General features: G+C 39.0%; 2 protein-coding genes and 1 long non-coding RNA gene across 3 annotated transcripts; 1 reads left to right on the forward strand and 2 right to left on the reverse strand.

The window, feature by feature from the left end:
* Window positions 1–18,787: 18,787 nt before the first annotated feature.
* LOC119826329 lies at window positions 18,788–21,043 on the reverse strand. Its single transcript, XR_005287398.1, has 2 exons — window positions 20,642–21,043; window positions 18,788–20,396 (listed from the first exon to the last, which is right to left on the reverse strand). It is a non-coding gene; the product is annotated as an uncharacterized LOC119826329 (long non-coding RNA).
* Rbis (ribosomal biogenesis factor) lies at window positions 21,036–25,326 on the forward strand. Its single transcript, XM_038347555.1, has 4 exons — window positions 21,036–21,180; window positions 22,450–22,566; window positions 24,847–24,963; window positions 25,217–25,326. The coding sequence occupies exons 2-4, from the start codon at window positions 22,453–22,455 to the stop codon at window positions 25,277–25,279; spliced, it is 294 nt and encodes a 97-aa protein (XP_038203483.1). The 5' UTR covers window positions 21,036–21,180; window positions 22,450–22,452; the 3' UTR covers window positions 25,280–25,326.
* E2f5 (E2F transcription factor 5) lies at window positions 24,794–45,981 on the reverse strand. Its single transcript, XM_038347553.1, has 8 exons — window positions 45,787–45,981; window positions 37,800–37,909; window positions 31,759–31,920; window positions 30,035–30,078; window positions 29,018–29,082; window positions 27,875–28,142; window positions 26,423–26,467; window positions 24,794–25,998 (listed from the first exon to the last, which is right to left on the reverse strand). The coding sequence occupies exons 1-8, from the start codon at window positions 45,979–45,981 to the stop codon at window positions 25,889–25,891; spliced, it is 999 nt and encodes a 332-aa protein (XP_038203481.1). The 3' UTR covers window positions 24,794–25,888.
* Window positions 45,982–55,586: the final 9,605 nt, after the last annotated feature.

The raw sequence follows: 55,586 nt of genomic DNA on the forward strand, positions 1-55,586 counted from the left end.
GCATTTTCTTAATTGGTTCATGGTGGGTAAGGTCCCAATCCATCCCTTGTTGGTGATGCTATCCCTGAGATGGTGGTCCTGAATTTTAGTAAAAATTTTTAAAAAGTAGACTGAGAAAGCAATGTGGAGCAAGCCAGTAAAGAGCATTCCTCCATGGCCTCTGTATCACCTCCTGCCTCCAAGCTCCTACCCTGCTTGACTCCCTGTCTTTACTTCCTTCAAATGATGAACAGTGATGTGAAAGTGTAAGCTAAATAAACCCTTTCCTCACCACACAAAAAAAGAATTTTGTAAAAGAAAATAAGACAGAAAGCCAACAAATGTGAGAGGGAGATGTAGCATATATATACAGAGATGATAAAAAGAAAAGGCTTTTGGACTATAAAGCATTTTATATGACAAGATAGAGTTGTGTTGTACAAATATTATCTCACATTAGAAATAAAGGCAAAAACAAAGCCATATGCTTAAAATTTGTTAGTTTGTAAAAAGAAATAAAGGTTTGTAAAAAATAAAATCTAAAGATTGCATAGATCTTACTATTAACTATTAAAAATTACAAAGGTCAAAATTAAGTACTGATGGAGGAGTGTCTATGTGTTACTTTCATTTATTAATAAAGAAACTGCCTTGGGCCTTTAAGAGACAGAAAATTAGGTAGGCGGAGTAGACAGAACAGAATTGTGGGAAAGAGAGGGGAGACACTTCAGGCAGTCGCCATATGAAGTAACCATGCTTCTCCTCTCCGAGATGGACGCAGGTTAAGATCTCTCCTGGTAAGCGATCCACCTCGTGGTGCTACACAGATTACTAAATATGGGCTAAAGCAAGATATGAGAATCAACCAATAAGAAACTACAGATAACGGGCCAGGCAGTATTTAAATGAATACAGTTTCCGTGTAATTATTTTGGGTAAAGCTAGCCGGGTGGCGGGACACAGCCCGCTGCTTCTTTCTACAAAGTACAATAATATAAAATTAAAGCCTAATTTTCTACATACATCAGTAAGATTTTCTTAAAATCCTGATCTGTCTCTAATGACATTTGCCAAAAATAAACAAACAAAAACCAAATAAAAACACTTGTTTGGAAAACAGATCTTTTGCTTTCCCAAGACAAATAGATTTTCTACTAGTTTGTCATACTGTTAACTACTTAGGAAACAGATTCTTAACAAAGTCAAGATGCTTTTTAAAAGTCTTTAGTTTTTTTATAAGATTTAGGTGTATACTATCAACAATAGAAATTAAAATTGCTGTTTCTTCTTCAAGTATGATATAACTGATATTATGTGCATTCATTTAACAGTCATTCTTAGAGGTTAAAGTCAATGCAGAAAAAAGACTAAGAGGATAGCCAACATTGTGGGTTTTGACTCAAGTCATTCAGGTCCAAGAAAATAAAGGGATACCTATAGAAGGCCTTACAAATAAGGCAATTGACTCCTGAGAGAGTTCATGGAGACTAAATTGGACTCTAGTCATTCTGCAAAGAAAAGGTCACTGCAGAGAAAAATGTCCTCAGTGCTTACATGGAAGTCACATGGTTAGCAAGACCCCGGCCTCTCCCAGTAGATGACACAACTGGTCCGGGAAAAAGGACCTCAGAAGCTCATCATAAGTCTCTAAAATGAGCCCCTAAGGAGGTGCAGCTGAGCTGAACTGTAAAAAGAGAAAGGTCCTTTTTGACTATATACTTGGTCAAAATGGACAACTGGAGCAAAATTCAAAAACTGGAGTAATTAAAAGTGATACAAAATAAAATGAGCTAGAATTTGTAAAGGACTTTGAGTACTATTTCTAGCTGTTATGGAATCTCTTCATGGTATGATCATGTAGCTTCCATTTTTATGTAATTTGTAGAACTATTATAAGGCTTCAGTTGTCATATTAAAACTTTAACTATATATTCTAAAAAGGGTAAATTTAAATGACACAGCCCAGAGAATTTCACTTAAGTGTGAAGAAAAAACAAAATGGTACAATTATACAGAATCATATAGCTTTAAATACATCTGCTTTGGAGGTCACTTTTATTATTGCTAAGGTGTATTCCAGATAAATTCACTAATGTCTCATCTGGTTTACACAATCTACAAAGCCAGATTCAAACCTGTTAGTTTTGGATGGAAGGACTAACTACAAAGGGCATTGAAACAGATCACCACAGCCTATGTAGTTTGTTAGAAGAGCTATTAATATCATAGGCAGACAGAAGAGGAGGAACAGCATGCAAGGGCTCCAAGAAGAATTCAGGGCCCTGCACGAGAGAGAGAGAGAGAGAGAGAGAGAGAGAGAGAGAGAGAGAGAGAGAGAGAGAGAGAGAGAGAGAGAGAGAGAGAGAGAGAGAGAATGACAGGGTCTCTGAAGGGGATCAGAATATACATGACAGAGGAGGGGGTGTCTTCTTACAACTCTTGAGGATGGGCAGGGGCTTTACAGCAAGAGTATGCAGCCAGGCTCTCTAATTTCCAGGCAAGATGTAGCACCCATTTGGTGTAACCTCACTCCCCAGGTGGGATTTCAAGACACTGACAAGCCAGCTGAGTCAGGACTTGCAGACAATGCTTCAGGAAGTGCCTGTCAGCATCTCTGAGAGAAGGTCTGAAAAGAGGTTGGATGCTAAACATATGCTCTTACAAAGCCCATCAGGTACCACTATCTTTTAAATATGCTCATGTGCAAAATGTTTTATCCCTTTTGCAATCTTAGTAGTAATTCTATTAGTCTTCAAACTTTGTGTACTTAACTGCTGTCCTAATCTTATCTCTTCTCATTTATTGTCCTCTGGTCCTAGCTTGCTTTCTATTGCTGTGTTAGAACACATTAATTAATCTAATCCAACTTAAGGAGGAACAGAATTTATTTCACCTTAAAGCTTTATAGCCTTTCATGGAGGTATGTCAGGGAAAGAACTCAAGGCAAAAACTGAAGCAGAGACCATGGCGAAATGCTGCTTACCCATTTGTTTTTCGTGGCTTGCTCAGCTTGTCGATGTGTACAACCCAAAACTACCTTTCCAGGAGTGGAACCACTCACAGTGAGCTAGGCACTTCCACATCAGTCATTAGTCAAGACAATTCCTAAAGACTTGACTACAGTCCAATCTAATGAGGAATTTTCTCAACTGAAGTTCCTTTTTTTACAGAAGGCCATAGCTATGTCAAGCTGATGAAAAAACTAACTAAAACACAACTCTTACCTTTCTACAAACAATATTTTCAAATCAGGGATGAATATTTACAGGTGGTTCCAACAGAATGATCCCTTTGGCTGTTGTGCATTCTCATCTCCTGAAAGTGCTCTACCTAAAGGTGCTGGAGAGGTAGCATAGCAGTTACAGACACTTGCTGGTCTTGCAGAAGACTGGATTCAGTTCCAAGAATCCACACAACTGCTAACAATCATCTGTAACTCCAGTTCTATTAGTCTCTTCTATTCTTTATGGGTACTACATGCATGTTGTGCATATATACATAAAACATCCATACATGTGAAATAAGAAGAAGTATTAAAAATAAAAAGGAGTCTTCTCTTAACATTAAATCCATAATAAATTCTGCCTATATTCTACAGTATATATTTGTATGTCTCATCTGAATGAGCTTGAAGTGGAGTATAAGAAATAAGGAGAAGAGTGTAGTCTAGACCAAGAACCTGGTGACATAAAGTACCCTTCAATTTGTACCTTGTTTCCTTCACTCATTAAATGATGATATTTGTGCAGTTAGGAATTAATAACCATAGAGCTATCCTATTGTTCATTTTATGACTTCAGTAGTGTATAGATTTCAATTACTTAAATTTGCATTTCTAAAATTATTCTATGTTTAGGCTTGCAAAACCCAGTTACCCAATGGAAATTTTAACTCTCCCAAAGTGTAAAAGCTTGCTCAAGTGACCTAGATGCTATGCCAATATGAGGATTCTCAAGCCAGAATTGAAAGGGTAACTTCAGTGAGTCATTTTTTTTGTCAAATTTAGTATTGTAGCTTTCACAAGTTGGAGTCAAAGGTTTCTGTTTATACCCTACATTCAACAATTTAAAACTTTAATCAAATGACAAAACTTTTTAATAAAAACATATTCATATTCTGTTTTATAGTATTTCATTCCATATATTATAGAAGTAAGTAAAATATAAGTGAGAAAAGAGGAAGCTAAGAGTATAAAAAACTGAAATGAAATCATGTAAGTGTTGAATCAATGTTGAGAGGTGCAGGTAATTCAGGACAAAATAAGTAGCTACCAAAATAGATAACAGTCCCTTGAATCAGATCAGGTAAATCAGTATTACTTATTATTATCTTCTTTCAACTATAACACACAAAAAAGTTGCTTTGGGCATTCTTTCATCAAGTCATATAATATTATCTATTTGTTTCTGTCCCCCTGTGCTACAGGACAATGGTTTTACCCTGTGAAGATTTGTTTCTGGTACTTGTTTAATAAAATGTTGATTGGCCAGTAGACAGGCAGGAAGTAAAGGAGGGGTGACCAGGCAGGAAATAGACATGGTGCAATGAGAACAGGAGAATTCTGGGAAGAAGAAAGCTTGTCTGCAGTTGTCACCCAGACACAGAGGAAGCCAGACACAGAGCAAGGAAGATGTGACTGACCCACTGAAAAAGATACCAAGTCATGTGGCTAACACAGACAAGAATTATGGGCTAATATACGTTATAAGGGTTAATAAAAAGTTTGAGCTAATAGGCCAACCAGTTTATGATTATTGTAGACCTCTGTGTATTTCTTTGGGACCAAATGACTGCGGGACCTGGTGGGACAGAAATTTCTGTCAAGGCCCTTGTCAGGACAGGCTGTTCTCTAGAGGAAAGAGATATTGTCTTTATTACAAAAAGCTTGGCATTGGATATGTCCTTCCTAGCACTGAAGACATACTGCACGAACCCTAAACACCTAGCAATGACCCCAGTTCTCATCAAGATATCTATTTATCTTGTGTAGTCTACATCACCAGCTCATCCCCTATGCACTACCATTCCCACTGGCAAATGTCATGTTCTAAGTTCTTCTCATTAGGGGAGAAATCTCCTCCTAAATACATATACATTTCCCATTTACTAACTACCCATTTTTTATGACTTTCCTGGCATTAATTTTTTATATTCAATTATATTTGCTGAAGTTCCCTAAAGAAATGTAGCAGCCAGGCAGTGGTGATGCTTGCCTTTAACCTCAGATAATGGAAGGCAGAAGTAGGCGGGTCTCTGTGCGTTCAAGTCCAGCCTGATCTACAGAACTAGTTACAAGACAGCTAGGACTGTTACACAGAGAAACCCTGCCTCAACAGCAACAGCAAAAACTAAATGTGGCCTGTGTGTGAGCAGGGGAAAAGAAAAGGGAAGGAGGAAGGAAGCGAAATAAAGGAAAGAGAGAGGGCGGGAGAGATAAAGTGGAAAAGAGGGAGTGCGAAGAAGGGAAAGAAAGGGGAAGAGAAAGATGGGTGTGTGTATTTAAGATATCAGTTCACCTTATGACAGAAGCCAATAAGTCCCAGCACATGCAGGGTAAGTTTGACGACTGGAGGCTTGATAAGGCTGGTGGTCTCAAGGTTCAGGCAGGCGGAACCAGGATTTCAGTTTAGTGCCAGAATAGGAAAATGGCAAAGCCAATCTTGAAAGCAACCGAGAGAAGGGATTTTCTCTTACTCAGAAGGTTGTTCATTTTATAACACTCATGCTTTTAACTGCAGAGGCCATCCACACTAAGGGGAACAGCCTATTCACTTACTCTACTGGATCTAACACCAGTTTCATCCCAGCCACTGATACAAAGATCTCTGTATCTCTTGTCCCATGCAAACTGATAAATAAAATTCATCGTCACACCAAACTTTGCATTTAGAAGGTGAGAGTTGGGTGTCTTTTTTCACTGCATCTTCTTTTATACTGCCAACAATTTCCATGTGAATAATCCCCCTTGCTTTGACATTTGTTCCAGAAACATCCAAAGGAAATGACTTGTGTTATGAATACAAAACATGTATGCATCTTTTTTTTTCGAGACAGAGTTTCTCTGTGGCTTTTTTTTGGAGCCTGTCCTGGAACTAGCTCTTGTAGACAAGGCTGGCCTCGAACTCACAGAGATCCCTCTGCCTCTGCCTCCCGAGTGCTGGGATTAAAGGCGTGCGCCACCACCGCCCGCATCTTTAAATTTCAACTAGTTACAATTTTGAAAGTAAAAAAAGAGAGAAGTGAAATTAGTCTTTATGGTAAGTGTTATTTAATCCAATAGATCCAAAATATTGTCAATTTGACATGAATCCATCTTTTAAAAACACTAGCTGTGTCAGCTAACAACTCATGTCTCAGCTCAATTCTGACCTCACCACACGTTAGTGACTCTGTGATAATAAAACTTTGAGACGTTTTCTTCTCAGAAAGCAAAATGCTGAACTTTCTTCAACAGGAGGATGTTGCAGGCCAAAGGAACCGCTCTTACTTCTTCTAGAATGCTGCCTTCATATTTTCTTCTTGTTGTTACCAGAGATTTGAAGATCGAAGTCTGGACCCTAATAGATCTGTTGAGACAGATGCATCTTCAATATCTTTCAAAGAAACAAGTAATAATAGAAAATTATTTACTGAATGTCCAATGACTTGATTTCTTTATGGTACTGGCATAAAGTTTAGTTTTAAATATTGCATAGATTATAACACATTAGTTATTAACTCCAACAGTGCATTGGCTTCAGATTAAGGAAAGAAGTAAAAGCACTTTCCCTTACTGTCATTTAACCAAGAGTGAGTCTAGATTTGAATTCTCTACTTCATGCTGGCTCCCCGTGTCTTCCATGCTCTGTCAGGCATATCATTCTGAAACTGCACCGAAATGCCGTCATATTCATTTGTTTGTCCCTGTGTCTGTGTGTGTCTATCCCTATGTGTATCTGTCTTATCTTGTGTATGACTGTTGTGTGACCATCTGTGCATCTATGAGTGTGAGTTGGTTTTGCTCTGTATTTATTAAATAATACAGAAGCATCACATGGGGAAAAGGATGGGATACTTTACAGAAATCTTTAACAGAGTATTACAAGGGATTATGTCACTGGCTCCAACTTATTCCAACTAACCCAGATGACAAACATCATTGCTTATCAACCAATATCCAAAATTCAATGTGTGGTAGATTTTAAGAACCTACTTTCAACTTCTGTATTTGCTTATTTCAGCAAATGATTCATGTGCATTATTCTGGGTCAGGGACATGGAAGAGTACGTAACAAAATTGCAGCTATGCATTAGCTTAGGTAATAAAGTTGATTACATGGGAAATCCAAAGCAAGTAAGGCTGGTTGTTATCATTGTTCCCTTAAAGGTAGGTTAAACAAAGAGTCTGAGTACAAAGCAGGCTAGCTGCCTTAAGTGACTTCAAGGTGTATTATTAACTTTGAATGTGAGGTCGAGGAAAAGTTCCAGTCCCTTAGAGTGTAAGAGATATTTTCAGAATATTTGCATTGCCACAAAATATAGGGATAGAAAGAAGTATGCATAGCTAAACAGTCCCATCAAGTGTGGTCCTGACAATCACCGACTCATCATTATCTTATTAGCTGCAGTCTCTCCTGCTAGGTAGTCTGGTAAGTTGTTAGAACTTTGAGGAATCTCATCCTTAGACGCAAGTTTCTCTAGCTGACACCAGGCTTCATCCTTTCCTTTCCCTAGCAAGGGATTCTTGGGTGAATTTCCATTTCCTTGAGGACTATTATTTAAATAGTCTGCTAGCCAATAGGAGGGCCCAAGTGCTTCTTTACAGAATCTTTGCTACTGTGAGGACAATTACATGGCTCCTCTGAGCTATTATCAATGTTTGTTCTCCACAACACACCAGCATCAGCAGGTTCAGTGTCAAACCCAAGACTCCTGGGCAGCTCAATCACACCTCTTGACACAGGCCATCCTCGTGCCACTATCCAGATAAATGGATTCCTTGCCTCCCTCCACAGGCTATCACCACATGCCCACTTTGGCCTTCCTGACAGAGACCCTCTAGGCCCAAAGACTATAAGGTAGAAAATAATGATTAGTCTTTTGAGCCACTAATATTTTCTTTTGATTTGCTATTCAGCCTTTAAAAACTAAAAAAAAGTATCAAACAAAACAAGAAGACAGGCTTATATAAAACATTCTAGCAAGAGACACCAACACAAATCATCTAGGCATGGCAATAATCACCTTTAATTCCAACATTCAAGAAAGACAGACAGCCAAATCTCTGAGTTTGAAGCCATTCTGGTCTATATAGAGTGTTCCAGGCCATCATGGATGACAGTATATGCTAGTGAAAGTGTTTGTTTGGTCAAATTGACACCCACTAGGGTCATCTGAAAAGAGAAAACCTCATTTGAGAAAATGCTTCTGTACAACTGGCCTGTAAAGAAATCTGTGGGACATTTTCTTGACAAATGATTGATATAAGAGGACTCAGCCTTCTGTGGGTTGCACCAACCCTGGTCAGGCAGTTCTGACCAGGCAGATGCAAAAACAGCAAGCCAATAAAGAGCAAGCCGGTAAGCATCCATCATTCCTTCATGACCTTTGCTTCAGGTCTTTCCTCTAGATTCTGTCTTGTTCCTACCCTGGGTTCCCTTCATTTGGTACTGCAAACATTGGGTAACATAAACCCTTTCATTGCTAAGCTGCTTTAGGTATGGTGTGCATTGCAACTATGCCATAAGGGAGTGTTCTAGACAGAAGGTCAAAGACCAGAAACGTATCATGTGGATTAATGAGCAATAAGGAAGTAGCAGGGGCGAAAATAACCCCTGAAAGGTTTGTCTGTATTCTGAACACTGGGATGACGAGTTATGGTTCTGGTCAACACTTTAGCACTAATCCTTCCATCTACTAAATTGAGCAGACCAGTTAGGAAGAGATTTAATAAAGCCAGAGAGAGAAGTGTAGACTAAGTTAGAATGTGGTTAGGGTTAATTGCTCATCTTCATATTCCTCTGAAATTTTTAATGAGTCAAATATTATTGAGTCTTAGCTTGAGAGTTTACATTTTCAACTAAGTTTGGAAATTACAAAGCTCTGCATAATCCCCCTTTTAAAAACCTTTTTTATCCTAAAATTTAAGATGTCAAAATGTAATTTGACAATACATTGCCTTCTTTGCTTTTGACAGCTTTCTGTTTGCAATATGTATCTGCCAAACACTGGACAATTCCTCTAAGTTTAAAGCATTACCTGAATTTTATTTCAGTACCACAAAAATATGAAAGGACTTCGTATTCCTCTTGGATACTTTCCGTCATCTCTGTGATATGTATTTGGCTATTCTTAATCTTTACTTATTTTATAATCAAGCCCTTCTTCATGACTATAGTGAGTTAAGGTTCAAGATTTCTGGGCATTTAGCTGGTAAGCTGTTCTGGATAGCATTTCTTGGTTAAATTAGAAAGGTTGTAGCACACTTTTTATTTCTCCTTTACCTCCTTAGGGTTCATCATTTGTGTCCTAAGCCATGGACTTCTCTGCAACCACAATGTAAAAATCTCAAACTGTGCTCTTCTTCCTATTTCTTCCTTCCCACCCTTCTTTCCTTCCTTCCCAACTCAAAACATTACTCTTAGATTAGGAAGAGAATAAGAAGGCAACAGTTGAGGGCAAGATAAAGTCTGAACAGTGTATGGAAATCACCTGTGCTGGTGACAGCATATGCAGATAACAGAATCCATGAGGCTGATGGGAGCCTAAGAGAGGTGAAGAGGTACCTGCATGGGATGGGGTAAGGGAACTACATGGGAATTAAGGAAAACAAACTAAGTGGGTATACAAATGAAGTATAATGAAAACCAAGTTACTTACCAGTGAAGAAGGAAATAGTAGATCAATTAGAAAGTTTAAACCTTGTGAATTCAATTGAAAATTTAGGTATTTGGTATGAACTCATGCTTTAATAATTTAGTATCAAAGACAGCAGCTGAGCTGTGCTGTGTTTATTAATAGGTATAACAGACTTGTAATATATACACACAGGCATATATTGGCCAGATCGATCCACTGAGATGTGGAAGTGACACACCCCTGTTCTTGGCTTCTAAATATTCTTAATTAAAGGAAGTCAGGGTTCTACAGATATATGATTGATTCTAGAGCCGGGAAAGCACTGTGTCTACCCATTCTCACAGCCCCTGGACTTTGAGTGACGACCCAAAGTCAGCTTGAGCCATGGTCTATGCTGAGTTTTCATGATGCTGGAGTTCAGTCTCTGCATCTTTTTGTATTACTCATGGAGACTACACCAATGCCCTTCAGATATCAAACCATTGCTGGGTCCCACTCTGTCTTGTGGGCTTGACTCTGGCTCCCTGCTTGGTGACATAATGGGCACTCTGTTCTGCCAGCATCCCTCCATGCTGCCTCCTACTGCAGTGGTGGAATCTGTCTCTCTTCCATTTATGAGGCCTGTTTCTGCTACTGCTGCACAGCAAGCGAAAATTCTAAACCTGGACCAGCCCACTTCCCAGCTTTTCATCAGTCCACTGGGACAATTGACAAGATCACCTCTGACACATCTCATGAGCAAAGTTCTCGGGCTCTGCCTTAGCACTACCCAGGGCCCCACGGACCTATGGGTCTATGGAAACTTTTTGTGATACTGTTCCCATCTGCTCTAGTGCCTCTCAGGCAACTGCCCTTTCTCATGTTCTCCCCTAGCACTGAAATCATTGAGGCAACGCATTCATTTTTTCGGGTCCAGGGCCCTTCATATCTGTGGATCCTTTTCAGAATACTATTCCCTTCCAGCTTAGTGTCCCTCAGGTGACTGCCCTTTCTCAGACCCTGTTATCTTATGGACGAATGGATAACAGCCTGATCCAGTTTATTTTTCTGCCTCACCTATGGGAAACAGGCTGGGATTTCTAATTTCTACCAGCAGACAGGAAGATTAAAAAAGTTTCCATCCAGTCCTGCTGTGCACTGCTGGTGTCCTACCAGCGTCTCACATCCATCCTCTTTTCTTTTCACTGGGCAGCCCTGCCCCACCTACCTGTAAATGCACTTTTTCTCACTTCTATTTCTTTTCCTATTCCTATTCTGTCTCTGCCACTGCTAAAGTTGCTGGTCCTACAGTAACCGGCAAGGCTGGTCAGATGCAAGGTGGCTGTTCCACTCCCAGCCCTCACTCCTTATGGGGGCTGGCAGTGCTAAGTAATTTTCCTGTCTACTTCTGTATGAAAGAATGTGTGAATACTGTGGTCACAGGGATGTAATTCTGTTTTAACTGCATGTTCTACACAGCCTCTATGTCTCTCTGGTTATTTATTTATTTATTTATTTGGTTTTTCGAGACAGGGTTTCCCTATAGTTTCTAGAGCCTGCCCTGGAACTAGCTCTTGTAGACCAGGCTGGCCTCGAACTCAGAGATCCGCCTGCCTCTGCCTCCCGAGTGCTGGGATTAAAGGTGTGTACCACCACCGCCTGGCTTCTCTGGTTATTTATATCTGTTTAAAATTCCCTCCATGGCTGTGAAAACATAGTTTCTGCATATAACATGTGACGGCCAAAATTTTGACTAAGGTCAGGTCAGATGACCTCTCCAACGTCTTGACCAAGGGCAGGTCAGTGATCAAGTACTACCATCTTGATGAAGGGCAGGTTAGGCAACCAAGTCGCCATCTTTACTGAGGTATTCCTTGCCTAGTCTTTCAGTTTTCTTATGTTTTGTCTCTAAATTCCTCTTACTAACTCTGTTACATAAGTTTTTTTACCGAGTGCCATGCTTTTGGTAGCGCCCACCAAAGCATCCACTTCAACCAATTCCTGTTTTGTGTGTGTGTGTGTGTGTGTGTGTGTGTGCATGTGACTTTTTTTTTTGTGGTTTTTCGAGACAGGGTTTCTCTGTGGCTTTGGAGCCTGTCCTGGAACTAGCTCTTGTAGACCAGGCTGGTCTCGAACTCACAGAGATCCGCCTGCCTCTGCCTCCCGAGTGGTGCATGTGACTTTTGAGTTAACTTTATGTATAACATAAATTAGCTTTAACTCTGTGTGTATATGTGTATAAGACTTAAATTCAACTGGGTGTAAATGTACATATACTTACTGTTAAATGTTATAATTGTCTGTTCATTGTATCTCATTCCAGACTGAGAAAACAATGTCTCATGTTTGAAATTGGTATGTACTCTTAACTCTCTTACAAAAATACTGTGTATGTAATTCAACCCTGCTTTAAGATAAATTAAGCTGTTCTCCACTATTGTCAATTCTACCATCAAGCTTCTATTGTAAACAGTTTTTTCTTCTTTGTCTTTCACAAGTATAAATCTTTCCTGTTAAAAAACAGAACAGTCAAGCTTGGACCCAGCTCTCCAGGCAGATTCTATACTGTAATTATAACTTATCTATACCCTATAAAGATCCCTCAAATGCTCAGAGATTTTGGGACTATGGCATTTAAATGTTTAATTATTGAAAGACTTTTCAGAACAGAGAGACCCTCCAAAGAAGACAGAAGACAGAACACAGATGGGCACAGAACAATGTCTGTCCACAATTCGCTTCAGCAAGTGAAAGCACTAACCATTAGGTAAACTGCTTTTATCTAAACTGAGGATCTCCACATATGGACAAAAAATCAAATGGAATCGACTTGCCAGCTACTCAGGCCAAGGTAGGCTTGTCTTCCTACAGATTTTCTAGCCCACTGGATCTTCTGGAGCCTGGCAGGCCCTGCTTCTAACAACAGAAAACAAATACAGTCCTCATGCCCTTTCCCTCAACGACCATGGAGGACACTGAGGAGTGGTTGTAGGTAGCCAATAGAGAAAGTCCTCTGTCATTTTTTAAATCAATAACTCAAGTAAAATTTTATCTTTCTCAAAGATCTCTGATGAAGTTTGATAGTTGAGAGATTTTGTCAGTTTAAAAGGACAGCCTCACCAAACAAATTTCATAGTCTTAAGATATACAAATGCAGGTTATTAAAATGTGTATCTGTAAGTTATAAATGTGTGAGGACAAACACAAGTTTTCAAATTTCTCTTTCATACTGTTTTTTATGATCTTAAAGATACTTTTCATTGTGTAAAAACATTTGTCAAGTCATTCTGACATAAATATTCTGCTGTTTATACAATTTTGTGTCTAAAGCTTATATTTTTACAAACTCAAAAAATTTTTGTGCATTCCAGGGAGCCAAATTGAAGGATTCACCTTTAAAAGGTCATATACATCCCTCTCAATTCCCTGATCCTAAAAAAATGTTTTCTTCCTAAACTTAACTTTGTCCTCTACTCTGCCAACAACTTGCCAGGTTCAAGAGATATGGGATAGTTACATACCACAAATCATGGATAGGAGTAAAGCGACCAGCTAGCCCAGGAATGTAACCAGCACCCAGCTATCTCTGGCCCTCTCAAGACTTCAATGCCCACAAATAAGCAGGAAGCAGTCTTGAGAATCTGCCATCCCATTTCCTTTAACCTGCTATGCTTAACTTCCACTTTTTTATTATAAGAAAATAGATGGTAATATAATCTGCTGGCCTGGTCTGTCACATGGGTACCCTGTCCCTTTAAGAAACAAGTCTTGCCCACTCCTAACCTCCCCTTTCTGCCAAGTCAAAATGATCTTCCACCTTCCCTCTTTGTCTGTCTGCCCTTCTTGTGGAGAAGAGCTTTTCTCCCCTCAATCTCTCCCTCTTCTCTTCCCCCTACATAACCCATTAAATAAACTCTATACATAAACTCTCTCCACATGGCATATATATCTGTCTCTCTCCTGCCTTAGGTCACCCACCAGTGGACCTACTGAGGCCTCGGGTGACCCACCACTGCTTTTCATGGGGCCAGCCTCAGGATACTTGCATGATAACACTTACCCTGGCCAGAGGTATTTTTATCAAGGCTGGTGTCTGACACTGAATAAGACAGGAACTCATAATCTCATAATATAATATAATATTAAAATAATATTTTATTAATATTTTTATTAATATATTATTAATAATAAAAAATAATATTTTATTAATATAATAAAAAAGATAAATACATAAATTGGTAGAGAAGAAAACTTTTAGTTGTAATGAAATATAGACTATAGAAGGATGGTAATAATTAACTCATCATAGTCTATATTCACTTGAAGACAGTAAGATTGCCGTGGGACAATGGTTTGTACCCTGTTACTTGTATTTTAAATAAATGCTGATTGGCCAGTAGCCAGGCACGAAGTATAGATGGGGCGGCCAGGCAGGAAGTAAAGGCAGGGCAATGAGAATTCTAGGATGAGGGAAGTTTCAGTCTGCAGTTGTCACACAGACACAGACAAAGCCAGACACAGAGCAAGTAAGATGTGACTGCCTTGCTGAAAAAGATACCAAGCCATGTGGCTAACACAGACAAGAATTATGGGCTAATATAAGTTATAAGAGTTAATAAGAAGCCTGAGATACTAGGTCAATCAGCTTATAATTAATGTAGACCTCTGTGTGATTTCTTTGGGACTGAATGACTGCAGGACTGGGTGGGACAGAAACCTCAGTCAACAGAAGATTAATTCAACCAATTATATTACCCGGCTGATCATTCTCTACTATGGTAGTGGATGGATGTTTGAAAAGCTTTAAAGTTGGTGAAGGGAGAAAAACAAGATTTTTTAGGCTATTTATGCTGTGTGGTCCTCAGCTTTATCACTGGGCAGTGACAGCAGGCAATAGTACAGTAAGCTTAGTTGTGTGTCATGAAACAGCATCCAGAGGCACATGAGTTTAATAGAACACTCATGTGATATAGCATGTTGTTCTTTTACTCTTCTCCACTAGAAAAAGCAAAATTATTTTTAGTGTGTGGGCTGTATAAAAGTGAACACTGGTCTAGATCTGTCTCTCTTGCTGCAGTTTGTAGATTTCTGCTTGAACATAACCAGATCACAACATTAACAGGTTTCTGGAATTTCTTCCATAAACAGCATACTTTTGTACATTCATTATAGTTTTTACAGATATTACTAAGAATAATTTTTCTTGTGCATTCATAATCTAAGTTATGGTGACCTCTTGAAGAGAGTAAAAGTGTCTTTACATTGCTTTGAGGTCCCATAGATCCTGGATGCTCAGACTATTTTAGGAGAATGAAGCTGGAGGGGAGATTAAGACTGAGTAGATTAATGGATTTATCTTAGATTATACTCAATACAAGACTGGCTTTGCTCCTGTGGTGGTTTGAAAGAAAATGTCCCTGAATGGGAGAGGCACTATTAGGAGGTGTGGCCTTTTTAGAGTAGGTGTGGCCTTTTTAGAGTAGGTGTGGTCTTGCTGGAGGAAGTGTGTCACTGTGGAGGTAGGCTGTGAGGTTTCATATATTCTCAAGATATCACCCAGTGTCTCAGAGACAACTTGCTTTGCCTGATCAAGATGTAAGGACTATCAGCTCCAGCACCATGTATGCCTGCAAGTTGCCTTGCTTCCCGCCATGAACTACACCTCTGAACTGTTAGAAAGCCACCCCAATTTAGTGTTTTAGTTGCTGTAGTCATGGTGTCTCTTCACAGCAATAGAAACCTAAGACAGTTGCCTAGATAGCTATGACTTTGGTTATATATAGGTGGTTTTTTAATTATGTGTACTCTCTTTTTCCTTATTATCCTTATTTAACCCTTGAAGTGCTTCCAAGTTTTAGAATGGAGCTATATGAATGAAGCATTAGTAAGTCTCAGAAGGAGAACTAAGCTTTTGAAAGATGTGATAGTCAATCTTTGTTAACTTGATACGATTTCAAATCACCATGAAAATGAATCGCTGGACATGTCTGTGAGGGCTATTTTATGATGTGGGAGTCTCCTCTGTGTGCTATGATTATCATTAATGAATAAAGAAACTGTCTTGGCCTGTTAATAAAGCAGAACTTTGGTAGGCAGTGGGGGGGGGGGGCAACTGAACTGAATGCTTATAGAAAGAAGGGCAGAGTCAGAGAGAGATGCCATGAGCTGCCAGAGACAGATGCTGGAAATTTTACCTGGTAAGCCACTGCCACATGGTGATACACAGATTAATGGAGATGGGTTAAATTAATATAAGAGGTAGCCAGTAAGAATCTAGAGCTAATGGGCCAAACAGTGATTTAATTAATACAGTTTTCTGTGTGATTATTTTGTGTGAAAGCTAGCTGGGAGGCTGGGAAGAATAAGTGGGCCCTCCTCCTACAGATTGGCACTCCAATGTATGCTAACTAAATCCATAAAAAACCTGAGAGGCTTGAAAAGGAATTCTATTAAAAAAAAAATACAGATTTTAACACAGTTTGCTGGCAGCTTGCTGCAGCCCCTTAACTGTAGCAGGAAAAAAGCCTTGGCCATTTTAAAATGTCAAATTTCTGGGCCAGGCTGCCAGCATGACCTCTGGCTCTTTTGGGAGCTGCAGCTTGCTTAATGTTGACATGGACTGGCTGTGTGCCTGGAAGTAGGGTGGTGAGTGCAGTTCAGAGGCACAAGGACCATGCTGGACTGTGCAGAGCTAGCAAGCAGTACTGTATATACCACAATAACTGTGCAGCTTGAGTTTTAAGAAGCATTTTGCATTTTAAGAAGTGTTTCTGGTCAGAAAATAATTACAGATATGCAATAAAGACAAACCAGATAAAAAAGACCTGTAAATGGATCACAGTGTTAGATAAATGTACATAGGCATGGGAGGGTGAATAAAAAGAGTATAAAGAGTTGAAAAAGAAGAAAAAAGTCTTTAAAGGGAAAGAGCAAAAGAAGTAAAGAAAAAAACGCCATGGAAAAATGGGAAATTGACAGAGTCTGGATTATGTTTATTATTATGTTATCTTTGTGTTTTTTGACTGTGAAGGAGCTAAGTATGGAGAGACATTTTATTCATTGTATGAGCTACTAAGCTAAACCAGCATATATGTTCTAAAGGTATCAAGACTTTCACATTTGGGTATAAGGATATGTTGCTTTGGAAAATAGATTCTTCTTTTGTTTTCAAATAAGATGAGAATCTGTGGATTGTTTCCAAACCAATATGGTTTGATAGATTATGCCCCCTGAAAGGTTGCCATGAACACCTTCAAAAAATTACTTAGCCAAACTGCTGACTGAGATGAACCTAGCACACAGGATACATCATGAAAGAACTGACTAATAGTACCCCCAAACAGTAGGAAAGAGTACAGTCAGATTTTGCCCATATTCCCAAATAGTGTTTATAAAAGCCTGTTTTCATTTAAAGGGGGATATGATATGGATATATGAATAATTTGCATTGGTATGGATCTTGGTTTATTGATACAAACTTAAGGTCAATTTTGTTTTATATATATTCTGCTCTTGATTGGGGTGTTGTGATTGTATAGCCCATTTTAAAAATGTAATGTATAATTAAGAAATATAGGTTAATAGATAATCATCTATAATAGTCAAGCTTGTAGTCATGTTAGATTTTCTAGATATATAGAGACATATTTCAGTTAGTTAGGAATTTTTCAAATTTTCCAGAGACCTTCAGAATATGGCATTTAAAATATTTAAAACTTAAGACTTTTCATGACAGTGAGACACATCTGCTCCTGGCAGCAACAAGCTACTTCAAAAGGGTGATGGGCATTGAAGAGGCTCCTTATGGAGTTGGTTAGCCATTTGGGCAAGAAACTGCTCTTGCCTGGACTGCTGAACTGGACATGCAGGACCTGCAGAGAAATGACTGTTCAATTTTCCTAAAGGTGAGATGATCCTTCGGGGTTCCTGCTTCATGAAAGAGTCTGTGAGACATTCTGCAGGATACAGAAGAAAGTGACAGAACTGTCTTTGAAATTTCCTGCTTCATTGAAAAGTCTCCTGGAAACTATGGGCCTGAAAGCCGAAGATGGATGCCCCAATGACACAGAAGAACTTTGGGTGACTGTCCAGGGAGTGAGATGTCTCTGTCATTTCTAGAGTTTGGAAGTTGCTTACAATGTACTTCCTGTTTACTTAGGTAATATCATATCCTTCTGGAGTCTTTGATGGAGTTGAAGAATAGATATATAGTTTTCCTTAGTTATGTTAAAAGATAAAGCAGATATATTGTAACTGTAGTTCTTGCTTGATATTTGCTTTGTTATATGTAATTTTACTATGTTAAAGCCTTTCTTTTTGTTTAAACAAAAAAGGGGAAATAGTGTAGGAGGTCCTTATGTCTCTCGGTGTTGCTTTTCTTGGTTAATGATTAAAGAAACTGCCTTGGCCTATTGATAGGGCAGAACAGGTAGGCGGGGAAAACTAAATGACATGCTGGGAGAAAGGAGGCAGAGTCAGGGAGAAGCCATGGATCCTCAGCCAGGGACAGACGCCAGTTAGAACTTTACACAGTAAGCCACTGCCATGTGGCAATACACAGATTAATAGAAATGGGTTAAATTAATATGTAAGAGTTAGCCAATAAGAAGTTAGAGCGAATGGGCCAAGCAGTGATTTAATTCATACAGTTTGGTGTGATTATTTTGGTTTCTGAGAGGCCGGGATGAACAAGCAGTCCTCTCCCTGCAACAATTTTATATTTGGTTAATGGAAGAGTCGAGACCCACCATGAATGTGAAAGATAGCATTCCCTGACCTAGTGTCTCGGACTGATAAAAAGGGGAAAAAGAATTGAGGAGGTACCTTCATCTCTCTCTGATTTCTTACTGTAGATGCAGCATGATCAGCGGCTTCACAGTCCTGCTGTGGTGACTTCTCACCACACTGGTCTGCGAGCCAAAATAGCCCCTTCCTTGAGTTTCCTTTCTCAGGTATTTTGTTGAAGCAACAAGACAAATAACTAAAACAGACATGCATTGCAATATGATTTTATTCATTTCCAAGATTGCCAGTAAAAGTTCAGGCCAGCCAGGTGGTGTGGTGTATGCCTCTAATCCCAACAAGTGAGGAGACCAAATCAGTAAGCCGGAAATTTGAGCAAACCCTGGTAATATGATCTTTGTAAATGTTTTTTAAAGGCTTTCAAAAGTCACCATGCATGCTTTTTCTATACTTAACAGATTATATAGTTCACAGAATAAAATGGCATTTGTAAAGTTAACATGTGCTTTATCTTTATCAAAGTAATCTCTTATTCTTGTTTTAGACTTCACTAACTCTATACAATAATTCTGTGAAGTAAGAAGGTGAGTCCAAACTCTTTTGGGTACAAAAAATAAAGAGATCCAAGTTAGGTCTGGTCTCTCCAATGTAATCTTTTACCTCTGATAATTGAGAAGAGGAAGATTGTTCTAGCCATTAATGGATCCAGGAAATCAAACGAGATCATGAATTCTCCGGTTATACTACCAGTTGTATTACCAGACCATTTTTCAAACACCTAGTTGTTTTCCCTTCATGGCACCTTCATTTTCTTCCCAGTTTCTAAATGAGATGGTCAGTGGTTTGAAGCCCCAGTTTTGCGGTATTCCAAGGAAACATCATTAAGTCCAAATGGCAATATTTCCTCTGGCTCTAGTTGGGAAGGCCTTAGAGAAGGACTTCATTATCTGGCTAGGACCACTTGATGTAACAGAAAGGAATACTGAGAAAAAAATAATGTCTGAAAGGGACAATAGCCTTCTACAAAGGAGGCACAGGGAGTATTGTTGGATATAAAAAATAAAACAGAAACTAATGTCTTTTTGTCTTGTAGAAGGCTTTTGTTTTCACTTGTATAAACTATGCTATTTCCTTGGTCCTTCGTAGATATAGCCTTATATCGCAATTTTAGAGTAAAAGCTACCCTCCACAGATTTTACCACCTTAATGACATTCTTTTGCATATATTGCTTTGTCTTGTACAAACTTGTCAATGATTTCACATTTAAAAAACATAATTATGTCTCTCTTCTTTGTATCAGTATTTATAACTCTGGTTTTGCAAAATTTAATGTTTTTCTATAGTTTTGCTTTAGTTTTGACGTCATCCCCACAACCACACAATGCAGACTTTTATTTTCTTTTTTTGCCTTGCTTGGGACAAGAAAGCTCTGATCCAAGGACATTATCACGTATGTGAGCTTCACAGGTATTTAGAATTTTCCTTCATTTTAACGTACTTTAGAAGTGGATCTTCAGAAAGAATAAAAAATAAATAAATGTGTGTTTAACAGGCAATTATGTTTCCTTACGGAATTCCTTTTCTGTGACGGGTATAATATAATGATTCGTTGCAGCTGAGTTGATACAAGCAGATGAAGGACTGATTAGGTGCATAGAGGACTTGAGAGGATGCCAGCTGTGGTGGACCCTTAGAAGTGGTTCTGCTCTGGGCCTCAGTGGTGCCCTCACTTGCAGAAGGCAGTTGTATCACTGCTTTATTTTGGTGCAGAGCAACCAGTAGTCAGAATGCTTCTAAGATACAAAATTTACATATAAATGCCAGCATTTCATTCATTTGAAAACTTTCCCCGTGACGTCTGGAAAACAAGTAGAAACATGTGGAAACAATTATGTGACTAGTTTCTTGAAAAATGTGAATAGATTTTTCTGAAATGCGCTTATGTGAAACGAGCAGACGCACAAAGACGGAAGGTAAAGGGGCTTCTCCTGAGTTTTCTCAAAGGTTTCTAATGAATTCATTTTGCACAATATATTATTGAGAAAGATATCTTGTAAGAAATTTTCTTTTTGGAACAATAAAGAACGTGAAAAGAATGCGAACCTTTTCTTCAGTGTCGCAGCGCCACTTGCCGGACATCCAAGAGCCCGCAGCCGGCTGGTGACCCCGAGTTTCTCAGGCGCGACTGCCCGACTTCGGCTTTGTCTGACTCGCCCTGGCTCGCATCCTGGTCAAATGCCGGTGAGACTAGCGATGGGGCTCTCACGGTACGTGGAACCTCACTGCTATGAGGCCTCACCCCAGGAACCAGCTCAAATCTGGGAAAAAGGTCGACCGCGGTCCGTCAAACACAGCTCCGTACACAACCGACGCCTCCACCTCCCCCACGGCTCCGGGTTCCCGTCCCGGGCGGCCCCTCAAGGGGCGGGGCTATCGCTGAGGGCGGAGCGTGAAGGGCTGGGCTGAGGGGAACGAGGACTGTACGTGTGGGAGTGGCCCCGCTCTGCGTGGCCCTTGCAGTGGGCGGGGTTACGGCTGGAAAGCCTCACGCCGGCGGCGGGAGCTTCCTGTGTTTGTGAGTGGCGTCACTGGGAACCTGAGCGGCCGCGTGGAATTTGGGGGTTTGGTGAGACGCCTACGAGGTTTGTCCGCGGCTGGGGTGAAAGCTTTGGGCCGGGCTGCTGCGGCGCCGACGGCTCTGTTCTGCCTCCTCCGCAGATGCCTGTTCCTCAGGGCTGTGGGCCGAAACCGTGCGGCCACCCCTTGGCAGGCTCCTGTGATTTGACTGTGTCTTCAGTTAGGTTGTTACTGTGCTCGAACTGTTTCTAGCATAGGAAACTTATCTAGTCATTCGAGTGTGTTACACCTTTACACCTGTGTATGCTTTATGCTGCTTTGTGTTATATCTAATTATCGATTATTACTTCAGACTTACTGATTAGTAAATCAGTTTAGCTTTTTATCTACTGTTTACTCCTGTAATAATATATTTTCTGTTTCTGTGTGTGTATGTATGTACGTACGTACGTATTGATTTTTCGAGACAGGGTTTCTTTATGTAACCCTGGCTGCAGGCTGGCCTGGAATTTAAAGAGATCCGCCTGCCCCTTCCTCCAGAGAGCTGGGATTAAAGGTGTGCACTAGCACAAACCTTTTGTGTGTGTGTGCGCGCGCGCGCGTTTGCGAACAAACAAGACAAACCCTAAAACTTTGGCAAACTCTTTGCACCATTTTTTAATCTGTAAAATGGGAATAATAGTACTTACCAAAAGGGTTGTGGTGAAGAAAACTGAGTTAAATCACATAAAACATAAGTCCGGTGACTATATATAGTAAAAGCTCAATAAATATTAAATATTAGTATTTAAAAAATTCTTTACATGAATTCTTAAACAGATTTGGCAGAAACTTCTAAGAAATTATGGCTTGAATCCGCATTTAGCCTGAGCGAAGAAAACAAGGCTTCAGTGTAAAAAACATTTGTATATAAATTATCAGGGAAATTGTTGGAAGGCATATGAGGGAGGTAGGAAGTACAAGATTGAGGAATATTTTTGATGGGGCATGAGAGAGAAGAAAGTAAAAGGGGAGAAGAAAACTAGTATTCAGTACCTAATATAGTAATAGGAACCAGGATAGTATATTAGTGTGTGAACTCGTAGAGTTTTGTTTATGTTTGTTGACAGTACCAAATTCAGTCAGTAAATACTAACTGGGTGTCTCAGGCCTGGTGCTGGGGATACAGAAAGATTGAGATATATGTGCCTCAGTTGTACCACAAAATGTCTAGGAGTGCATGACATGGGATTTATGTAGCAATTTTTAAAATAATAAGAACTAAGATGGTCTTAAAAATTTGTTATTTGTGCCTCAAAATATAAGCAGTTTGACTGAATCCTTTTCTTTTCTAGACAATGGCCAAGAACAAATTAAAAGGGCAGAAGTCCAGGAATGTATTTCATATAGCCAGCCAAAAAACCTTCAAGGCTAAAAACAAGGCAAAACCAGTTACTACTAACCTTAAGAAGGTGAGTATTTAAGTAGTCTGTCTGACTTTATTGTTTATAAAGTGGACTTAGAAACTAGTGAATAGGTCTTGTTACTTAAACCAGAAATTCTTAGCTTTTCTTACTAGGTAAGATTATTTTTCAAATATTAAGATAACCTTCTTTTAAAATATAAATTTAAGGGAGGATGTTAAAAACCACCACCAACAAAACATTAACAGAAGTCACTGTTAAAACAGTATGGAGGACAGTTCTTACTAGTTCACTCTGAAGTGGATTTGAGATTCTACTAGCAGAGATTTACAGTGTCCAGCAGCAGCTTCGTAACTAGTATCTTAGCCTATCAAATGGAGCCAGGCTGTGGTGCTGCCTGTGTTTTAATCCCAGTACTCAGGAGGCAGAGGCAGGTGAATTTCTGAGTTTGAGGCCAATGAGCAAGTTCTAGGACAACCAAGGCTACACAGAGAACATTGTCTTGAAACTCTCTTCCCCCATCAAAACCTATAAAATGAAAAATACAAAAAGTGCTAGAGAGATGGATTAGCAATTAAGAGCATTTACTGCGTTTGCAGAGGACCAAGGTTGAGTTCCAAGTATTCCATGGGGGCTCACAATTTACTAACTCGAGTTCTAGGGGATCTGATAACCTTTGTTGGTCTCTGTGCCTCCCTGTATGCACATGGTGCTCATAACTTATGCAGGTGCACACAGATACACATAAAAAAATTGGTAAATTTTTATACTTCAAAAATTTTTTTCATGATTGTTTTCATGATTAAGTAGATTGTGTAGTGTTTCCTAACTTAAATAGTAAGTGATCCAGCTGTCTAGGATGTAATAGTTGTTATAAAGGTTCATTAAAAGCTGGCTTTTATCTCTCAGGGACTGGAATACATTTTCTAAAGGATATTTGTGATTTCATAATTATAAAGGAAGTAAAGTTGGGTAAGACAGGAGTTTGGAGTGAGTTTTCCACAGGGTTTTCTTTGTAGTTGCAAAGACCTGCATGAAAAAGAGCTAATACTAAAGTAGGAAACCTGACAGCAGCATGTTCATAGTCTATTTGAGGAATATTACTATATTGAGCCTTAAGGCACTAGAACTTTTACATAAGCTGATAGGATCAGAGAAAGTAGGTAGCCTACTTGGAGTTAGTATCAAATAATTTCTTCAGAAAAGTGGCTTTATTAAATTTTATTTAAATGCGATTGAAATTTGTGACAGTGAATTTAATGAAGCCAGTCAGCTAGTTATGACTTCAGTCAGCTTAAGATCTGGACTCAGATTGGGTCAACTGTATTTAGCCAGGTTACCGAGCAAAGTTTGTCAAAGTATGAGAAAAAGAAAAGCATATAAAGGATTGATAGTATGGAATCCATGCTAATAAAGGGATAAGGTAGACTGTGAGGATTGAAAAAAGGGTTTTTAGTGAACTTTATTGTGACTTGAAAAAGTGGAGTGTAAGAAATGTCTTGTAGAAGCAGAGGGTCCATTGTTAGATCCCACAGAGCAAGGCCTTGAGAGGAAAAGGCCATTGACTAGATATATTGAACTCACTAAACAGTGATTCCATATACAGAGTGATCAGAGTCTATGAACTCCTGACAAAGTAGCAGATAATTGTGGTATTTCTGGGTGACAATAAGGAAGTATTGGTGTTCTCATGAAGAATGTGGTACAGAGGCTTTGAAGGAGAGATCCTGGTAGCAGCTTTGAATACACCATTTCTTCTCTTTGCTCAGACTCGAGGGCTAGTGCACATAGGAAACAAGTGTCCAGAAAAGGGCTCAAGAGTTGTTTATTCAAAAGGACTGAAAGTATCTGATCCAGGTTTCTTGCTTTATTAATGATGATAGTTAAATGCCATAGCCAGGACTGGTCACATAAAAATCTAGAAGTCTGTGTGTTCCATCTGGTACTTCTATGTGGGCCTGCAGACTCTGGAAGAGGCATCAGATCCTCTAGGAATGGGATAGAGGCACTTGTGGGGCCACATAATGCGGCTGCTGAAATCAGCTCCAGAGCACAGATTTTGATCTGTCTTAAGCATGAGGAAAATCCATATAATTGATGTTTTTAAAAATCCAAACTTTCTGACTAAATTTCCTAAAAAGCCAACGGTAGTTTTTGTGTGAATTATCAGTTTGGTAGAGCCAAGAGTTTATAGACTTTTTAAAAAGTTTTTTCAGTTGTGTGTCTGTGCCACATGCATGACGGGTAGGAACGGGAGAGGGTGTTTGAGAAGACATTTAGACAGCTCAGTACTTTAATAGTTATGAGAGTATAATTTTTTTTTAACAGATAAACATTATGAATGATGAAAAAGTCAACAGAATGAACAGAGCTTTTGTAAACATACAGAAAGAACTCGCAAGCTTTTCAAAAAGCCTTTCTCTGAAATCTATGCAGAAGGAGCTGGTAAGTAGAAATTAGTCTCATAACAGATATTGAAGGCTAACACACTTGAAGTGTAAGCATTTTTTTTTACCTGGCATTTTGGTGTATATAGCATTTTTTAGGCCATACATGAAGTCTGAATATAGAATTTACTTTATTTCCAAAGGTAAACTAGAAGAATTAAACTAGGTAGCAGCTTGTATTCAAGGTGGTTTAGTTTGATTTTGTTTAAACTTTAGCTTTTGTTTTAACTTTTTTCCCTTTGATTCCTCAGAAGCACCATGAAAATGAACCAGCTAATGTTGATGAAGCAACCAGACTAATGGCTCAATTGTAACACAGTGACACTCCCTCAAAGATCAATAAATGGAATGCTTTATACAACTTTGTTTTAATCTTGTTAATGTACAGGCATTGGCACATTTTAAAAACAAACTACATAAACAGATCTTTCCTATACTCTAGGAAAGTAGAATGTCACAAGTCAGCAAACTGATAGACTTAAAGTGCTAAAACAGAAGGCACTTCACAAAATCTCTTCACTCAATAGTGATGCCCTTCACTTTGTATGTGGCAGTGAATGTCTGAAGGACACATAGATATAACTTTGTGGCAGTAAAAATATAAAGACAAATAAAATCTGGGCAATGTTTTGGTGTGGTGACCTGAAGTCTGCCTTAACTTTTCTCTCAGGAGAAGCTACAGCAGAATTTAGCTTTGAAAGAAATTGAATATAATCACTGGAGGGGCATGCTGGTAGACAGTTAATCATCCCCCTGAAGCAGTCAGAGCCCTTTGAAGTTTTGTGAAGTAAATGTTAGTGAAGAATATTTCATACTTAGTGAACTAAAATGGTATTACATTCATAATTTTAAATACTTAGGTTATTAAGAATTCTACAATGTTACAGTTAGAGGTAGATAACAGTCCCAAGTTTCCATGGAATCTAATAATTTAGTATCTGAACATCAAACAAATCACAAACTCCTTCATTGTCATCTAAGTTAAAGTTGTAGTCATCTGCTGGAGTAGGAGAAAGCCGTAAGAGAGGAAACACTGCAAAAAAAGGAAAAGACTCATTGTTATAGTTGGTTTCTACATGGGTTATGATTAACATAAATTTCTCACAATTCTGAATCAAAAACTTACACAAAATCCCAGAGAAATGATTAGCTAGCATACTATACATAACAGATTTTTAATGATTATTTCATACATTTCATATGACATTATGGCCAATGTTAGAAACAGTTCAGGTGGGCAGCTTGAAATTACTTGATTGTTACATACTATTCATTACTCCTGTGCCAGTATGTGAATAGTTTTCAATGAAAGTGGTTAAGTATTCCTTTTGGGTTCTTTCCATAAAAATGCAAGTAAATATGAATTTTAAAAGATGCCTACTATAATCTTGAGTCACATGGCATTTACACTTTGGGATAGTGAGGTATATCCAGTAGTAAAATCTTCAACTACTTACCATCAGAAGACATCAGTTCATCAATGATGTCTCCACTAATAGACCCTGTTGAAAACACAAATATGATAGAGGCAATTACATTTCAATAGTGGTAGTCACATCACTAGTTTGATTGGCAGAATCAAATTAAAAGTACCACCACATTTTGGGAAGGCAGTTTCATGAGAAACTACTTTTCTTGGAATGCCTTTAAACTTGCAAACTGAAGATACAGAGAAAAAGACCCCATTCTTCTAAAACAGTCCGTAAAGAGTATAATTCGACTTACTCAACAACACTTCATTTCTCCTGTTCATTTTTATCTCCATATCTTACACACCAAAACTTACTTGCTTTGCTTAAACAATATTTCTTCAGCTTATTCTCTTTTCTATCCCCCTCAGTGCACCCTATTCTAGTCCTAGGTTGTCTCAGCTGTGGAAACTGCAAACATCTCATCTTGAATCTCTGAAGCTTCCTAGTCACCCTCATAGTTACCACTGCACAACTAATGTCTACTTTCCCTCATACAAAGCTGGTTTATTAGCTAGTATTTTCATCTGATATTTCCAACCTCTAATGTGTCCCCAAGTGACTCACTATACCAAATGGTACTCAGAAATTTTTTTAAAATGTTCTTTGGAAGCCAAGGTACCGACTGGGTTTAATCTAAAGCATATACAATTTATTTACTTCATATATTCTAATTAAATTGGAATTAATTAGTACTTTCTTCAACTCTATACTTTCTCTTGTGCAGCTCTTCAGCTATAGTATATAAACTTAGAGAGAAGCAAGATGTATGAATGTAACACAAAGCTAAAACCAACCCATGTCCAATTAAACTCTAGTTTCACTGTTATTGATTGTGAAATTTAGGATTAGAAGCAATATCCCATTAGCAAACAATACAATATTATATAACACAGCTTTTAATATCTGTAGTGACTTCTGTTATTTTTTCAGAAACAAAAGTTCTATATAGTCTAAACATTGTTACTGATTAGATATTCCTGTAATGTGCATATACACATATATGCATACAAATATGTATCTCATATGACACTATGGCTAATAGCTAATATTAATAGATCAGTGATTCAGGTGGATAGCTTGAAATTGCTTGTGGCAGGAATATGTACAAAATTGTTGATCATGACATACTGTTCAATTCTGCGCCAGTGTGTGAAGTTTTCAGTAAAAGTGGTTAAGTATTCCTTATGGGTTCTTTCCCTCAAAATGCATATACATATGCATATACACATACATATTATGTCTAACAATATAGAAAGACAGGGTCTGCTTCAAAATCTTCCTTATAATAACTATTCTAGTGCTAGGTTTATAGACTACAGAGAACACTAAATTAAAACATCAAATACGCTTATTTTGCCTCAGATAAAAGCTCTTATGTATTTCATATAGTATTCATATTTTCACCTGAAATTTTTAGATCAAAGGGTTTCTACCAACCTGAAGATATTTCTGTAGCTGGTATCTGCTGGAAACTCTGGCTTCTTTCAGAAACTTGCTGCTCGGGCAGGTTCTGAGCAGCCATGGTGGATTTCTGTGGAGTCCCTGATGTTGAGGACTGGGAGGAAGACTGTGTGAGGTCATCAGGTGGGGGGACAGGAAAAACCATCGGCTTGGATGAACTGGACTCTTTGTTTATAAGCAGCACATGGATAGGTCCTGAGTGACTCTTTAAATTTATCTGGTATTTCTTTTGTCCATTCTGACCCTTTAAAGTCATTAGGCATAAACAAATGAGTATAATCATTGCTAGTTAACATAAAAAATTAAAACAAAGACAGGCAAAGTCATTAGGATCTAACAACTAAACTCACATGACAAAGTTACTAGGTTGCAACACTGGAGAAAAGACCCAAGTAGAATGTAGTATTAAAGTCTCTAAGCCACTTGCCCCTAAAAGGTAAGCTGTGCTAAAATGGTATCATCAAACAGGTAGTTGTTGCATTCTAAACAATCAATTTGTCCCGTTTTTCTCTCCTTCCCTGCCCCACTTTTTCCTTTTGCTTTCTTTTCACTTGTTTCCCACCCCTCCCTCTCATCTTTACTTGACAGATTCACTGTGTAGTCCAGTTTGGTTTTAAACTCAGTTTCTATAGCACCATCCATTTCACTGTCTGTAATGTTACTTAGTTGTGCTCAGTAATGTTGTACAAAGTCCACATGCACAAACTCCAATCTTCTGGAGTAAGCTACTATGGCTGTGGTTATCTAAACATCCTGTTTAAATCTTCAAGTTTCAGAAACCAAAACTTTTCCACCCATTAATCAAAAGACAACTGGACTTGACTTCCTACATAGATACAAAATTCTTCCGGCAATTTGTTTCTTAAAGGTTTAAAATACAATAATGTAAATTCCTAAATACTGTGAGAATAGGGGAGAAGTATATAGTCATTCAGCTACTTTTACCAAAGTTGAAGGCACCCAAAATTTAGGTGTCAGTGCTTTCAGATATGTATCTTAATACCAATAATTCAAAAGTGTCCATACACTATTTGTTCTTGTTTAGCTCAAGAAAATACATTTGCCTCTCTTGAGACAACAGAATTATTTTTTCACTTGTATAAAAGCTATGCTACATACCATTTCTGGAATAGGTACTTCGAGCTGTGTACCAGAAGGAGCCTGAATGGCCAACAGTGTATCACCTGGCAAAATAAAATAAAATGATAAATACTTAACTGTAGGAATGCAATGCCATAGTTCAAAGGACGTGGTGAGAATGAGAGAAAAGTCAAAAAAGTGTGGATTTACTACCAGGCTACCAGGTGTGCTGGTGCATGCATGTTTTTAATCCCAGCATTTGGGAGGTGAAGGCAGAATAATTAAGAATTCCAGGCTAACCTTTGTTACACAGTCAGTTCTAGGCCAGTTCTTGGCTCACTTGAAAATCTATAAGAAATTAAAATAAAAAAGCAGGTAGAGGTGTAACTCAGCTGGCAGAGTGCCTGCCTACTAAAATGCCCTGGGGTCTATCCCAAACACTGCAAAAATCAGCAGTGATGGCAATATGCCTATAACCCAGAACCAAAGAGGAAGAGGCAGGAGTGATCAGAAGGTCATACTTAACTATATAGTGAGTAAGGCCTCACTATGAAACAGATTCACCTAACTTTCCTCAAAAGTTCCCTGGGTTCCACCTGTGACTAGTACCTGCTATACAGTTTCATGAAACAACGCTTATGTTTCAAGTTCCTATGCTCCTGGGACCTTGAAAAGTTGCCAAATCCTGCTTATTTAAGTTCCTCATCCCTTGGCTCCTGTGCCCTCCCACACATAAAGTAAAAGCTGTGAAAACGGTTACTGCCATGAAAACAGATAGGTAAGCAGCCTGTCAACGCACGACTACAGAGAAAGACAACATGCACAACTCCTGAAAATACTGACAGGCTGAGTGTATGGGGGGAATTGTGAGAAACTACAGTCAACAGGTTGTTCAAAGGAAGAATGCAGTGGCTCATGCCTTTAATCCTAGCACTTGGGAGGAACAGATAGGTGGATGTCTAAATCAGAGGACAGCCAGGGCTACACAAAGAAACCCTGTCTCTAGAAACCAAATAAACAAATGGAAGAATGTAAGAAAAGGCTAACAGTACTCACCATTAAAGCAATTGCAGATGTCTTCGTGAGTTACATAAGAAAACGTACTGTCATAAGAGTTAAGGAACAACATTTCTATCAACGCCTATACACCTGTTAATAAACCTGAAGTCCAAATTGAAATTGAATGAATGAAGGCACTATAACATGGGCAGACAAAAAGTGCAAGTCCTTAGAAAGACAATCGAAGTCTGTAGGCAGATTTCTACATGTTGTTTTAATAAGTAGCCACCCTCGTTTGTGACATCTGAGGACTTTTGGGTTATGATGCAAAATGGTACATATACTAGGGGTGTGTGTGCATGGAGATGGGAAAGAGCATCATCACTGTGAGTGAAGAGCGGCCATACAGGCTGCTTCTTTTTTGAGTTGCATGGCCATAGAAAGAGAGGCAAACAATATATATTACACTCATAGCTCCTAAAGACAGAAGTGTCACAGACCATATGGAAAACAGAGCAGTGAGTTTAGAAGGTAGGCGAAAGCATTAGTCCAGAATCTTTGTTTGGGCCTTCATATGAAAAGTAAGGAAGGGAAGGAGAAACAGAAACACTTCAGAATTGGTTAGTTTGAATAATTTTGACAACTATTTCCTATAGGATCCCAGGTTGCCTTTTCCTGGTCCTGGGATGATAAAGTAGAAGGAATATTGCCTCCTGGGTGTATAGGCCAGATGCATGGTCTAAGACTACAACTTCACTCCTGGCTAAGCCTTTGCCATTTCTAAGAATTGGTTAAATGCAGGGCACCCTTTTCCCAGACAGATATATTTTCAACACATCAAAATTACCACTATTTAAGTTATACAGTATATGTATAGTCGTAGTTTAGATACTTGTAAATGACCAAAATCTTGTTAAGCTATATAAAGCAGGGCAACAAATTTTAGATCACTTAAATGGTTTCCAAAGCTTCGGTTTCCATGGGATACAGCCTGAATATTCCCATTGTTCTCACATGATTATGGAGCTCTAACAAGACAATATGATGAATATATTATATACATTACCAAACTATTTCTGTGAGGTGTGTGTGAGGGTTAACTGCAAAGAAAGACAAACACAAGAGATTTCCAAGGTTTCTAAGCATAGACAGTGGTGTAAAAGGAACATAGCCTGCAGCATTAATATCCCTTTATGTAGTAGGAGAAACCAATCTTGGGTTAGTATTAGGAAGAAGCATCAAAAACTGTAAACTCATGACACTCCTTAAAAAATTAGTTTTTCAAAACTGAAAGCTAGAACCGGACATAATTATTTAAAGTACCTTATATACTTAGCAATAATATTCAGACCCCTGTACTAAGCTACAATACTGCATCCTGCCAGTCATATGCTGAGAGAACATGTATCTTTTCCCCTCAGTACAAGAATGTTAATACCATACAACTTAAAATGATAGTATTTTTTTTTTTTTTTTTTTTTTTTTGGTTTTTCGAGACAGGGTTTCTCTGCAGCTTTTTTAGAGCCTGTCCTGGAACTAGCTCTTGTAGACCAGGCTGGCCTCGAACTCACAGAGATCCGCCTGCCTCTGCCTCCCGAGTGCTGGGATTAAAGGCGTGCGCCACCACCGCCCGGCAAATGATAGTATTTTTAAAATACCAGTCTGTTATATTTACTTATAAAACTTAATTGCTTAAGCACCAGATAACTGATTTGAGTACTAAAAATGTACACAAATATACATTTTGTGCTATATGACGAATAACTTACTCAGAAGGATATCTGTTATTAATGGAGTCTTCCATCACATTTTTGATGCTTTGTTGTAGCCACAGTTTCTGCTGGTCGAGTTCTCTTTCTTTCAATTCTAGATCTTCAATTTCAGCTTTAAGAAATCTTAATCTATCTATAACTTCTTTAGTATTACAGCCAGCGCCTACACCCCTTAAATGCATGAGAATAATACAGGATCAGACGCCCATTTAATAGCATTTAATTTTTATAGTAATAAAATTGACATAGGATAATCAAATGCATTTACATTCTTCTGAAAACCACACATTAAAATCCTTACAAAATTTAAACATCAAAGCTCTAAACGTACTTGCTTAGAAAATCTGAAAGGGGACTGTAGAGATGACTCACAACAGTTAAAGGTTGTTCTTTCAGAGGACCCGGGATTCAATTCCCAGCACCCACATAGCAGCTAACAACTGTCTGTCACTCTAGTTTCGAGGAATCTGCATCCTCACACAGACATAGATGCAGTCAAAATACCAAATGCACATAAGTAAATCTTAAAAACAAAAAACTTTTGAATAATACAAAAAAAGCTTCTGTTCACTATAAATGGAGAAATCAAAATATTCCAGGATAAAAACAAATTTAAACAATACGTAGCCACAAATCCAGCCTTACAGAAAGTAATAGAAGGAAATTCACAAACAAAGGAGTCCAGCATTGCCCAAAATAACTCAGACATCTAGCGACCCTTCACCAGCACATCGCAAAGAAAGGAAACACACAATCTCTACTACCAAATAAAAAATGACAACCGGAGTTAACATCCACTGGTCATTAATATCACTTAATATCAATGGATTCAATTCACCTATAAAAAGGCACAGGCTAAGAGATTGGATATGAAAACAGGATCCAACATTCTGTTGTTTACAAGAAACACACCTCAACCACAAAGACAGACATCTACTCAGAGTAAAGGGTTGGGAAAAGGTTTATCAAGCAAATGAACCTAAGAAACAAGCTGGTGTGGCCATACTAATTTCTAACAAAGTTGACTTCAAACTAAAATCAATCAGAAGAGATGGAAAGGGACACTTTATACTCATTACAGGAAAAATCTATCAGAATGAAGTCTCAATCCTGAATATCTATGCCCCTAATACAAAAGCACCCACTTATATAAAAGAAATATTACTAGAACTCAAGGCAGCCATCAAACCAAACACACTGATAGTTGGAGACTTCAACACTCCTCTTTCACCAATGGACAGGTCAATTCGACAGAAACCTAACAGAGAATTAAGAGACTTAATAGAGGTAATGAACCAAATGGACTTAACAGACATCTATAGAACATTCCACCCAAATAGGAAAGAATATACCTTCTTCTCTGCGGCTCATGGACCTTTTCGAAAATTGACCACATACTCGGTAACAAAGCAGACTTCCACAGTTACAAAAACATATTAGTAACCACCTGCATCTTATCGGATCACCATGGATTAAAATTTGAATTCAACAACAATGCTACCCCCAGAAAGCCTACAAACTCATGGAAACTGAACAGTCAACTACTGAAACACAGCTGGGTCAAGGAAGAAATAAAGAAAGAAATTAAAGTTCTTGAATTTAATGAAAATAAAGACACAACATACTCAAACTTATGGGACACTATGAAAGCAGTGCTAAGAGGAAAATTCATAGCACTAAGTGCCCACTTTAAAAAAAAAAAAAACGGAGAAAGCACACATTGGAGACTTAACAGCACACCTGAAAGCTTTAGAAAAGAAAGAAGCAGACTCACCTAGGAGGAGTAGAAGACTGGAAATTATCAAACTGAGGGCAGAAATCAACAAAATAGAAACACAGAAAACAATCCAAAGAATCAATGAAACAAAAAGCTGGTTCTTGGAGAAAATCAACAAGATTGACAAACTCCTAGCCAAACTAATCAAACGGCAGAGAGAGAACACACAAATTAATAAGATCAGAAATGAAAAAGGGGACATAACCACAGACACAGAGGAAATTCAGAGAATCATTAGATCTTACTACAAAAGCCTGTATGCCACAAAATTGGAAAATGTAAAAGAAATGGACACTTTTTTTAGGTAAGTACCATATACCAAAGTTAAACCAGGATCAGGTAAATGCTCTAAATAGTCCTGTAGTAGCGAAGAATTGGAAACTGTTATCGGAAACCTCCCTACCAAAGAGCCCAGGACCTGATGGGTTCAATGCAGAATTCTACCAGAACTTCCAAGAAGATCTAATACCTATACTCCTTAAGGTATTTCATAATATAGAAACAGAAGAGTCATTGCCAAATTCCTTTTATGAAGCTACAATTACCCTGATACCTAAACCACACAAAGACTCAACCAAGAAAGAGAATTACAGGCCAATCTCACTCATGAACATCGATGCAAAAATTCTCAATAAAATACTGGCAAACAGAATCCAAGAACACATTAGAAAAATTATCCACTATGATCAAGTAGGCTTCATCCCAGAGATGCAGGGCTGGTTCAACATATGAAAATCTATCAATGTAATCCATCATATAAACAAACTGAAGGATAAAAACCATATGATCATCTCATTAGATGCAGAAGAAGTATTTGACAAAATTCAGCACCCCTTTATGATAAAGGTCTCGGAGAGATTAGGGATACAGGGGTCATTCCTAAATATAATAAAGGCTATTTACAGCAAGCCGACAGCTAACATCAAATTAAATGGAGAGAAACTCATGGCCATCCCACTAAATTCAGGAACACGACAAGGCTGTCCACTCTCTCCTTATCTCTTCAACATACTGCTTGAAGTTCTAGCAATAGCAATAAGACAAAACAAGGGGATCAAGGGGATTCGAATTGGAAAGGAAGAAGTTAAACTTTCGTTATTTGCAGATGATATGATAGTGTACATAAGCGACCCGAAAAACTCCACCAAAGAACTCCTACAGCTGATAAACTCCTTTAGTATCGTGGCAGGATACAAGATCAACTCCAAAAAAATCAGTTGCCCTCCTATATACAAAGGATAAGGAAGCAGAGAAAGAAATCAAAGAAGCGTCAACTTTCACGATAGCCACAAATAGCATAAAATATCTTGGGGTAATTCTAACCAAGGAAGTGAAAGACCTATTTGACAAGAACTTTAAGTCTTTGAAGAAAGAAATTGAAGAGGATACCAGAAAATGGAAGGATCTCCCTTGTTCTTGGATTGGGAGGATCAACATAGTAAAAATGGCAACACTACCAAAGGCAATCTATACATTTAATGCAATTCCCTTAAAGATCCCATCAAAATTCTTCACAGATCTTGAGAGGACAATAATCAACTTTATATAGAAGAACAAGAAACCCAGGATAGCCAAAACAATCTTATACAATAAAGGAACTTCTGGAGGCATTACCATCCCTGACTTCAAACTCTATTACAGAGCTACAGTATTGAAAACAGCTTGGTATTGGCATAAAAATAGAGAAGTCGACCAATGGAATCGAATAGAAGACCCAGATCTTAACCCTCAAACCTATGAACACCTGATTTTTGATAAAGGAGCTAAAAGCACACAATGGAAGAAAGCAAGCATCTTCAACAAATGGTGCTGGCATAACTGGATGTCAACCTGTAGAAGAATGAAAGTAGATCTGTGTCTATCACCATGCACAAAACTCAAGTCCAAATGGATTAAAGACCTCAATATAAATCTGACCACACTGAACCTGATAGAAGAGAAAGTGGGGAGTAGCCTGCAATACATGGGCACAGGAGACCACTTTCTATGTATAAAACCCCAGTAGCACAGACAATAAGAGCCACAATGAATACATGGGACTGCCTGAAACCAAGAAGCTTCAGTAAAGTAAAGGACACTGTCATTAAGACAAAAAGGCAACCCACTGAATGGGAGAAGATTTTCACCAACCCCACATCAAACAAAGGTCTGATTTCCAAAATATATAAAGAACTCAAGAAACTAGACATTAAAACTCTAAATAACCCAATTAAAAATTGGGTACTGAACTGAACATTGAATTGTCAACAGAAGAATTTCAAATGGCCAAAAGACACTTAAGGACATGTTCAACTTCCTTAGTTAGCTATCAGGGAAATGCAAATCAAAACAACTTTGAGTTACCATCTTACACCTGTCAGAATGGCTAAAATCAAAAACACCTATGATAACCTATGCTGGAGAGGATGTGGAGTAAGGGGAACACTCATCCATTGCTGGTGGGAATGCAAACTTGTGCAACTGCTTTGGAAAGCAGTGTGGAGGTTTCTCAAGAAATTTGGGATCAACCTACCCTAGGACCCAGCAATCCCACTCTTGGGAATTTACCCAAGAGATGCCCAATCATATTACAAAAGCATTTGTTCAACTATGTTTATAGCAGCATTATTTGTAATAGCCAGAACCTGGAAACAACCTAGATGCCCTTCAGTGGAAGAATGGATGAAGAAAGTGTGGAATATATACATATTAGAGTACTACTCGGCAGTAAAAAACAATGACATCTTGAATTTTGCATGCAAATGGATGGAAATAGAAAACACCATCCTGAGTGAGGCAACCCAGGCCCAAAAAGATGAACATGGGATGTACTCACTCATAATTGGTTTCTAGCCATAAATAAAGGACATTGAGCCTATAATTCGTAAAAAATCCTAGAGAAGCTATATCAGAAGGTGAACCCAAAGAAAAACATATAGTTATCCTCCTGGATACTGGAAGTAGACAAGATTGCCGGACAAAAAATGGGAACATGGGAGTGGAGTGGGATGGGGGGAGGGGGGATGGGGAGAGAAAAGTGTGAAGTGGAGGATGGGAAGAGCTTGGGGGAATAGGATGGTTGGGATATAGGAAGGGTGGATATGGGAACAAGGAATTATATATCTTAGTTAAGGGAGCCATTCTAGGGTTGGCAGAGACTTGACTCTAGAGGGGTTCCCAGGTGTCCAGGAAGACGCCCCCAGCTAGGTCCTTGGGCAGCTGAGGAGAGGGTGCCTGAAATGTCCAGATCCTATTGCCATACTCATGAATATCTTGCATATCACCATAGAACCTTCACCTGGCAGTGGATGGAGAAAATGACAGAGCCCCACATAGGAGCACTGGACTGAGCTTCCAAGGTCCTGATGAGGAGCAAAAGGAGGGAGATCATGAGCAAGGAAGTCAGGACCGTGAGGAGTGCGTTTACCCATTGAGAAGGTGGGACAGAGCTAACGGAAGACCACCAAGTCCAGTTGGAATGGGACTGATGGAACAGGGGACCAAACCGGACTCTCTGAATGTGGCTGACGGTGGAGGAGGACTGAGAAACCAAGGACAACGGCAATGAACATGAACTCTACAGCATGGATGGGCTCACTGTGAGCCTTGTCAGTTTGGTTGCTCACCTTCCTGGACTTAGGGGGAGCTGGGAGGACCTTGGACTTATCATAGTGAAGGGAACCCTGATGGCTCTTTGTCTTGGAGAGGGGTGGAGTGGGGGTATGGGTGGAAGGGAGGGGAGGGAAGAGGAAGGAGGAGGGGAGGAGATGGAAATCTTTAATAAAAAAATGAGAAAAAAAATTAATGACAAGAAATATGTTCTGGAAATTCTAAGCATATGCTAGAATGCCTTTTTAACACCTGGAAGGCCAAGCTAGTCACTGAGGGGCCAAATTCACATCAAAGCTAAACAGTCTCCTGTTGTACACTGAGGTGCTAGTGAAGATAACTCAACAGTTAGTCTCCTGATGTACACTGAGGTGCTAGTGAAGATAACTATATCTGGTTTGGGGGCAGAATTCTAACAAAACAAAAGACTAAGGCCAAAGAAAGTATTCTAAAAACAGAATGTACTTGTCAGAAGCACATAGTCATTTCATAGCTAATACATGAAACAGTGGAGTTAGCAAGGAAGCATCCAACACATAATGGACAGATAGGCAAGACCAGAGAGTCTTTCCTGGGGACAGAAGTCTGATGTGATTAGCCGGCTAAAACTGAACATTTGTGAAAAAGAAAGCTCTGATGTTCATTTTCTACCTAGTATTGGTTTTGGGTAGGGTTTGTGACTTACTTCCACTGGATACTATTCTTTGATTTTTTTTCAATTAGATCAATTCCTTCTAAGACATTGGTGATATCATATATTCTTCTCTTTTGTCTTACAGCCAAAGTATCTGCAGCCTGTTTAGGACAAAAAGAACAAAGAAAGTACCATGTATATATAAAGCCAGAGAGAGAGGTGACTGTCCCAAATATGACCCACTCAGTCTCTTGAGAACATTAACTAGATATATTTGAAGCATTTCCCAGACTTTGCAAATACCAGAAAAATTATTCCATCTAAACAGTAGAAGATATTAAAGAAAAAAACAATACTGTCTGTCACAACATAAGCCGTATCTCTAATAAAACAACATGGTAGTAATTTTTGTCACCTCAAAGACTAAGCTGAGGAGGAATTGTTAAGTCTTTCACTTCCTATAAGAATCTCATCAAAAGACAGCCTTACTCTTTATGTATCTGAGCCTTTTGGCAATTAAGGAATAAAGGGAGTCAGCATTATATGCACAAATTGTAAATTTGTTTAATAATGATTTGCGTTTTAAAAGCTTTATTGCATGGATGAATTTTCAACCCCAACACTATTAAATCAACAAGAAATAAAAATCTTAAAACATAGCAGTGTTTCTAGCAATTATTATTTTTTTTAAAAAGCATGGTGGTTTCTTTCCTACAATGTAAGAGAAACACAAACACTATCATCATGAACCCGAATGAACATTATGAAGACTGAGGAATTCCTGTGATCAGCTCCCCGCTAACAAAGAACTTCAAAAAAGAGGTTACCCAATAGCTCCGTTTTCAGAGTCAACAGCCTAAATCAGTAATGTAGGGTCCCACTATACAATTCATTGTACTAATGAAACAGTAGTTAAATGGCCCTCCTGACAATTTCCAGCACATATTCTATATTAACAAATTTGATTTAGCAGCCTAAGACATGTTTACCAGCTCTTGCAGGTCATCACTACTTGTTTGAATCAATCACTTATCTTAATTAGGGTTTCTACTGTTGTGATAAGACACCATCATGAAAAGCAATGGGAGGAAATAAGGAAAGGGTTTATTTGACTTATATGTCCCAATCACAGTCAATCATTTACATACATACATACATACATACATACATACATACATACATACATACATACCCTATTCAGAGTTGACCACTTGCCACTGGACAACCAATTGGATTGCTCTTCCCTAGGGAGAACCACTTCTCTTGCTCCCAACTTTCCTCACTTGCCTAGAGTTCTTTGTGTGGGGCTGAGGCCTCATTGCTTTTCCCTGTCCATTCTGGCATATTTGTTGGTGTCCTCCTTGTTCAGCTCATGAGTGAGCATTCCTGTAGGCGAGACTCTATGGGTGTGGTTTCTGGTAGCACTAAGAGAGAGACAACAGACCTTCTGGGCCATTGTGAAGGTATCAGCTTTTAATTCCAGTGACATGGAAAGCCACTAGGCAGTTTTGAGCACAGGGATAATTAGACTTCATACTTCAAAATGTCTTCTCTGTTTGCTATTAGAAGAGTCTTAGTGAGAAGAAAAACAGAAGAAAGGAAATCAATGTGAATGGCATGTCCTACCATGATGATAATGGACTGAACCTCTGAACTGTTTTTCTCTGTAAGAGCTGCCACAGGCTGAGAGGTGGTGGTGCACGCCTTTAATAGCAGCACTTAGGAAGCAGAAGCAAGCAGATCTCTGTGAGTTTGAGGCCAGCCTGGTCTACAAAGTAAGCTCCCAGTCCAGGCTGTTACACAGTCAAACTCTGGAAAACCCAAAACAAACAAAGGAATTGCCACGGGCTCTCTTCACATCAATAGAAACCCTAAGACATGGCTCTTTATGCTGATCTATTTCCTTAATTTAATCATTACTGAATTTCACACACAGCTCATTATAATTTACATGTAAAATGCTTGATTTTAACCTGTAGTAATTAGGGTAACAGGACTTTACAGATGTTATCTAATGTAAAGATCACAATAACTCAGCAAAGCCCATAAAACTAAATAATAGGGTAAAATTTTACATTAGTCCTATATTCAAAAAATAAAATCGTGACAAAACATTTTATACAACTTAGAAGCCTAAATCATTTGGGCTTATGAATTCAGTATATGCTCGACTTAACAGGTGACTTAAGTAAAACTTCATTATAGGTTTCTAAGAGGTTGATAATGGCAGAAAAGCAGAAATTTTAATTTCCACTTATTTGCTTACTGAAAATAAAAATATATATATAGATAAAACTTAAGTCTATATTTATGAAGATAATATCTCATAAAATGATGTTTAAACATATATAGATCCTCCTGAAAATTGGAAGTAGACAAGAACGCCAGGCAAAAGTTGGAAGCATGGGGACAGCGGGGGGGGGGGGGGGGGGGGGGAGAGGTAGAGGGAAAAGAGAGGGGAGAAGGGGAGGATTGGGGAGAGCTTGGGGGAATGGGATGGTTGAGATGGAGGAAGTACGGATATGGGAGCAGGAAAGGAGACACCTTAATTGAGGGAGCCATTTTGGGGTTGGCAAGAGGCTTGGCTCTGGAGGGGTTCCCAGGAGACCACAGGGATGTCCCCAGCTAGGACGTTGGGCAGTCGAGGAGAGGGTGCCTGAACTGGCCTTGTCTCATAGTCAGACTGATGACTATCTTGAATATCACCATAGCACCTTCGTCTGGCGATGGATGGAGATAGAGACCCACATAGGACCACTGGACTGAGCACCCAAAGTCCAGTTGAAGAACAGAAGGAGGGAGAATATGAGCAATGAAGTCAGGACCACGAGGGGTTGGTTCACCCACTGAGACAGTGTGCTTGAACTAATGGGGGAGCTCACCAACTCCAGCTGGACTGGGACTGAATGAGCACGGGATCAAACTGGACTCTTTGAATGTGGCTGACAATTGGGACAGACTGAGGGGCCAATAATAATGGCACTGGGATTTGTCTCTATTGTATGTACTGGCTTTTGGGGATCCTATTCTCTTTGGATGCATACTTTCCTAAGCCTGGAATGGGGGGAGGGAGCTTGGACTTCCCACAAGGCAGGGTACCTTGCCCTCTCTTAGGACTGAAGGGAGTTGGGGGGAAGGGTGTGTGGGGGAGTGGGAAGGAAGTGGGTGGAGGGGAGGAAGTGGGAATTTTGATTGGTATTATTTATAAAGTAATAAAAAAAAGAAATAAAAAAAGAGAAAAATGGTGTTTAAAGCATCAAACTGTAGGGACTGAAGAAATGGCCTCGCTGTTAAGAAGAGCACTTGTTGCTCTTCCAGAGGATCTGGGCTTGGTTCCTAACACCACCCACATGGAGGCTCACAAGCATGTGGAACTCCAGTTCCAAGGAACCAACGCCTCTTTCGACTTCCACTGGCACTGCAAGCAGGTGGTACACATAGATACACACGAGGCAAAACAACAGTACAAATAAATAAATCTAAAAAGGAAATGAAAGAGTAATCCAAAAACTATGACGACAGCACTTGCCAAATCTGTGTAGATCCCTAGGTGAAATCCCTAGCACAAAAAAGAGATGTTAAAAATGCTATGAACCTGGGAAGGAAGGGGAGTACTTAAGGTGAGAGCAAAAGCATTCTGTTTCTAATGGGCGTTGTTAAGTTGGGAGCATAGACCCCAGCCCCTTGCATCTAACCCAGCTTCCAGGCTGGAGCATTTGTATTGGTCTGGACTCCATATCCCAGCAGGCCAGGTTCTGACCCCTCCCTGGGGGGTAGGTCAGGACCACTCCCAAGATTGTTTAAGAGAACTCCCAAAAGAGGAATGCCTGGTCTCTTTTTCTTCCTCCTGATGGTCGGTTCGCGGCCCCTCGGGGCTACCCGAGAGTGCTGACCTCCCATTAAACCTGGATATCCCTTACTTTGGCTTGTTTTGATTTGGCTTGATAGGGAATTTGCCTGGGCAGAGAGCTCGTGTTAGGAAAATATTCCTAACAGGCTTGTAGGGGCCGTAAATCAACAAGGAAATGAAATACCAAGAAACGCTGACTCTAAGAGCAGAAGGGCCCCTCCAGCAGCACCATTCATTTACACAGTAAGCGTTTCAATTTGCATCACTGCTCTGCCCCAAAGAAACTGCACCTAAGAATACCCTCTGTGTTTGCCTACTCTGACTGCTACTGTACTATTTTGAATATTTTTCTGATGCTATTTTTAATCAACTCTTTATAAGCTTTTTTAAAAAAAAATTTCTTTTCTTACACAAGTCACCAAAGAATAATCAAGGAGAAAAAAGATATTGGATAGTGTCTATATAACTAGGAAAACCATAGTGATCCTCTGAAATCTCTAAATTGAAATCTGCCTGCGCCCATTAATTGTACAGTTTGAAAATCCTTTTATATAATTATTATTTTGGCTGGCATACAAAGGTTTGGTTGGTACACTGAGACATGTCATTATATTTAATCTGTTCTTAGTTGACACCGCGTCCTACTGCCCTCTCTCATCTCTCATTTCTTCCCCTCCTGCTTTGTTCTAATATGTTCTATTCTATGTGTGAACTGTCCTGCTGGTTCTGTGTATCCAAATTTGCTGTCACAAGGACACTGATGAGATTTAATTAGGGTACACCTTGATAATGTCATTTAACTCAGCCTTCTTTTTATGAAAGTTCCCTCAAATGTAGTTCCATATTAATGAATGGGATGGGAGCACTGAGAGTTTTGACAAGTTTTGACTATTCAGCCTACAACCTCATTATCAATTACAGAATTTTTGTTCTATACTGCCATATCTTCTGGCAAGCATTCTCCTGCTTTGTTTCTAAGAATTTGAGTACTCTTAAATACTTCAAATAAAAATCATACAACAGGGTCTGGAGAGATGGATCAGCACTTAATGTAAGAGTACTGGCTGCTCTTCCAGAGTACCTATGTTTAGTTCCATGGAATGGCTCTCACCTCACCTGTAACTCCAATTTCAGGGAATCAGATGCCTTTTACTGTCATCTGCAGGCTCCACACACACATGTAGTACAGACATACATGCAGGCAAAACACTCATACACATAAGATAAAAATTAAGGAAAAGGATTATACAGCATTTGTCTGTTTACTAAGTATAAAGTCCTCAAGGATCACCTCCGCTGCACATGTCAGAATTTCTTTCTAAAGCAGAAAGCCCCTCATTGGGCCTGTGTATCCCAATTATTATCCATTGAAAGACATCTGAGTTACCCATCTTTTGACTATTGGAGTAACACTGACACGAACATAGATTCTACAAATACATCCCACTTTCAATTCTGCAGGCATAGCATATATCCAGGAGTGATGTTGTCCAGAGAAACCTCAAGCAAGCATCGAACTCTTGAAATGCTTCATGCATACCTCCCTATGTCAACTACTTCAGAAACCTTGTTACCTACCAGAGCCTGTGGTTGAATTATGTCTCGTCTAGGGTATATCAGTTAGGTCATTTGTTACGTATGTGTCTGGATCTGGGAGAGAATGCACCAATACTTAGGTGTCATTCAGGTAATTGTAACTTAGGTAGTCATAATACACAACATACAAAATCCAGATTATGTTTACAAAGATCAAGATGGCACAAAGACGTTAAATAAAATATAGAAACTCCATCTGTAGAGTACAGTGAAAAGGAATTTTCAGAACACCTACCCACACTCTTGTTCAGTTACTAAGCTACAGAAAAAGAAAACATCAGTTTAATCTATCTCTACAGAATCTGCCATCAGTGCCCTCCTGTGCAGACAGATGCCCATTGCCTACTGTAAAATGGATGCAATTTTTCTTTCCAGAAAGATTCACAGAGACACATGAAAACTTAAGTTTATTTTTAAGGACTACTAGAAAGGCAGTACAGCACAGAAATTAAGCCTAGCTTCTAATGCTCACTCTCATTTGGCAGACCTAACCCAGAGCTTCCCTAAGTTTGTGTATCAGGCTCACACTGGAGCAGGACCATTTACACAGTCCTCAATATTTTACAGTCACTCAGGATACTTGATGGGAAAGTTAGTATATTTTTATATTTGTGATCTTTCACAAAATTGAATTCTTTTATTAATTAAAAAATTAGATGCAAAGCCTGTATCAATAGCTTATACAGAAAAATGTTCTTTCCTTAGAGTTAGAATAAAAAATAATAAAGAACGTGTTTTAAATTTTTCAGACAGAAATTTAGTATCAGTACAAGACCATCTTCAATACATATTGTTAAGATATCTCAATGATATTCATGATGTACTATGAGAAACATCACTAGGAATGCCTCACTGTAAGTTGTCCTGTATATTTTTTATGTGTTTATAAACATGAAATGTATGTATAAATAAAATGTTTTTCGACCTAGGAAACAGAATAAAACACACTGGTCTCTATAAATTATTAACCCTTACATCATTACAGGAATCTGTGAATATTCCTTTAGGACAGATCCAAGATAACGGAAATAAGACTCTTGCATATCAAACTGCTATTTGATGCCTGAACCTGCTGCCATCCAGGTGAAGGAAGCCAAATAACCAAATCTGGAAGGGAAGACTTCTTGTTCTGAGTTTTGAGCATGTTTCAGGATAAACCATCAAACCACCATTTTACCCAAAAAGTCCCGGGATTTCCTGACTTTTTTTTTAAATATTGACAGTCACTGGCTACAGCTGAATTTAATTCTGAAGAGCAGATTTCAGTGAGGGTTTGTAACATCAGGGGTTTCTCTGCTGCCCTCCTTACTGCCAGTGAAATTGGAAACCATACCATTTTAATTCATTTCAACCTGAATACCATAGATGCTCGTTATAAGTACTTTTAAGGAGGGGAAAAGATTGAGAGGAAAAGGGGAAGGGGGAGAGAAGGGGAATAAAAGGGGTGAGAAGAGGGGAGGGAGGGAGGGAGGGGGGGAGGGGGGGGGGGAGGGGGGGAGAGAGAGAGAGAGAGAGAGAGAGAGAGAGAGAGAGAGAGAGAATGAATGACAATACAAAGAATTTTCAAAAGTGACCAAAAAAAAAGTTCCAGGAATAATATTTCCAAATAAGAACGGAAGCTTACTGGCATCTACCCCCAAGACAGAGAGGGGGCAATTTCAGAGCCAACAATCCAGTGCCTCCCACTGACCACAAGAGGATGGCACTTAGTAGGAGAGTTCTGGATAGCAAACTTCTCCAGATCGGACGCTTTTTCCATTGCTTGGCCACAGAAGTGAGGATGGTAACGGCTTCAAGCCAGGGAGGTGGCATAGTACTTAGTCCCTGGGTGCTGCGAGTTTTCCCAATACAGCCAGGTAAAGGAGTCACAGAGGCGGTCCCCTGAGATTGTAGACTCCTTAGCAATTTTGTTTGTCTGTTAAAGTATTGGCTCTTTCTTAACCTCAGTATACTGGCTGGATTTTTATTCACATGATCACAAACTCCTTCCCCCCCCCCCCCCCCCCCCCCAGCTATGGAATCCTTCCAAGTCCTGCCAGGAACGGTTAAATCACTGTATGACTGAACAGCTTTTGATGAACGTTTTTTTGAAAAGGCCTGAACCGTAGCAAAGAACGAAGCAAACATTCTCATAAGTTTACTAAGCAATTCCACCGCTTAGTCTGTAAGTCACAAAACTCTCCGTGCGATAGCAAATCTCACATCTAGAAACCAGTAAGATTCCAAATTATGTCAACAAAGCCAATCTCACTTCCTAACTGTCGACAAAGAGTTTCCCCTTCTAAAAACTATTATTTTAGCGGCGAGGTGTGGAAGTTTTCTCGTTTTCCTTTCATTCGGAAGAACTAGCACGAAAGTTCTTCAAACAGAAATAAAGTCCTATAGAGCGGTCCATTAAGGCGTCGGTTTCTAACATCAAACCCACTTTGAGTGAGTCCAGAGCAAAGCGCCAATTCCTGGGTGCTTGGGTCTCGGTAGCCGCTCAGGGTGCTCTTTGTGGGCAGGGCCACGCGCCTACCCGCCGTGGGGCCCCGCATCCTGCACCCCCACCGCTTCCCGGTCGCCCGACGCCACGTCCCCGCCCCCGCTCACCGCTTTGAGATCCAGGACGCCGTCCTGCGCCTCCTGCAGCAAAGACACGAACTTGGTGGTGAGCAGCCCCAGGCTCTTCTCGTGCCGGCTGCTGAGCGCCGCGGTAGGCTGCGAGGACGGCGCCGCAGGCGGCGGCGGCGGCGGCTGGGCCTGCGGCGTGGGCTGGGCAGAGCTCGCGGGCTCCGCCGCCGCCATCGCCGCCGCCCGCCGGGAGCCGCTCTGCCGCCGAGCAGACTAGCAGACGAGGAGCGCGGACTCCGCTCCCGGCCCTCGGTGCCCTCGCGTCCACCAGCCGCCCGGAGCCGAAAAGCGCGCGCGCACCACAGAGAGCGCGCTACTCAGGCGAGCGGCCGGCGCTCCGAGGGTGGGCCTGAGTTTAAATGGCAGGAAGTGACGCCGCCGGCGTTGCTTGGAAACGCACTCTCCGCGGAGGGGCGGGAAATCGGGCGACCCGGGGGTTCGTCTCAGGCATCTCTTTTACACCTACACCAGGTGCAAGTGTTAAGACTCATTTCCCAGGAATACAAGAACGCCACATCAATCCTCAGCTTTCTCAACGCTTGTTGAAGGCTATGGAGTCCCAACTCTTGCCGTTTCTGCCTTTAAAAAGCGTGCTTTACCAAATTATATATTGGTTTCCCCCTAATCACATTATTTGGGCAACTCGCAGCATCTTGTGCTTATTGATATCCTAAACTACGAAGGGACAATGAAATTACACAGGTATGAGATGAGGAAATCTGTTTCCACCCTTCATTTTACTTGCAAACTTGAGAATCAGTATAAACGTCTTTGACAACTTAGTGCTCACATACATTGAATGTTGCTCACACTTAAATATTAGGTGACTAAGAAACATCATTTGGCAGAAAATAATGTTCCTACATGAAGGAATAATACCTAATTTAACAGTAGAGAGAAAAAAGTCACTGAAATGAGAGGGAAAACTGACAGCACCAACTAGTAAATCCTGAAAACCATTTTAAACGAAAGTATTGTTTTGCCTTCACAGACATTAGTTTATTAGCCACTGTTTTAGTGCGAAGAACATAGTAAACAAAATTTGGGATAACGAATCTAAAATAAAATGAAAACAGTCAGTTAATGCAACTACCTCTATAATTTTATATTAAGCAAATCAACAAATTTTACAAATTAATAATATTGATTATAATAAAAAGTGTTTCTTGAGATTTTAATCAAGGAACATTCTGCTGTGTGTGCTAGGTCAGAAACTGTTGTGAAATGAAATTATTACTATTTATAAAACAATTATGTGTGTCTTACTTAGCTCAGGCTGCCATGCAACATCAGAAATTGGCTACCTAAACTACAGAAATTTATAGTCTCATAATCTGAAGACTGCAAGTCTAAGATCAAGGCATAGGGATTGCTGAGTTCTAGTTGGGAGCCTCTTCTAGTTTGTGGATGCAGGATCTTTTGCACTGTCTTTGTCTTTGAGAGGTTACTGAACAGCTTTGCACTTTTGCTCTAAAAAAGCTCTAATGCCAGCATGAAAACCTTAGCCTCAGGAAGATATTTCCTGGTAATGATCTCCTAGTCTCCAAGCAGCTTAAGTGGGGAGGGGGTTGGGGGCTTAGAATTTCAAAAGGTTAGTTTTTGGGAAGCAAGTATACAATTGAATTTTATCATAATTATCATGATGGGTAATTTTGTAAACACATTTTAATATACTACTTGAGATATTTTTTAAAAGGCAATATAACTACTGTCTCTAAACTTTTGGTTATTAGTTGCTTGTGGTTTTCACAGTGGAATTTTCATTTATTTGAATTTGCTGGATTTCAAGTATTAGAGTATTAACAAATTAGCAAACATTTCAATTAGCCATAAAAACCTTTTGTGTTTTGTTGACTGATATTCCAAAAAAAATTACACTACTGTTTCACAAATTTCAGAGAGAAGACTGCCATAAATATTTTTTATTCTTTTATTTGTTGTAAAAACATTTGATAGATGTAAAATTTATACACAATCCAGTCTTTTCGTGTGGACTGTAATATATAGAGCTGTGCAACTGCCATCTGCATAACCAAACACAGAAGAATAAATGTGGGTACCAAAGTCCAAGCCCTCAGGAGCACATGGGCACATGAGAGGAGAACTTGACCTGGAGTCCTGCTTGCCAGTCTCAGTCTGCACGCACACAGTCACCCTGCGAACAATGAACAGCACAGTGAAAAATAAGGATGTTTCTTTCCCACCAAACACTGCTGAAAATGAGATGGATGGTAAAATGTCATTTTATTACTGATGGATCTTTTTGAAATTTCTGCTCATTAAAAACCAGAATACAAATAATCTTAAGACACTACTGGTCACTATTGCACACTGTTCACTTAACAGATATTAGGTGACTAAGAATACACTTTTTGTTCCACTGACTTCAATTTCCATGTCCTTTGGCTATAAAGAGACAGTTATTGAAAGGGGGCCGGTTACTACACAAGAATGCCTGCCCTTCTGGAGAAAAACCTTGGATCTCTTTGGAAGATTTTTGTTCACTTGCTAGTCCAGTGGAGCTAACGTGTATTTCACTGACATGTGGAGTAATATTACCACGTCAGCAATCTTTCAACAAATTTGGGTTAGTCACATAGATTTGTAGGACAGATATTATGATGTGCTGTAATATTATTGAATAAGTTTTAATACATTTCAGAATAATTATGTAATTCAGGACTAGGTTGAGGGATGAATGGCAATAATTTGATGATGAAAAGAATAATTAGAACGTACTGGATTTAAAATATGTGACATTTGTGGAGAATCACACATGCCATTTTCATATATACAGGATAAATAAAAAATATATACTCTTCTGTCATAGTAAATATTTAAGAAAATAAAAGTTTTTATTTGATGATAAGAGTAAACTATTTTTCTTTTTCTTTTTTTAAATATTTATTTATTTATTATGTATACAGCTAGCCAGAAGAGGGCACCAGACCTCATTACAGATGGTTGTGAACCACCATGTGGTTGCTGGGAATTGAACTCAGGACCTTTGGAAGACCAGGCAATGCTCTTAACCACTGAGCCATCTCTCCAGCCCCTTCCTTTTTTTTGGCCTCCTCTCCACAGGGGTAGGGCAGTGCTTTAAATTGAACTTGGGGCAATGTGAATGCTAAATAAGTACCCAAGCACTGAGTTATGTCCTCAAATGTAACTGAGTTTTAAATTATTAATTCTAATTAATGGTCATGAATAATTGCAACTTTCAACTGTTCTCCCTTGAGCTAATAGTCCATCAAAAATTTCTGTATGAACTGTATTACCTCTGTTTTAATTTTTTTGAAACTAGATTTGGCTATTTTTCCTTTCAAATGCTTATAACATACAAACATCTGTCTTCTGCATTTTCTTTTATTTTTATGTGCACTGGTGTGAGGGTGCCAGAGTCCCTGGAACTGGACTTAAAGACAGTTGTGAACTGCCATGTGGGTGCTGGAGATTAAACCCAGGCAGTCAGTGCTGTTAAGCTCTGAGCCATCTCTCCAGCCAGATAATTACTATAAAAAAGGGTAGTTAAGCCAGGTGGTGGTGGTGTATGCCTTCCATCCCAGCACTCAGGAGGCAGAGGCAGGCAATCTCTGTGCATTTTGAGACCAACGTGGTCTACAGTGAGTTTCAGTACAGGCTCCCAAACCGCGGAGAAACCCTGTCTCAAAAAAACCAAAACAAACAAAAGAGTAATTAAAAGGTGTTTCATAAGTTAATCCTCTTATGATAAATGACATTGCTTACCGCACACATGGCTCAGCTCTATGACAGATAATGCAAAGGCCTTTGAAAGTTTGTATCCTCTAAGTTCAGATAGCAAGTGCAGATTATATGTCAACACACAATTTGCACGCACACAGCAGAATGATTTTGTCTTGTACTTCTGTTTTGCCAAAGAGGATACATAATATGTAATTAAAAACATGTTGCCCTGGAAGAGTGGCACTGGGAATGTTTTCCATTTTGCCATCCATCTTTAAAGGTAGCATTCAAAGCAATAGTTTTCATCAAGTCTCTCTTCTCTGTTTTCATTTTATTCTCCCATTGCTTTTCCTTGTTCCCTCCCATTCTACAGTTGTTTCTTCCATTTTGTCCTTCTGATTTCCTATTACATGTATTCCACTACTGTTTTTCTGACCCCTGTAAAAGTTCATTAACCCCATCTTGATACTTGCCTTACAAATATAGAGGCACACATGTAAACATTATATATATATGTAATATAATATATATAACATAATATATATTATATATATGTATATATATGTATATATATATATATATATATATATATATATATATATTAGTTCTTGCATGTGAGGAGAAATTGGTATTTTTGAGTCTGTCCTATTTTGCTTAACAATGATTCTAATCACACCTATTTCACTACAAATGTCATTTTTTCTTCCTTTACAGCTGCATAAAATTCCACTGTGTTTATGTAACACATTTTCTTTATCCTTCATCTGTTGATGGCCAATTAGACTGGTTCCATTTCCAAGTAATAGTGACTAATACAGCAATAATCACATGTATGTTATGCTCACTTAGAGTCCTTTAGGTATATATCAAGTGGTGTACAGCTGTTATGTGGCAGGAATCTCTATGCTTGACTTCAAAAGTCCTTGCATGAGATTACATTCTCTCCAATTAGTAAATTAAAGATCCTCTTCCCAGCATCCTTCTCTTCCCCACATCACCAGCCTTTACCTTTTACTTTCTTGAGAATAGCATTCCGACTGGGGCGGTATGGACTAGCAAAGCATTGAAGTTTTTGTGTTTAACTTTTGCAGCTCTTTGTATATCTTTCATTTTTACCTCTGCCACGCAGCTTTTGTTTTCTATTTAATAAGCTGTCTTTTCACCTACTCTGATGGCTGTCTCTTTGGCTGTGATGAAGCTTCTTGATTTCATATGATTCCTATTTATTAATAAATCTTGGCATTATTTCCTGTGCTGTTGGAGTCTTTTCCAGAAATTCTTGCCTCTATACATTGAGATAAGTTAGCTATGTTTTCCTCTGAAGTTTCAGAATTGTAGATCTTACATAAAGGTCTTGATCCATTTTTTTCATTGATTTTTGTGTAGGGTAGTTGATACTGGCATACTTTTACATTCATAAACCCATTTTCCCAGCATCATTTGTAAAGGGTTGTTTCTTCTCTAATGTTTATTCTTGAGAACTTTATCAAGTGTTAGGTGCTTCTAGCTCTGTGGACTTCCTTCTGAGTCCTCTGTCCTGTTCCTTTGCTATGCTGTCTTGTTGCTGGACTCTGTACTGTAAATGGGCATCCTATTATGAGCTTGCTTTGTTGCTGCCGAGGACTGCTTTAACTACTCAGAGCTTTCTGTGCTTCCACTTGCATTTTAGGATTGTTTCTAGTTCTGTAAAGGTCACTGGGTTTGATGAGGGTGCATTTATCTGTAGACTGCTTTTGGTAGAATTGTCATTTTCACAGTATTCGTTCTTCCAGTCCTTGAGCATGGATGGTCTTTTGATCTTCTAGTATGTAAAATTATTTCTTTAGTATCTTAGTTTTAATTGTATATGTATTTATACAACTAAATCTGATTCACATTTATTATTTTCTATATTCTATTGTGGCATACAGCTTTTAAAAACTGCATGATGTTTATGTGCAAGCACACACATGTGTATTTATGTGGAGGTCAGGGAACAACTTGTGAGAATCGGTTTTTTTTCTTCCACTATGTGAGTCCCAGTGACCAAACTCAGGTACTCAGGTTTAGCACCAAGCGCCTTTACTAGCTGATCCATCTCACCAGCTCAGCAATGAGATTTTTAATGTGAGAATTAAAAAAAAGGTGAGACTTCACTAGGGTAGTGTTTATAATCTGATATGTGAACTCGAGGTCATACATAGTCATGCATAGAAATCATGTATATTAAATATAAAGTATATTTAATATCATGTATATAAAATATAAAGTTTGTCATAACAAAAAAATAAGAATATACTGGAGGGGCTGGAGAGAAGGCTTGGCAGTTAAGAGCACTAACTGCTCTTCCGAAGTCTCTGGGCTCAATTCCTAGCATCCACTTGGCAGCTCACAACATTCAATAACTCCAATTTGAGGATATCTAATACCCTTTTCTGGTCTCCATGGGTACCAGGCATACACATGCTGCACAGATATACATGTAGGCTAAACACTGATACACATAAAATAAAAAGAATATAAGAAATAATATACTGGAAACATCTACTTAAGCTCCAGCAGCCCTTAAGTCTATTGTTGTGGATAAAATAGATAACCAGATTGTGGTCACTCACTGAAACTGATGCTATTGAGACCTGTCTCTCATCCCTTACAGTATGGGTACTGGGCAGCAAAAAAAGATTCCCCAGCAGAAGGAACTACTACAGATAATTAGGACCACCCTATCATTCCCACTCTTCTGTATGATCATATATGGTAACTCAGATGAGTCTGTCAACTGAACCATTACCATAGTGTTGCAACGTTGTTTTTATCCCACATAAGTACATTTCTTAATTATTTGTTACTTTTTTTAAACTTGTCTTCTAATAATAATATTAACCCAAAGACATTTAGCATTATCCACATCAGTGATGTGTAAATGGTACTAGAGTTGGGTGACTGCTCTGTATTCCCGGATACCTTGACAAAGTATGAGCAGTTAAGCTGTTATCCTTCAAAACATTCAGGACATTGCCCCATGCACAAGTATACTGGGATCCCCAAGGGTAAGAGTGAGTTATCTTTACTAGTTATTATTCAAATTATTCAACTAGCCATCTGAATCTAACACCTCAGTTTGAGAGAAGCTCAGTAGTCTTGGAGAGTGAATCATGGCTTTGGGAATTTGGTTAGTTGTATAACTTCCATGTAGGGAAGTAAGTGCATATTAGAATTCAAGTTCATAGCAAAGTGTCTAAGTCCAAAGATCACTAAGTTTATTTGAGGTACTTTAAGTCAAGAATTTAGATCCAAAGATAAATTTCTGGACAGAGAATTATTGAAGAAAATCTTCTACATTCAGAAAACCAAATGATTCCTAAAACTTCTGATATTTCAGTGAATGTATAAATTATCTGACACTCCTCCTCCCAACCAATGGGTTACTGACACTGTTTCTAATCGTACTATAATCTACATTCCTATTATGAAATTAAGTGTTCCATTACTCCTTCTCACAGATAGGGGAGCCCAGATACTGCCAACAAGCAGAAATGTGTACTCAGGATTACACACTTGGAAATAATTAAGCAAGGTTCATGGGTATTTTTTTCCATAGGGCACACCAAGGGTTCCATAGCCTTCCTCAAACATCCTCCACATTTAGCACCCATGTTGATAAATCTGAGCCAACCAAATTCTGAGCTTACCAACAGATAGAAAACTTGTGAATGCACGAAACTGGAAGTATCAGGCATTGGCTCCCATAACAATCAGACTTACTGTCAGCTACCATTTGAACTCACATATTTAATTGAATATTAAAGAAAAAGTACAGGAATTGCATATAATACCATCCTTTGGTATATCCAAATGCATATGAACAGATCTTAACCTGAAGTAGAAATTATGTTTATCTGAGATTTGAAATAGTAGCAAAAGCAGAGTCAAAAGGATGAGCTACATTATACTGTAATGGCAAACTGCAATCCTCAACTATCATTTGCACTAAAATCTTACTGCACAGAACCATTTGTATAGCCTATCCAACCATAATCAAATCACACAAATAGACCAAGACTTGCTTTGACAAATAGTACTACTAATGACATTTGTGATCTGGGGTAGCAGAAATATTGTTCTGGTAAATCGCTCTATTTACCAGACACCTTTAATCCCAGCACTCGGGAGGCAGAGGCAGGTGAATCTCTGGGAGTTCGAGGCCAGCCTGGTCTACAAGAGCTAGTTCTGGGACAAGTACCAAAGCTACAGACAAACCTTGTCTCAAAAAACAAACAACAAAAAAAGGCGTTATATATCTGAAGAGTATATCTGAGGTGAAAGCAGGCAAATTAGTATGACAGCTCTACAGAAGCCTCCAGCAGAGATGTAAAGGCCCTACTCAGGGCAGATACTTAAGAACTTGGTTTCACAAAGCAGTAATAGGTCTAGAGCTAAAGTTAACTGCAGAGCTCTGGGTCAGCCAATGCTTCCTACATGTGAACATAAACTCCTATCACCCCATGCTCCTGTTTCAAAGGTAGGTCTTGGGAGAGGGAAGCTCGGTAGGAGAGGTGTGCTGAGCATGTGAGGCTGTGCCTGAGAATTTTTGTATGCTTAAGAAGTTGCCAAGTTATATTCTCTTGGTTCTCTGATCACATGTTGAACAGCTAAATTCTAAACTATGACTCAATTATGCTATTTTCCAGAACAAAATTAAAAGAGCAACAAAAAATCAGTTTGCAATGTCTTTATACATAATACTGACACATGAAGATCAACACCAGGAAGGTGATATCACACACTTTAAACACTGTATTAATAAAGTCAAATACACTTAACATGTTGATTCCTCCTGACCTGACTCTAAGTGGTGCCCCTTTCCATCTCTCTAGATGCCATTCTTATTCTCCTGAGGGGTAAGTGAGTATTTTGAACTGCCAAGACTGTAGAAAAATGATCCAACCTGGCCATAGAATACAGTCAATAACTTGAATTTTCTAATGTAGATGATTTCAAAATAAAATGGGAAATTTGAGCAACATGTCCTCTATAGTAACAGGAGACACCTTACAAGAACATATTTATGAAATTCTCAAGTCAGGCATGATTTCCAGTCATTAATTGGTTTCATCTGATAAACTGATAAGAGTTACATTTACTGCACCTATTAGAGTGGTTAGCTTGAATTTCCCCTTTGGGGAAAGCTTTGGTGGCTATATGCAGGTTCAAGAGATTCTACTTCAAAAAACCTGGGTCTGGGTCTCTTCTAGATCTGCCTCTCCCAATAGGTATCATCTGATTTGTGACCTGCTTAAGGGTTAGTAACTAGACTCCTAGTATTTTGATGTCATGAGTGGGAGCTGGATGGATGGTGTCCCTTCCCTTCTTGGCTGTGATTATCAACCATAATGTAGCCTAATAACGTTCAGAACTCATGCATAACCCTAACAGCTTGTCCACTTCGGCCAAAAGCAAAGGGAAGAAACCTGACTTGCCCACACCCACAACCATCTACGGAGTTTCCCCAGGTTGAAGTGGAGGTGCAGAAAATACAACATCGTCCAGGCCTTTGCTATCATTTCTGAGGTTTTTGTTGAATACTTCTTTTATTGCTGTACCTAGTTAGGACTACTTCTAGAAGTTTTATAACACTTTTACCATCAGGATTATTTTTCTGGGAAGGTCAGTAAACCCCTTGTAGTCATTCAAATGTAGAGTCTCCAATGTGGTTCACCTACTTGAGTCTCCTTGTGGTGAGCAGTATGCATGGCATCATGCCTAGATTTGGCATCTTAATGATTTTGGGGGTTACTTTCCTAGTTAATACTCTACTGATCATTGTATGCATGTGAGCACTAATCTTCAATTCAATACTACAGTAATATGAACAAAACACACACTACAGTTACCAAGCTTCTGGTATTTTCTGCTATCTTCTATGGTATAAATTCAACAAGAGTAATTTCTGCCAGCTAGCCAAAATTCTAATCTTTTATCTAAAAATTTAACTTTTGTAGTAAACCATTTCCTTTGGTGGGTTTGAGTTGTCAGGTATAATTTCCTTTCTGCCTTAGTTTCTTTGGCATCTTTCTTACAGGGTTGACTGACAA

Source organism: Arvicola amphibius, chromosome 11, assembly GCF_903992535.2.
Source record: "Arvicola amphibius chromosome 11, mArvAmp1.2, whole genome shotgun sequence".
NCBI lineage: Eukaryota > Metazoa > Chordata > Mammalia > Rodentia > Cricetidae > Arvicola > Arvicola amphibius.

Bases quoted from the DNA above. Each gene is read 5' to 3' on its own strand.
- E2f5 (XM_038347553.1), bottom strand. From the start codon at position 45,981: ATGGCGGCGGCGGAGCCCGCGAGCTCTGCCCAGCCCACGCCGCAGGCC. The intron at 37,910-45,786 runs GTGAGCGGGGGC...TGTCCTAAACAG, and splicing joins GCGTCCTGGATCTCAAAGCG to GCTGCAGATACTTTGGCTGT. The intron at 31,921-37,799 runs GTAAGTCACAAA...CATGCATTTAAG, and splicing joins AAGAATAGTATCCAGTGGAA to GGGTGTAGGCGCTGGCTGTA.
- Rbis (XM_038347555.1), top strand. From the start codon at position 22,453: ATGGCCAAGAACAAATTAAAAGGGCAGAAGTCCAGGAATGTATTTCAT. The intron at 22,567-24,846 runs GTGAGTATTTAA...TTTTTTTAACAG, and splicing joins TTACTACTAACCTTAAGAAG to ATAAACATTATGAATGATGA. The intron at 24,964-25,216 runs GTAAGTAGAAAT...TTGATTCCTCAG, and splicing joins AATCTATGCAGAAGGAGCTG to AAGCACCATGAAAATGAACC.